The 72,089-nt window shown below is 43.9% G+C and overlaps 1 long non-coding RNA gene across 1 annotated transcript; it reads right to left on the bottom strand.

Moving 5' to 3' along the window:
• Window positions 1-6,385: 6,385 nt before the first annotated feature.
• Window positions 6,386-51,973, bottom strand: LOC140133945 (uncharacterized). Its single transcript, XR_011855982.1, has 4 exons — window positions 51,892-51,973; window positions 51,763-51,846; window positions 51,142-51,351; window positions 6,386-6,543 (listed from the first exon to the last, which is right to left on the bottom strand). It is a non-coding gene; the product is annotated as an uncharacterized lncRNA (long non-coding RNA).
• Window positions 51,974-72,089: the final 20,116 nt, after the last annotated feature.

Below are 72,089 nucleotides of genomic sequence, written 5' to 3' on the forward strand. Positions count from 1 at the left end.
GGCGTAGACATAGAACTACTGCTAGTGCAACACCGTGCACTCATAGTCACTCCAGCCCCCTGCTGGTGGATGTGCAGCAACTTTTTGGTTCGTTTGTATCTAGGGGTCGCCTGTAAGTGAGGTGTTCTTAAGTAGGAGACTGCCTGTACTTCCATAAATCTGCGGGTCATTGATATCCCCAAAGTCCCATAGATTGACTGACAGATTTCTGGGCACAGAACAGAATCTTTTGTCCCACAAAATGTAACATTGTCATACAAAATGTTATTTTGTGGCACAGAATGAGATTTTGTCACACACAATTGCATTTTGTCAGTTTTTTTTCACATAAATGTCATTTAGTTGCACAAACGTAGGATTCCGTCCATGTATTAGCGATATGAATAGAGCAGGGTCAGCACTTTTACTGATTTTTGACCCTATTTACATAATTTCTGGGTTTCCCAGCAGTCACATTCTGTAGATAGGGGATAGGTTTCATTTTTGGGATAATCCCTTTAAGTGGCATCACTGAACCTTGCGCAGTTTATGGAGCTGCTTATTCCACAGATGTCAATTCTGCAGAGTGAATGGTTTGATTGTGTCTATTATATTCCTAAAATCTGTCGATGAAGCTCTTCGGGGGTCCCTTAGGGGCTGATAGATTGCTGATTTCTGATGCTCGCGCCATCTTCAGGCATTTGCTGTGCTCCATCACGGGCTGCATGAGACGCATAAGTCATTCATGATGTGGGCACCCCCAGCCCCCCACCCCCTGGGTGCATACAGTACTCTGTTGTATCCCAATTTGCAGCGGCTCATTTATGGCCCCCTCCTAGTCACAGCTGGTAGTGAACGGCTGTTGGATCTCTGCATGCTGTCATCCAATACATTCCAGCCAAAGCCAAAGCTGCCCATTGTCTTGGCTGGGGAAGCGTGCTAAGTCACACTGCCCCCCCCCTGGGGTTTTTGTCGGTCCCTCGGGGTACATCTGTTACACAGATCACTTCATTTGCCCAAAGCGAACAGATGATCACCAGCATGAAGCCTGCACTGGTTCCTTGTGTATAAGATGGAAGAGCAACCTCTAAAATCCAGGAATAAGCCCCGGGAGGTGAGAAAGACCCAAAACGTATGTGACAGAACATTAGTCAGGTTCCTGAAAGAAGACGTCATCAGTCTCATGTATAACAGTTACGAAACAATAGGACGCCCATTGTCATTGTATCAAAATTCATCAATTCTGATAATCTAGAAATATGAAACATAATAGAAGACTGTCATATAATCTGGGATTATACCAGAATTTATATTTTTAACTAATATAATACTGCCCCTATGTACAAGAATATAACTACTATAATACTGTCCCCCTATGTACAAGAATATATCTACTATAATACTGCCCCCTATGTACAAGAATATAACTACTATAATACTGCCCCCTATGTACAAGAATATAACTACTATAATACTGCCCCCTATGTACAAGAATAGAACTACTATATTACTGCCCCCTATGTACAAGAATATAACTACTATAATGCTGCCCCATATGTACAAGAATATAACTACTATAATACTGCCCCCTATGTACAAGAACATAACTACTATAATACTGCCCCCTATCTACCAAAATATAACTACTATAATACTGCCCCCTATGTACAAGAATATAACTACTATAATACTGCTCCTATGTACAGGAATATAACTACTATAATACTGCCCCCTATGTACAGGAATATAACTACTATAATACTGCCCCCTATGTACAAGAATATAACTACTATAATACTGCCCCTATGTACAAGAATATAACTACTATAATACTGCCCCCTATGTACAGGAAAATAACTACTATAATACTGCCCCCTATGTACAAGAATATAACTACTATAATACTGCCCCCTATGTACAAGAATATAACTACTATAATACTACCCCCTATGTACAAGAATATAACTACTATAATACTGCCCCCTATGTACAAGAATATAACTACTATAATACTGCCCCTATGTACAAGAATATAACTACTATAATACTGCCCCCTATGTACAAGAATATAACTACTATAATACTGCCCCCTATGTACAAGAATATAACCACTCTAATACTGCCCCCTATGTACAAGAATATAACTACTATAATACTGCCCCCTATGTACAAGAATATAACCACTATAATACTGCCCCCTATGTACAAGAATATAACTACTGTAATACTGCCCCCTATGTACAGGAATATAACTACTGTAATACTGCCCCCTTTGTACAAGAATATAACTACTATAATACTGCCCCTATGTACAAGAATATAACTACTATAATACTGCCCCCTATGTACAAGAATATAACTACTATAATACTGCCCATATGTACAGGAATATAACTACTATAATACTGCCCCCTATGTACAGGGATATAACTACTATAATACTGCCCACTATGTACAAGAATATAACTACTATAATACTGCTCCCTATGTACAGGAATATAACTACCATAATACTGCCCCCTATGTACAGGAATATAACTACTATAATACTGCCCCCTATGAACAAGAATATAACTACTATAATACTGCCCCCTATGTACAAGAATATAACTACTATAATACTGCCCCCTATGTACAAGAATATAACTACTATAATACTGCCCCTATGTACAAGAATATAACTACTATAATACTGCCCCTATGTACAGGAATATAACTACTATAACACTGCTCCTATGTACAAGAATATAACTACTATAATACTGCCCCCTATGTACAAGAATATAACTACTATAATACTGCCCCTATGTACAAGAATATAACTACTATAATACTGCCCCCTATGTACAAGAATATAACTACTATAATACTGCCCCCTATGTACAAGAATATAACTACTATAATACTGCCCTCTATGTACAGGAATATAACTACTATAATACTGCCCCCTATGTACAAGAATATAACTACTATAATACTGCCCCCTATGTACAAGAATATAACTACTATAATACTGCCCCTATGTACAAGAATATAACTACTATAATACTGCCCCTATGTACAGGAATATAACTACTATAACACTGCTCCTATGTACAAGAATATAACTACTATAATACTGCCCCCTATGTACAAGAATATAACTACTATAATACTGCCCCCTATGTACAAGAATATAACTACTATAATACTGCCCCTATGTACAAGAATATAACTACTATAATACTGCTCCCTATGTACAAGAATATAACTACTATAATACTGCCCCCTATGTACAAGAATATAACTACTGTAATACTGCCCTCTATGTACAAGAATATAACTACTATAATACTGCCCCCTATGTGCAAGAATATAACTACTATAATACTGCCCCCTATGTACAAGAATATAACTACTATAATACTGCCCCCTATGTGCAAGAATATAACTACTATAATACTGCCCCCTATGTACAAGAATATAACTACTATAATACTGCTCCGCTCCCTATGTACAAGAATATAACTACTATAATACTGCCCCCTATGTACATGAATATAACTACTATAATACTGCCCCCTATGTACAAGAATATAACTACTATAATACTGCCCCCTATGTACAGGAATATAACTACTATAATACTGCCCTCTATGTACATAAATATAACTACTATAATACTGCCCCCTATGTACAAGAATATAACTACTATAATACTGCCCCCTGTGTACAGTAATATAACTACTATAATACTGCCCCCTATGTACAGGAATATAACTACTATAATACTGCCCCCTATGTACAGGAATATAACTACTATAATACTGCCCCCTATGTACAAGAATAGAACTACTATAATACTGCCCCCTATGTACAAGAATGGTAATATGTATCTTATAGCAGCAGTCGTAGAACAATAGCAGGAGACAGGTATCATTTCCCTACATTTGCTGTGTCCCTTACACCTACAAGTAATATAAGTAAGTGCCCCCCTCCTGGTGCTCCCTCTGTTTACAGTGAGAGGTTCCTGGCAGATCCCATAAAGTTTTGTGAGATGAAAGAGTCCGGCACCAATTACGGTGGAATGTAGAACCTGTACACGGAACCAAAACATTGACCTAAATAACTACAGGAAATTCTCTCTGACCCTTATACAATGTAGATATTACACATCAAAGTCCGGGCCGGGGTTCACTGGGAGGACGGAGATTGTTCTATATGAGGAATATCTGTGTTTATGGCGCGGTTACTGGAAGTGAGCGCAGGGTTTATAGGGTTACACATTGGCGGTTGTATTATTACAGGATATTGTTCTGGGTGTAAGGTGTGTACAGGCTCCTACATTACAGCTGCTATCACCAGCTGACGGGTCCTGACAGTCAGAGCGAATAAAAGGGAAAGCTCCGATTGGACGTGAGTCAAGATTTTCCTGTTGGGACAACCCCGGCTCTGCTGTCATAAAACATGTATCGCCCAGAGCAGGGGTAAGGTGTTTGTCTTGGGATCTCACTGTCAATATTGCATCATTACCGAAAACATTGCGCAAGAAATTCAGTCCCCACGGGTGCACGGATGAGCGCTCCCCCCAACAAGCCCAAAACTAGTCAAAATTAAGTTGCCATCACAATCCATCCTGATAAACCAGGGACATTACTCATAGATCCCGGCACCGGGACTGTGGTATCTTCTTATATTTGTTATCCATGGCCTCCTTCCTTCTTAAATCAACTTTTAAAATTATGCTAATGAGCCCTTAGGGCTTGATAAGTGTTACCAGAGCCCCTCTGTGTTGCAGATTCACAGGCTGTTATAATGTGCAGTAGACCTCACTCCCACTTTGTGAGGTTACATCACGCAGAAGATGGGGGTAAGTGCTGAGAGAGGAGAGGGGGAGACAGTGTAATAGCCTGTGAAGCTACAAAGCCCTACAAAGTGTAATGTCCCTCCAAGGCCCTTCAGACGCATTAGCATAATTGTAAAAGTTGATTTTAGATGGGTGGAGGCCATGGATAGCAGATATAAGAAGATTCTCACAGTCACAGGACCTGGATCGATGATTAAGTGTATCTCATTTATCCTGATGGGCTTTGATGCTGGATTTAAGGTTGCTGTCACACCTGCACCCACCACGTCTATACCAAGACCAGAAGTCCCATAGAAGTAAATGGCCGACCATGCGCACCACACTGCGGTCCACCCACAGGCGGGCCAATGTTTAGACAATTTTAGAGGTCAGACACGCCTCTTTGCTACAGATTCAAAGGCTGTTACACTGTATCACCTCCCTCTGCCTGATGTAATCTCACACCATTAGAAAGGGAAGTGTTCCTGCACAGTGTAACAGCCTGTGAAGCTGCCACACAGATGGGCACTGTTAACGCCCCCTGAGCCTTTCATTCTCATTAGCATAATTATAAAAGTAGATTTTAGAAGGAAGGAGGCCATGGATAACAAATATAAGAAGATACCACAGTCCCGGTTCCTGGATCTATAAGTGATGTCCCTGGTTTATCAGGAATGATTGTGATCATGGTAGGTTTCCTTGTACTTTACCTTTATGAGAAGTCTGGGTTGTGAACTGTGATCATCCACAAGCCGCGGCCTCGTAAGTGCAAGACGTCTTTTATTGGAGGTGATATAGTCAGGAGGCTCCTTATAAAACCTCTTTTACAATTGTGTAAACTGTGAATATAAAATATTTTGAGTCCTGTATAATTCCCGGCATTCGGCTCCTGGCACCTCGGAAGGTCTTTACACTCTCCAAGGTGCTGAGACGGTGAAGGGACCGGAAGCTTCAGACCTGAAGATCCTCTAGAAGAGAACGTAAAATCCACTAAATCCATGCCATGATGACTGAATCTCTCCTGTTTAACCTATTAAAAAAAAACCTCCCCCAAAGTCATGTGACAATGAGCACAGACGAGTCATATTTTGTCTGAGATGAGTCAAGTTTATAAGCTGCAGGGGGAGGGTCCCTATCTTGCGGTCTACAGTACCACCCCCCCAAACAAAAGAAAAATATGATATAAAAATCACATCAGATCACATCAGGCTTGTAGTTTTGTGATCTACAGAACAGGAGCTACAGAACAGGTAAAGACATAATAAAAATATGAGCTGCGGATAATGATCCACTTCCAGTTTCTCTGGTCCTGTAGATTGCAGAGCCACAAACCGGATGTAATCTAAAAGAGGAGATTCTTATCTTTAATATGACACAAGCCAAATGTTTCTAGATGCTATAGATCTGAAGATAGAGGCATTTTCCCTGCAGCCTCTAACATGACTCATCTCAGACAAAATCTGACTCTTCTCTGCTTATTACCAAATGACTATGGAGGAGATGTTTTTTTTTTAGGTTAAGGCTGTGTTATACATTAAACAGGGAATTCTAGAAAGGACATTTCATTCCCTACCTGAAGGGAGATTAGTGGGGTCAAATCTGGTGACAGGTTCCCTTTAAGATCCTATAGAAGTGAATGGAGTGTAGATGGAGTGTTGATCATTATGTTCGCTGAGGGTCCCAATGGTCAGATTCACATTGATCCGATACCTTTCCCCTATGTCCTTTTTGGGTGAAAACTGCAAATAAGAAAAGAAGAAATACCAAGTTTTGCACAGAACTCCTCCTGGAGGGAACCTGTCAGCATTATATTTGTAGCACTGAGCCCATTTTCAATGGACAAAGACTATAACGTTACTGTCACTTTAAGACGTGATACAATCTGTATAGGGTCACTTTGTTGTTGTCACTTGGTCAGTGGTAGCTACATAGAATAAACAGCGCCCCCTAGTGTTCAGCGCAGAGTAATGCAGCGGCGGGAGTCGTCTAACAGGATCCTATGAATAGCAGCTCCATTACTCCACTACCTCATATTGCAAGGCCATGACCCGGTGTAGGGTCTCCGCTTATCGGAAATCTGCTTCCATCCTGTTCTTTGTTAGAGCCGGAGTAAACAGTGGGAGGCAGGAGCTCAGGAAAGTGATCCGGCCTTGTTATGGGGGCTGGGAGGACGGGATCAGCTGGAGGCTCAGCCATCGGGAACGGACCGGAAATGACCAAACAAAAAGCAAATAAACAACAACCCGATGTATAAGGGATGTACAATGGACCTTCAATGGGGGGAAGTTATCGGTACACCACCAAGGTCATTAGTATCCGATCGTTAGGGGTCAGTCTTTTGGCATTCACGATGGTCACGGTTTCCTCCGGCTCTGATACTAATACAGAACAGATCGGATCCCGATTGGGACAACTGGACCATTACACAAAGAATGGAGCGGTTCTTCCAATCAACGACGTCTCCACCAATGTGACCAATGTGATGATGGTCACCTCTCCAAGAGAAGTCATCAATATCCATAACTCACATAAATGTTCCCCACATACATCTTCCATCTAGGTCCAACTTGCTTCATGCCTGTCCTGGCACCCAAAGCCCTGCACCAGTCCTGCATACCGCGGCAGTGTCCAACTAGGTCCTTCCTTTCTTCTGTCTTGAAGATTCTACTCTGTAACCTTCTATGACCCTAAGGCAAGTTCCTCTCCGTTACTTTTGCCACCTCCTCTCATACAAGTCTTCTCTGGTGCTTCCCTTATACTCTGGAATTCCTTCACTGCCCCCAAACCTTTCCTCTGGTAGAAGGCTCTAAAGATGTTTAGAGCTTTACCTGGAGTTACAAAGTTCCTACATGACGCTTGTCTACCTTGATTATTCCATTTTGTACAATGTAATAACTCAACACCTGGAATTGGGCCTTAGTCATATGATTATAACCACCAGCTAATATCCAGAATAACCACAACATGGGTGATCACCAGACATCAACAGTAAGAGACGCCAGATGGTTCTTCAAGATATCTGGAGCCAAGAGACCGCAGTGTGTTCAACATTTTTTGACAGGTGTGATTTGGGGAAACCTGTTGATCAGGTTGGTCCCATATGTGCTTGACTGAATATTTTCCAATTCAGGTATTTATGATATATCTATAGGATATGTCCAATATGTCTGGACCCCACCCAGGGTCGGATTAGGACTATGATGAGCCTGGGTCTGTATGAAAATTGTGGGCCCACTACAAGTCAAAATTTTTGGTGTTCATACAGTACCAGAACGAAACTTCTTTGGAAAGAAGGGGGGTTCCTTCTTTCCGTATTCAGTTCAGAGGTTCTGAAAGGGATCTTGTATTCATGTGTGTTGAGAGCAGGCACACACGTATATGGTTGTCAGGGCAGGAGGTCCTCTCTTTTTCATCTCTACAAGACAGCATTGGTGGCCAAGGGCCCCCCTCGAAGTCTATGGCCCTGGGCTGCCACCCAAACTGCCCATAAGATAATCCATTACTGGTCCCACCTCGAGACAAGACATCAGATTCCATCTCCATTCAGGTCAACAGAGGAGCCAACATATCTCAGGGTGTTTATTTGTAATGAATACTTTAGAATAGAAAACTCCCTTTAAGGTATGGAAATAAGGAATTCTGGGAAGTAGCTTAGTTAGAATTTTGAACAATTATGGTGACATGTTGTATTGTCCTCCTGGAAGATCTCGTCATCTCCAGGGAAGACAATGGGGCACATTTACTAAGGGACCGCAGCCGCGAATCCGTCGGGTTTTTCCCGAATATTTCCTCTTTGCTCTGTATTTCACGGAATTGTGGCGCACGCGATAGATTTTTGGCGCAATCTCGCCGACTTTCGCGCGACAGAAATTGGGGGGCGTGGCCACTGGACAACCCGAAGGATTCGGAAAAACCGCAGAATTTAAAAAGCCATTTGTGTCGCAAGATCAAGCACTTACATACACCGAAAAAAGCAGGTGAACTCCGGCGGACCTCGGCGCAGCAGCGACACCTGGTGAATATCGGCGCACGGACCTTAGTGAATCCCAGCAGAACCCGAATCAGCGCCGGAGAACCTGCCGCTGGATCGCGACTGGACCGGGTAAGTAAATCTGCCCCAATGTGTACAGGGGCTCGTGATCTACAAGGATGGACAGACAACCAAATTGTTTGAGATTGTGCTCCAGTGGACCCAGACTGTACCAAGAAACATTCCCCTCCACCACCACCACAGGGGTGGTCTATAATGTTGACTATATCTCACGCCCATCATAAACCGTATCTATGACCCTTGTACTCCACCCCCATCCTATTCGTGAACATAAGTCTCAAGGAACTACAAGTCTCAAGGACCTCAGCATTTAGGTTGAGGAGGAAACGGGCATAAACTCATGAATTATAAATTATAATTTTCTCGGCCTCATCCGTCTTCCTGTTCGGTGACGCGTGGATTGTGATTTCAGGAGAACAATTGGGATTTAATTTCCTTTTAATATTTTTATCCCATGTGGAAGACAATGCGCCTCATGTAATCGATGCCTGAGCTTTATCACAGCGTCTGTATCTTTGTCTCGGGGTCATTAGACGGTTCCGCTCTTTTACTGAGTCACTTCTCCTGAGTTGCACTTTCTTCGCTGGAGTCAATAGATGCTGACAGAATAGGAAGTGTACGAGCTAATTCTGGAATATGCCTTATCCATATGGAGGTCACTGCTAAACTCGGGTCTATAGACAAGCCATGGGGGCTGCTGGGGTTCTACAAAGCTCAATGTGCCGGATCCAATTGTTATGAACCTGCGGAAGAAACTATGGAGAATCTGTGAGATGTTATAGATCCGATTAATTTCTGAGACAATTCGTTTCTTCTCTGATCTGCTACATGACCGACTTCCCAATGAAAAAAGTTATCCTTGATCCAATATGGTGGCTTTTAAATGGCGGACATGTTACGAACATAGGGGCACATTTACTTACCCGGTCCTGTCGCGATCCAGCGGCGCGTTCTCCGTCGAGGATTCGTGTTTTCCGGCGATTCACTAAGGTAGTGCGCCCCATGTCCACCAGGTGTTGCTGCTGCGCTGAGGTCCACCGGAGTTCACCATCCTATCCTGGGTGCATGTAAGTGCACGTCCAGCGGCACTTTTTTTTTTTAAATAACGCGGTTTTTCCGAATCCGTCGGGTTTTCCGACAGCCATGCCTCCCGCTTTCCATTGCATGCATGCCGGCGCTGATGCGCCACAATCCGATCACCTGCGCCAAAAACCCGGGGCAATTCAGGGTAAAACGGCGCAAATCGGTAATATTCCGGAAATCCGATGAAAAATAGCGATTCGGGCCCTTAGTAAATGACCCCCATAGTCTAAAACATTGTCCTCCTCGCCCATTGCTGAGGGATCCGATACCTATTTTTCCCAGGACTTGAATATGGAGCTATTTATAGTCATGTAATGGTAAAAAACAACATAAAAGCTACTAAAAAATACATCGGCTACAACAAAATCATTAGGTACAGTAGGACTATTTCTATGAAAAATCACTTTTTTCCATTGATTAGAAATCTGAGCAGTGCAGAACATCCCGGCCATTGACATTGATGATTTGTGAGCTGGCAACTGCTCTCTAAAGATGAGCCGGGTCTCAGGAGTCCCATCTGTCCGGGCAGAAGTCTCCTCTCCATATGGCTCATTCCTGGAGACTCGACTTTTGGTGAAACAATAGTCGTCCTCCTGCCACCTCAGAGATGTGTGAGCGCCCCCCGCTGTGATAATTGACTGCAAAATCAGCTCCATGACTAACAGGACAGTGATGAAAAGGAGCCCTGTGCCGGGACTATTGGCATCTTGTCAGATCACTTAAAAGGTCAATTGTTGAGTAAATTGCCTCGTTATCTGCTTTTTTTTCTTACTACACCTCTGCCCGAGGGTAGCAGGTTGTATTTTAGCTCTTCCTACATATCTGGAATTAATTATGGACTTTATTTTTATCTATGGGTTCTTGCACCCATACAGGATACAGGAACATTGGGTCCACTCATCTCTGTATACAATGGGAAACTCTTGTGTGCGGGGGAAAAGGAGGACCCTAAAAATATCTTGTTAGAGGACCTAAAATTCCTAGTGGTGGCTCTGCTCTGGGCTTTGGCCAGAAAACATTCTCCAAACCAAGACACTTCCTCCCCAGATTACACTGACTTCTTTACACACTTTGGGTTAAGTCTTTCCCCAGTTTGTCACTGAGCATAGGCCAAGATTTATAAAACTGCACCATGTGGGATTACCCCTTAAAGTAGGGCCCTGGGTGACCTCAGTGGGGCCATTTGCAGTGGCAGTATTAAAATGCAGAAACTATCTATACAGCGCCTCCGCTATACTGCCGCTATCTAAACATTTCTCCCATATAGACATCCCATCTAGACAATGCTCCCTCATACAAGCCCCACTTACAGTGCCCCCCTACAGGCCATACAGTGGTCTCTCATAAATGCCCCCGATGCAGTGCACTCATACAGGGCCCCCTTTAAAACAGCCAACAATAAAATACAATTGTTCTCACCTTTCCTGACGTTCCAGGAGCCTCAGTCTCACAGTTGGAGACCTGTAAGTTATAGATCTGTGTCAGGGAGAAGATGCCTCCATCTTTATGGTATCTCCATCTTAAAGACACATATACCATTTATCACATATTGCCCAATTCGACCCATAAGTTTTGGCAAGTTGGTAATGGGAATGGCCACTTCCTCCATAGGAGATGCACCAATGACAATATATACATTTTAGAGGGGCCCAGCATTGGCGCTGGCCCGTGGGTGACCCAACAGCACAATGATGGGATGCAGGTTAAGCCAGACCAGTAGATGGAACCAAGGAGAAGCGGGTGAAGACCTGTATCCTCCCGTTCCAGCCCTATGTAGGACATGATACAACCTGCACTCCTCCTCCTGTTCTCGGATTAATACTGAGAGAGAAGAGAGAGCTTGGAGGGGGCAGATGTGATTGGCTCAGGTGTGTGCACGTATGTGATGTCATCACTTTTAGAAACTGTGGAAACATGGAATAAGGGTCCTCAGTAGAGCGGAATATCCACTTTTTAATCTAATCTTGTTCATAAAAAAGTCCCCCCCCCTACAATTACTTCAAAACAATAGATTTCCCCTTAAAGAGATCCACCAAGAGGAGTGAAAATGGAGCAGTGTGTACAGGACCCTGCTCTTCCTTATGACTGGCGCTGTCCTTAGAGCAGCTCCTTTTGCCAAGTCACCGGGTGCGGTATGGAGCAGTGTGTACAGGACCCTGCTCTTCCATATGATTGGCGCTTTCGTTGGAGCAGCGCCTCCTGCCGGGTCACCGGGTGCGGTATGGAGCAGTGTGTACAGGACCCTGCTCTTCCATATGATTGGCGCATTCCTTGGAGCAGCGCCTACTGCCGGGTCACCGGGTGCGGTATGGAGCAGTGTGTACAGGACCCTGCTCTTCCATATGATTGGCGCTGTCCTTGGAGCAGCACCTCCTGCCGGGTCACCGGGTGCGGTATGGAGCAGTGTGTACAGGACCCTGCTCTTCCATATGATTGGCGCATTCCTTGGAGCAGCGCCTACTGCCGGGTCACCGGGTGCGGTATGGAGCAGTGTGTACAGGACCCTGCTCTTCCATATGATTGGCGCTTTCCTTGGAGCAGCGCCTCCTGCCGGGTCACCGGGTGCGGTATGGAGCAGTGTGTACAGGACCCTGCTCTTCCATATAATTGGTGCTTTCCTTGGAGCAGCGCCTCCTGCCCGGTCACCGGGTGCGGTATGGAGCAGTGTGTACAGGACCCTGCTCTTCCATATGATTAGCGCTTTCCTTGGAGCAGCGCCTCCTGCCGGGTCACCGGGTGCGGTATGGAGCAGTGTGTACAGGACCCTGCTCTTCCATATGATTGGTGCTGTCTTGGAGCAGCGCCTCCTGCCGGGTCACCGGGTGCGGTATAGAGCAGTGTGTACAGGACCCTGCTCTTCCATATGATTGGCGCATTCCTTGGAGCAGTGCCTCCTGCCGGGTCACCAGGTGCGGTATGGAGCAGTGTGTACAGGACCTTGCTCTTCCATATGATTGGCGCTTTCCTTGGAGCAGCGCCTCCTGCCAGGTCACCGGGTGCAGTATGGAGCAGTGTGTACAGGACCCTACTCTTCCATATGATTGGCGCTGTCCTTGGAGCAGCGCCTCCTGCCGGGTCACCAGGTGCGGTATGGAGCAGTGTGTACAGGACCCTACTCTTCCATATGATTGGCGCTGTCCTTGGAGCAGCGCCTCCTGCCGGGTCACCAGGTGCGGTATGGAGCAGTGTGTACAGGACCCTACTCTTCCATATGATTGGCGCTGTCCTTGGAGCAGCGCCTCCTGCCGGGTCACCAGGTGCGGTATGGAGCAGTGTGTACAGGACCCTACTCTTCCATATGATTGGCGCTTTCCTTGGAGCAGCGCCTCCTGCCGGGTCACCGGGTGCGGTATGGAGCAGTGTGTACAGGACCCTGCTCTTCCATATGATTGGCGCTTTCCTTGGAGCAGCGCCTCCTGCCGGGTCACCGGGTGCGGTATGGAGCAGTGTGTACAGGACCCTGCTCTTCCATATGATTGGCGCTTTCCTTGGAGCAGCGCCTCCTGCCGGGTCACTGGGTGCAGTATGGAGCAGTGTGTACAGGACCCTACTCTTCCTTATGATTGGCGCTGTCCTTGGAGCAGCGCCTCCTGCCGGGTCACCGGGTGCGGTATGGAGCAGTGTGTACAGGACCCTGCTATTCCATATGATTGGCGCTTTCCTTGGAGCAGCGCCTCCTGCCGGGTCACCGGGTGCGGTATGGAGCAGTGTGTACAGGACCCTACTCTTCCATATGATTGGCGCATTCCTTGGAGCAGCGCCTCCTGCCGGGTCACCGGGTGCGGTATGGAGCAGTGTGTACAGGACCCTGCTCTTCCATATGATTTGCGCTGTCCTTGGAGCAGCGCCTCCTGCCGGGTCACCAGGTGCAGTATGGAGCGGTAATGATTTATAGACACAACCTGAGAAAATAATGATCTGTACAACATTGATGAAAATACGTCCAGACATGACATGACCTGTAGGCGCTTGGTATTCCAGGTGGCTCCCAAGCTAAAATAATTCATCTAGATTTACTCACCAGAACCGTACTAATTACTCAGGGTTTAACGGATGTTACGCTATGTACGGTGTAAATCCTACAACAAATCTCACAGATTATAGATGCAAATTCAAGAGCGAAGGAAGTGAAAGTACAATATCTGTAATACTGATCCCGGGAGAAAACAAGTGCAGGCCCTGAAAGGGGACAAGAATGAGGCACAGTACTACTACTCCTATCCTGTATATATGGGCACAGTACAGTACTACTACTCCTATCCTGTATATATGGGTACAGCACAGTACTACAACTCCTATCCTGTATATATGGCACAGTACTACTACTCCTATCCTGTATATATGGCACAGTACTACTACTCCTATCCTGTATATATGGGCACAGCACAGTACTACTACTCCTATCCTGTATATATGGGCTCAGTACTACTCCTCCTATCCTGCATGTATGGGCACAGCACAGTACTACTTCTTCTATCCTGTTTGTATGGGGACAGCCCACTACTACTACTCCTATCCTGTATATATGGGCACAGGACAGTACTACTACTGCTATCCTGTATATATGGGCACAGCACAGTACTATTACTCCTATCCTGTATATATGGGCGCAGCACAGTACTACTACTCCTGTCCTGTATATATGGGCACAGCACACAGTACTACTTCTTCTATCCTGTATATATGGGCACAGCACAGTACTACTCATATCCTGTAAATATGAGCACAGCACAGTACTACTACTCCTATTTTTCATGATGGGCACAGCACAGTACTACTACTCCTATCCTGTATATATGGGCACCGCACAGTACTACTACTCCTATCCTGTATATATGGGCACCGCACAGTACTACTACTCATATCCTGTATATATGGGCACAGCACAGTACTACTACTCCTATCCTGTATATATGGGTACAGCACAGTACTACTACTCCTATCCTGTATATATGGGTACAGCACAGTACTACTACTCCTATCCTGTATATATGGGCACAGCACTGTATTACTACTCCTATCCTTTATATATGGGCACAGCACAGTACTACTACTCCTATCCTGTATATATGGGCACCGCACAGTACTACTACTTCTATTCTGTATATATGGGCACAGTACTACTACTGCTATCCTGTATATATGTGCACAGTACTACTACTCCTATCCTGTATATATGGGCACAGCACAGTACTACTACTCCTATCCTGTATATATGAGCACAGCACAGTACTACTACTCCTATCCTGTATATATGAGCACAGCACAGTACTACTACTCCTATCCTGTATATATGGGCACAGCACAGTACTACTACTCCTATCCTGTATATATGGGCACAGCACAGTACTACTACTCCTATCCTGTATATATGGGCACCGCACAGTACTACTACTCCTATCCTGTATATATGGGAACAGCACAGTACTACTACTGCTATCCTGTATATATGTGCACAGTACTACTACTCCTATCCTGTATATATGGGCACAGCACAGTACTACTACTCCTATCCTGTATATATGGGTACAGCACAGTACTACTACTCCTATCCTGTATATATGGGCACAGCACAGTACTAATACTCCTATCCTGTATATATGGGCACAGCACAGTACTACTACTCCTATCCTATATATATGGGCGTGGCACAGTACTACTACTTCTATCCTGTATATATGGGCACAGCAGAGTACTACTACTCCTATTTTCCATGATGGGAACTCTTCTGTCAAGGTTATTAGTAATGAGGGAAGGAATAGAGTGGATGCAATGCTGGGGACCAAGGATGAGAGAGGGATGAGCTGATGAAGACAAACTTGAAGCTGATTGGCCCTATTGTAAAGTCTATAATGTAAGGTTTATAGCAGGGGTCAGGAACCTTTTTGGCTGATAGAGCCATGAACACCACATATTTTAAAATGTTATTCCATAAGAGCCGTACCAGTGTCAGTGGTGCTCCTGCAATCTACATCTCGGATCACAGGCACACCCGTGCCCCTCTCCACTTTCCGGCTCCTCTCGCGGCTGGCCAGCGCGCCTGCGCCGGCACTCACAGATTTAAAGGGCCAGTGCACCGCTGATTGGTGCTGCCCACTTCCCGGGTTCCTATAAAGACCACCAGACCACCAGGACCTGTTCCTGATTCTAGTCCTTAGCTGCCAGCAATGACCTCTTGCTCTGTCCCCGACCTCGCATCATTGCTGCCTGTCTTGACCGTCTACCTGTTCCTGACCACAAGGCTGCCTAGTGATCCTGTACCTCGACCTTGGCTGCCACTGTGGACAAGTTGCGCCTGTGGAACGACCTGGTAGTACCACGATGTAGCAAGACCATCCTGCTTTGTGGCGGGCTCTGGTGAAGACTAAGTACCACTTAGACTGCGGTCCCAGGTGTCTGCTTACACCATTGTCCACGGTGGTCCAGGGGGTTCACTACTCCAAATCCTGACACCCACCAGATGCCTCCCAGTAGATAGGTAGCCCCAGCACATGCCCTCAAGTAAATAGGTAGCCACAGCACATGCCCCAGTATATAGGTAGCCACCGCACATGGCCCCCAGTAGATAGATAGCCACCGCACATGCCTCCCAGTAGATAGGTAGCCACAGCGCATACTCCCAGGCTTAAACAATAGCAGTCATGGCACCTGGATCGTACAAAAGACTTTGACCAGTGATCAGACGCATAGTAGCCATCACTATTTATTAAAGATCTGTCTGAGAGCCAGATGCAGCCAACAAAAGAGCCATATCTGGCTCCCGAGCCATAGGTTCCCTACCCCTGGTTTATAGCCCTAGACTTCTTATATGGGAAGTGGCACATTATGGGCTCCATAAGCCTCATGGGCCCGGGAGCAAATTTACCCTCTGCACCACTTTAAGTTACACCCCTGGGAGGATCCATTCTGGGGATCGTTGTGGAATATTACCAAGGACTAAGAGAGGAACCGTGCCGGGAGCCTTGGGGCGCCTTGTTGGGGACCATGAATGATGGGGCGATAGTGATTTGGGAATAGGAGGGTCACATGTGAGGGGGCTCAGCTATAGTTATGTGTGTAGGACGGGGTGATTTGTGTTCAGCACCACAGATGTTCTGGATTCTCTGTTATATCCATAAAGCCCCAGGTTTTGGACTCTTCCGCTTACATTCCGTGTATTTTCCCAGTATTTTCTATACTGTCCTCTGTGCTGGGACCACCCCATATAACACCAGCGTCTGCGCCATCTTCTCACAGACGCTTCTGTCCCATAAAAACGGAATAGAGACTCTTGATCCATTTATAAGAAATATCAAATGTCAGAATGCACTTGTCAGTAATAAATTCCTGGTCTCCTGCGTTCCCTTAATCCGGAGTATTATTTATCTGTAACACTCGGAGTGACGCCACCGTCCGCGGGTTCCCACGCCTCCGATGTTAGTTTTGTATTACACAAATCTCATTCTTCATTCAAAACTTCTTGTCTGATCTTGCAGAATCTTCTGCCAGCAATCTCTCTACTAACACGTTGTGTATCGGCCGCCATTAGTGCAGCATATGAAGTGAGTGCACACTCCACTCAGGCTGGGGACATTACTGTACAGGGATAGTGACACACAACAATGCTGCACATTCATCATTCAGCAGGAGGAAAGACATTTAATAGATAATTGCAGTGGGAGGGGTCACCTAAACAGAGCACTTAAAGGAATCTACCATCAATATCCATCCTGATAAACCAGGGACATTACTCATAGATCCAGGCACCGGGACTGTGGTATCTTCTTATATGTGTTATCCATGGCCTCCTTCCTTCTAAAATCAACTTTTATAATTATGCTTATAAGCCAGAAGAGCTCTTGGAGGGGTTACCAGAGCCCCTCCGTACTGTAGCTTCACAGGCTGTTATATTGTTCTCCCCTTTCTCCGCTCCTTCAGCACTTGCCCGCTCTCCATGATGTCATTTCACACAGTGAGAGAGTGAAGTGCTCCTGCCCAGTGTAGCAGCCTGTGAATCTGCAGCAAAAGATCTTAGAAGGTCATAACAAATATAAGAAGATGACCACAGTCCCGGTGCCTGCATCTATGAATAAGTGTCTCAGTTTATCATGATGGATTTTGATGGTAGATTTCCTTTAAAAGGGGAGGGGTTATTTAGTATTTAAAGTGGGAGGGGTTACATTTTTAGTGCAATAGCAGTAGGAGAAGGGCTCATTTCTATAGCGTGCTTGCAGTGGGAGGGCTTACTTTAATAGAGTACTTACAATAGGAGTGGGTGGGGTTTAATTTATAGAGTGATTACAGTGGGAGGGGTTAATTTATAGAGTGCTTATAGTGGGAGGGGTTTTAATTATAGAATGCTTATAGTGGGAGAAGTTTTAATTATAGAATGCTTATAGTGGGAGGGATTTTATATATTACAGAGGCTATTCTGTATATCAGACCTAACTCATTCTGATTTTGCTGATTTTGAAGTTACTGCAAAATTTTGAGGTTCCTTCACATGCTCCTATGTCCAGATGCTCCTCTCGGTGCTCTGGAATCTGGGGGGGTCCTTTAATTTTTCAAGAATCCTAAGGTCCCTACTAATAATCCAGAATCCTAAAACTCCTTCAGGTGTCCTATAACTGTGAGATTCCTTCATTTGCTCCAGAGCGAAGAGGTCCCTCTAGATGCTCCATTACTTTGAGGTACCTCCAGATGCTCTAGAATCCTAAGAGTCCTTCAGCTGCTCCATATCTGTGAGGTTCCTCCAGATGCTCCAGAACCCTGAGGTTCCTCTAAATTATATGGTTTATTGAGATCCAACCAGATGCTCCAGAACCCTTAGGTTGCTCCAGATGATCCGGTATCCCTCCATCACCAATCTTGTATGAAAGCTCTAGCCATTTCTCTAGAAGTCTCACCTTCCACCTTGTCCGTGGAACAATGAACCCGCTCAAGTGGCCTCTTCTGTGTATTAGAGTGATGCAAGGAGAACTTGGCACGTGAATAGTAGAGGCAGCATGGACTGTCATACAAATTGGCCAATGGTCCAAGCAAACTTCATATCCCCTTCCATAAAATCTAGACCTTCTGCTTCACACCATCTGAGGACCACGACTAATTACCAGATAGGAAAATCTGGAGAAACTTGTTCAATAGGGATAAAGCCATTACAGTAGATGGATGAGAGATGTCCTCAGATACCCTCCAACCCGAGGAACCTAACAATGGAGATCAGATCCACCTTTCATCGCCCTTTTTTCCCCATCTTCCTGCCTAATAGCGAAGGTTTTAGTAACGATCAAATATTCGGGATTGATTCGCCGTCATGATCTCAGCTCGGGAACTCAATCTGACGTGTGCAAATAAACATCTTTCATGAAGCTGAATGTTTGCAAGTTGTTTCCATGTTGGAATATGTTCCCATCATTAAGTGAAATCCAAGATTCTTCTGGCCCTTTGTGGTGGATTATTAAAGGACGGTAACGTGAAATTTCACGACAAGTACTTAGCGAGAAGCCCATCTATTCTGCTGTAAAATTGCAGTTCTTGACATAAGGCACAAAAGTGAAGGGAGCAATCTGTCAGCGCAGGAACAGGCGCCTAATGTGCCCCAACTGCCAACATTCTTCCCTTTCAGTGATCTGACAACTTCTGTCAAGTGTGAACACTGAGCGCAAACACGGAACACAATGGGCAACATTCGGCTCTATGAAAGTCCTCGGGAATAACACTTAGCAGTGTCAAAAGGAAGAGAGGTCGCTCACCTGAGCTGAGGGCGAAGGAGCGTTACCTGACAGTCACCTACACCTGTGTTCATGTAAGGTAAGGTCATAAACCCAAATATAAGATTTGCTGACTTGTAAAAAACTCAGTATTAAAGGGGTTGGCCACTCTTTAACATAAATTACCCATGTGCCTTTACTGCCTTGTGGATAATCCCTGAATGTTCACCTAGTGATTCGGTAGTCTTGCTACCTAACTTTGTGCTGTGTGCAGACACTCCGTGATTCTTTGTTTACGTCTGTGAGCTCTGCTGAATAGGAGGAGCTGTAGCAGGAGATTTTGACTTAAAAATGTAAAACTGTTTGTATCAAAATGTATTCATTTCTATGCCAATTACTTTTTTCAGACCTGTGTCTGGGGATGCCAATCGCCGCCCCCGGAAGTCCTCATGCGAGACGGTAGGATGACAATCGAATACAGGATGGAGCTGCATATGTACAGAAGTTTGGTTGGGTACCCAAACCTTAACCAAAACACACTACCGACACATGTGTTAAAGAGGTCAGACAATTTTTTTTTACATAAGTTGCCCATGTGCCTTTGTTGCCTTGTGGATAATCCCTGAATGTTCACCTAGTGATTCGGTAGTCTTGCTACTTGATTTTGTGCTATGTGCAGACTCTCCATGATTCTTTGTTTTTACGCCTGTGAGCTCTGCTGTATAGGAGGAGCTGTAGCAGGAGATTTTGACTTATTATGCTTCATGCTTCTTCCCTCTTCCTGCCCCTGTCAGTGAGGGAGGACAGGGAAAAGTGAGACGCCATGAGGACGGGCTGGAGCTGGGTTACAAATTACAGAAATGTCACTTATTTGACAGATGGACTTTTATAGTTGTTTTCCTATTAAAAGTATTTCCCATAAATACTCAATGGGGGACATGTATCAAAGTTTTGAGACTTTTTGCATGTCCTGGCAGGTACGACTTTTACCTTTTTTTGAGACAAGATGAGGAGATTTGCCTAATTACATTGCTGTCAACATTGCGTCATGTAAACATATATGTTAGGTAGGTCATCGGATCCTGTGATCAACATTGTTGTACATTGACCAACCAAAGCCAAGGCTACTTTCTTGGGGCAACAATTTGATGACCAGATTGGATGCTCGGACTCAGATCTGGCAATATTCCAGGGTCGTGGGCTGAACAGGAGCCCAAAAGCAAACTTTGGGTCCAATAATCTCTAGTGTACATTTCTGAGGGGGGATTTGCAGCCATTAAATATTTATGATGCCCACACCACGGTCGGGCAAAATAAAGAAGAGGCTGCGCGGCCAACCCTCATTCAAGTCTATGGGTTTGACAATAGTTGCTTAGCTACTTTCCGTGCTCCCTTAGAGTCCAATTGAGAGTGTCCATGCATATGTGCCGTCCATGAAACATGGGTCAACAGGGTCCTGCGGTCCCCAGAGGTTACACCCACATCAATATGGAGTTTATGACATATACAAGGGATATGTTGTAAAAACTGTTATAGGGAAAGTCCCTTTAAACTGTGATAAATAACAAATAGTGATGAGCGGACCTGAACCACACTGTTCGGGTCCATGCTGAACATTACAGATTTGTGTCCCCAGGTCTAAACTTAAACATCATCAAGATGTTTGGGTTCATGTCCGGAATTCGTAACCCTTTAAATGCCACCAGCAAAGCTTGAGAGGGGCAATGATCCATGGAAATTTGTCATTTAAATGCTGCAGGTGACTTTACAGGCATTTAAATTGGCCACTTTTTAATAAATCTCTTCCATTAGACATGTCTCTGCATGTATATGTACCTGTGCAGTTGCCTCCTTTGAGAGCTTCAGACTTTCCCTCTTCTGTTCATGCTGCCTTCTGCATATTTACACAGATTTCTCTCACTGCTCTGGGCCATCATCATGGCGTCTCCCACTGTGTCTCTCTCACTGTCTGTCCTCTATGCCAGAGACAGGAAGAGAAAAAGGAATGAGTCATTATTTCTGGCTGCAGCTTCTCCTATTCATCAGAGCTCAGACATGTAAACAAAGAATCACGGAGAGTCTGCACATAGCACAAAAGTAAGTAGCAGTATTGCTGAATCACTTGATGAACATTCAGGGATTATCCAGGAGGCAATAAAAGCACATGGACAACTTGTGTAAAAAAAATTGTCCGACCCCTTTAACACATGCGCCGATAGTGTGTTTTGGTTAAGGTGGAAACTTCTGTTCATATGCACCTCCATCCTGTATTTGATCGTCACCTCCCTCTCCTGTGAGGTCATCGAGGGGCGATGATTGGCTTCTATGTCATTCAACCAGATCAAGTCATCTCATCCCACAAAAAACGACATCGTACACAGGTCTGAAAAAAGTAATTGGCAAAGAAATGAATACATTTGTTTTCATACAAATGGTTTTACATTTTTAAAATCTACAAAAACACATAAATACCTTTATACATTAAGTATCCCTGCGATGGTACCATCCCAAGGAAGGCGTCATTTGGAACGAAAAAATGACCTATTAATCTCTAAATCACCATGAATTTTTTTCCCCACCCCTAAATCTTCTGATTTCACCATTTGTATCTACAATTTACCACCTGTAGCTTCAAGGAGAAGTATTTACCCCCAAGCTAAATACGTAGTTAATACATCACTATTAAAACATTCCAGGTATTTGCTCCCACTTACGGAAAAAAAACCCCTCTTCTTAGAACCGCCTCACCCTAGTGGTCATCTAATCACCTTTGTCGGTCAAACATTAAAACATTTAGACTGTAAGTGCAAATTTTTCCTCTAGCGGCCTCTATAGGGAAAACCTGGTAGTGCATCATACATGTGATTTCCTATAGTAAAATACATGTGAGTGCTCCACTATACATGTGAGTCCTCCAGAGCAAGGATTGCTGGGGCTCCATGATCTCTACTGGGTGAATCTTTTTATTTCAGAAACAAAAAGGAAACTGATATCTAAATACCCCAGCAAGTATCAAGTCAGGGGAATATATCCTATAGGCTATGTTTCAAAAGAAGTCGGCCATCTTGAACTTACCATATTAGTGTTTCCAATGGGAAGGCCGTCATGTAAGACAAGCATCGTCTCAGAAACCGATTGCCAAAATCAGATCTGTAATATCTCTTGTTTTCAAAGTTATCGACACAGAATTTTACATCAACAACCGGGAAGGTTCCCTGTGATGCACAGCTATGTGAAGTTTCGTCCATGGCCCTGAACCAAAGGTTACGAACTATGGAGAATCTCTGTGCTGATAACTTCTGAACCACAGATCCGATTGTGGCAATTAATTTGATCTGCTACATGTTCACCATCCCAATGAAAGACTTGGCCTTGATCCAATATGGCGGCTTTCAAGAAAACAACCATGTTCCAGACACAACCTAAAAGATTGGCCCCTTCACCCATTACTTGCTGGTGATAAGTATTCGACCACTTTGCTCAATGCTGAGTAGAAGCAGCTTTGGAGCTGGTGCAGCCAGGAGTCTTCTTGGGAAGATGCTACAAGTTTCTCACCCCTGGATTTGGTGATCCGCTGCCTCTTCCTTGCAGATCCTCTCCAGTTCCCTCAGGTTGGATGGAGAATGTTGATGGAGACATTTTCCAGTCTCTCCAGAGATGCTCCATTGGGTTTAGGTCCGGGTTCTGGCTGGGCCGGTCAGGAATGGTCACAGAGATGTTCTGAAGCCTCTGCTGTGTTATTAGCTGTCGCTTAGGGTCATTGTCTTGTTGGAAGGTTCGGCCCAGTCTGAAGTACAGAGCATCTAGGAAGAGGTTCTCATCCAGGATATCGCTGTATTTGGCCACATCTTTCCTTCCATTACACCCATAGCCTGATGCTGCCCCCCATGTGTCACTGCTGGGATTGGATTTGGCAGGTGATGAGCGGCGCCAGGTTTTCTCCACGGCTTATAATTAAAACCAAAAAGTTCAGGCTTCATCTCATCAGAGCAGAGAATCTTATTCCTCATAGTCCAAGATCCTTCACGTGTTTTGCACACTGTATGCGGCTTTCATATGTGTTCATAAGCTACCAGACTCTGTCGCAAAGCCCCGACTGATGGCGGCTGCAGTGATAGGTGACTCCCATCTCCCTCCTGCATCTCTGGAGCTCAGACACAGGGATCTTGGGGTTATTTTTTACCTCTCTCACCAAGGCTCTTCTCCCATGATTGCTTAGTTAGGCTGGACAGCCAGGTTAAGGATGAGTTGTGGTCATCTCAAACTTCTTCCATTTAAGGATTATGGAGGGCACTGTGCTCTTAGGAACCTTGAGTGCTGCAGAAATTCTTCTGTAACCTTTGCCAGATCTGTGCCTTGCCACAATTCTGTCTCTGAGCTCCTTGAGCTGTTCCTTAAAACTCATGATTCTCATATGAGTATTAAGTCTGCGATGGGTTCTGGGTTGTATAAAAAGTATAGCCCCTACAAGTCTGGAATCACTTCATCTGGGACTAGAATCAGCTTCTTGGGGAATGGAGGATGTGTCCCTTCTGCTGCTTTCAGTCCTTTGCAGGATATTCCTGAAATGGCTCTTGTGTACATTTATATTGAGAGCAGGAACAGATGTACCAGGATTTTATGGTTGACGGTCCTTCTCAGTATAAGGTTTGGTAGGTGGACATGGGCCCCAGAGAAGGCTTGGGCCCCAGGCTACCACCCAAACCACCCATATTATAACACACTACTGGTTCCGTTTGCAGTGCATTTTAAAACGCAGAGTTCCCACGTGGTGTTTGTTACCACTTGCCTGCGTTTCAGAGAAAACACAGACGCCATTGGCACAAGCTCCTCCCCTTGCATTTCGTATTTTGTTTCAAAACGCACAGCAAGCGGACATGTGAGCGCACCCCTAGACCTAAAGACCTAGAAGAGGCTGTCATATGAGTTACCTCAGACAGAACAAGCTGAGAATCTGAAGTCCAGGTGCAACTAATTGCAACAAAAACTTACCGTAAGAAAAATTCTTCCTTTCCCCAGACATCAAATGAATATATGTATTTTTTTCTATACAGTCGGATTTCAAATCATCAATTGGTTTAATTTTCTTGAAAATCAAGAGCAAAGAGAAATAAGAATGTGGAGATGCTGACCTGACAGATTGATGTCTTTTTCCACCTCAGTAATTGTGTCTGAGAATCTGGAGATATAGGATTTCATGTGGAGTCAGCAGAGTGATGTAAGGACAGAGGAAGGAGGAAGCGAAGGTGAAAGGCCAGGAAAGTGCAGGATCCATGGCCGTTACACTGAGTGCAAAAATAGCAGCTTATCATACACTAAGAGTAATGATCCATTGAGGTAAGTACAATATCTACCTGCTCCTCCAAAATCAGTCAAATGAAGTAAAGTAAGCATTTGCAACGTTTTTGCTTGCACCACTTTATCAAATCCAAAATGAAAAAAATAAACATACAATTTTATTAAATAACAACTTAGCCATCGTTGTCAGTATACAGCTCCCATGCAGATTTATGTGAATGGGAATCTGCTGTAGTTTGTCTCAAAAACCTGTGAACAAAAGTTCCCAGGTCTTTAAAAAGTACACCGGCACAGGACAGGAACGCTCGCCAGTAACCACACCTCTCTAAGCCAACCTCCACGCCCACATGACTACCTAATAATCATGTAATAGTCACATAATAACTAGAGATGAGCGAGCACTAAAATGCTCGAGTGCTCGGGAATAAAATGTGTTAATTAATTGAAAAAGAACGTCTTCTGATAAGTTATCAGATGTATGCAAACATCTGCAATCTATTCTTCACTGCTCCGCGCGTATATTATCTCCCGACAAGTTAGCAGATGTGAAGAACAGTGAAGAATAGAATAAAAACAGTGACCACAGGATCATTTAAGTGAAAAACGCAGTGAAGAATAGATTGCAGATGTTCGGCACATCTGCTTACTTGTCGGGAGATACGCTGTCCCGGGATCCGCTCCTCTTCTTCCACTGAAGTCTCCCCGATGTCTCCGTGCCCCGATGTCTCCGTGCCGCTGCCCGATGTCTCCGTGCCGCTGCCCGATGTCTCCGTGCCCCGATGTCTCCGTGCCCCGATGTCTCCGTGCCCCGATGTCTCCGTGCCCCGATGTCACCGTGCCCCGATGTCACCGTGCCCCGATGTCTCCGTGCCCCGATGTCTCCGTGCCCCGATGTCTCCGTGCCCCGATGTCACCGTGCCCCGATGTCACCGTGCCCCGATGTCTCCGTGCCCCGATGTCTCCGTGCCCCTATGTCTCCGTGCCCCGATGTCTCCGTGCCCCGATGTCTCCGTGCCCCGATGTCTCCGTGCCCCGATGTCTCCGTGCCCCGATGTCACCGTGCCCCGATGTCTCCGTGCCCCGATGTCTCCGTGCCCCGATGTCTCCGTGCCCCTATGTCTCCGTGCCCCTATGTCTCCGTGCCCCGATGTCTCCGTGCCCCGATGTCTCCGTGCCCCGATGTCTCCGTGCCCCGATGTCTCCGTGCCCCGATGTCTCCGTGCCCCGATGTCTCCGTGCCCCGATGTCTCCGTGCCCCTATGTCTCCGTGCCCCGATGTCTCCGTGCCCCGATGTCTCCGTGCCCCGATGTCTCCGTGCCCCGATGTCTCCGTGCCCCTATGTCTCCGTGCCCCTATGTCTCCGTGCCCCGATGTCTCCGTGCCCCGATGTCTCCGTGCCCCTATGTCTCCGTGCCCCTATGTCTCCGTGCCCCTATGTCTCCGTGCCGCTGCCCGATGTCTCCGTGCCACTGCCCGATGTCTCCGTGCCGCTCCCCGGTGTCTCTGTGCTGCTCCCCGGTGTCTCTGTCCTGCTCACCGTGTTCTTCAATGTGTTCTTCACACATATATATTGTTCTTCACATACTATCTTGTTCGCACCGTTCCGCGCGTATCTCCCGACAAGTAAGCAGATGTGCCGAACATCTGTAATCTATTCTTCACTGTGTTCTTTACTGTGTTTTTCACTTAAATGATCCTGTGTTCACAGTTTTCACTGTTTTTATTCTATTCTTCATTGTTCTTCACTGTGTTTTTTTAATTAAATGCTCGATCTCGAGCAGGGGAAATACTCGTCCGAGCAACGAGCCGTTTCGAGTACCTTAATACTCGAACGAGCATCAAGCTCATCTCTAATAATAACCGCAAATTCTTCTTTCTGTAGCCCCCAACATTATGCTCTCCTTCCCTTTTTTGTAGCCATAAGCTATAAAAAAACATCAAATACTTACCTCTCCTTGTTCCTCCACAGCAGTCCTGCTTCCCTTTTGCTATGGGGTGGGGCTTCCCCTCTGCAGCTCTAAAGCTAGGTGCGATGACATCATAACTTTTCGTCAGCTCCCTCTGCCACACACAGCAGCGGCAGAGAGGGGAGCTGGCAGCTCCTTGCTTCACCATTGGAGTAGACTCTGCACCTGGAGGAGCCAATGAGCAGCCTGTCTGGGCCCTTCTCTGCGTGGGCCCCATAGTGCTCTTAGCGTAGGGCAGAATTTATACTTCCTATATAGTCAAACTTTGTTTTCCCAGTGTCCCTTTAAATTCTTTTCTCCTTAAAATGTATCACTGGAGCATCGCACTTTCCAGAATAGAACGTTCCGTACAGTAATTAAACATTGCAAATGTCGGATCAGAAGCGCAGATACATCAGAGAATAACAACGCGTCTGATCACATCTTTATGGTGCAGACGTTGGACATTTTCTGCCATTGAATTGCAAATTTCAGATTTTCAACTACATTGATTTTTCTTGCAAAGTTATTTGAGGTAAAGTGCTGGGAGCAGAGCGAGCACTCCAGCGAGCAGGGACCGTGACTGCGGATTAATGACTATTGAGCTCGGAGAGGGGGGGGGGGATTCCATAATGTAAGATAAACAGCACAGCCAAACCCATCAGAAGATGAAACGCATCGACGTCCTGATTCTGTACACCCCTTCTACATACAGAGTAATAAACAGCGGCTGCTAAGTACATAGCGGGGAGGTGCGGGATCATGGGAAGTCGCTATCAGACGTGTGAGCAGAGGATTTCCACTTTCTAATTAATTAAGCCCAAGGGGACCAATACTTACAGTACAGCTCAGCTTAGTATTGGGTACAGACGACCGAGCTTGAAGATTTCTGTAGACCCTCGTTTTCTGGTCGCCAGCCCCCTTCACACTTGGAACACATAAATGGCGGATGTTTTCTGCAGATCACTTTTCATTATTAGCTTTGCCATATAACCTAGGACATATAAGCAGAGTCATCTCATTCTTATTAGTGGATGATGAGTTATTTACATCTCTTGAGGCAGAGGTTAACCAGTCATGAGGCGAGTTGAGCCTCTTGCCTCAGGCCGCACCATCTGCAGCAAAAAATGGGGCAGCATCAGGGACCGAAATTTTCTTCTAAAAGGCAGAACCTGTCACTTAAAAATAGTTTCTCTTCACACTTGATGTCAGAATCGGCGTAAGACACTGCATGGAGAACTCACTTACCGGTACCAAAGAAAAATATGACTTGCTGTATTGCTACTGGATGGGCCAGGGGGCGCCATTCTATTGCTGGCCTAAGGTAGCAGAGAGTTTAGGTTCCCCCCTGTCTTGAGGTCTATACATGACAGCATTGTAATACCATATACTACATCAACATTAATACAATAAAACCTTACATTGGCATCCTGCTCCCTCCTCACTCCCTGCTTTTAAAGGGTAGGTGCCTATTCCATCACTTTCTAGGTTTGGTTATTCCAGACTTATCTGGCCTTGGTTGTCATCGCTTTGCTCATAGCCATAGACGGACTGTGTACCAATCCTCTACTGTGGCATTACCCTCCCCTTTAAAAAACTACTACCTCCCCAGAGATGATTTCCTGCATCCTTTAAGGAACACTTAACTGCTAATCTGCAGCACATGTGAGATAATTAAGGAATGTTCTCCAAAGATAAATGGTGCCTCGCCTTCTAGATCCTGTGGAGGGACTTACTTCCTGTTGACTTCTCTATGTTTGACCTTGGCCTGTTTCTTGACTCTACCTGCCCTGACCTCAGCCTGTACCCTTGACTACTCCTCCACTTGGTTCCCTTGGTGCCTTCTATGTTCCCTTAGTGCCACACACCATTGCATCAGAGTTTGCTTGGTTTATCTTTTCCCAACACCAAGATAAATCCTAGAGGTGACAAAGTCCAGGTCCAGATTAAAGAGTAAAAACCAGGGGGCAAATTAGACAACCATCAAAGTGTTTGCCCCAAGTCAAAACATTCCGGCAACACAGTGGGTCCACACCAGTTGAAATATTTTGGTCCCCCTTCACTAATTATCCAGATTATCCATAGACTAATTATTACTCAATTAGAAACTTTTTGAAAAAAAATTTTCCCATAAAAAATTCCCTTTAAATTTTTCGCCTCTTTCACAACATTGCCCTGTTCTTTGAGCTCCTATGACCGAGCAATGATTCATCAGATGATTTTCCTCACCTGTTGGAGAACATAAGGTCACGTTCACTGAGGGAGCTGATTAGATGACCTGCCCCATTATCAGAAATGAAAGGAGCGGCGCTTTCAAGTGAAATAAAACAACATAACAACCCGCATGTGTCACACCATATGATAAGATTAACAGCCGACTACGCGCACAATAGGAGTTTATGCTTTGATGGCCACCAAACAATGTTCTGGCAGAAGAAGACACAATTTGGTAAAAAAAAATAATAATACAATGCACAATACTATTTCAATTGCACTACAAAGGTCACATGACCATGTCGACACATCGCCAATAGAATTAAGGATTATGGCAAATACATTATATAGACAAAGGTAATGGGAAATGTACACATTATGCCTCCAGGAGCGTTTACAACATTATCCTATTCTAAATCAATAGGCAAGAAGATGTAGCTGGTCCCTCGTTTGCTTCCAATATCTTCTACTTTGGTGGCTTTCTAGAAGATTTTCGAGGATTGTTGTTGGAAATTTTGCCTCTGGTGTTGAATGGGGGAACTTAGCTCCAAAACTACCTTTTGGTTAATCTCATACGGTAGGTGTTGGATGGGGTTAAGGTCAAGTTCTTCCACATCATAATAATATAACTTTAACATTATGAATTACACCAAAATATACTACATACCACCAAACATATCTTACCCTCGCCAAACTATCTCATTTAGGTCTTTATGGACCACTTCAAGCCAAAATCTCTCAATAATTTCCTCCAACTATGACTTTTTGGATCAACCTAAGCCATGACTGACCATGCTTTGGTGATCCTACCATACTTCCCAAATCCTGTCTTTGTAGACCAAACCACTAAGCAATTCGACAACCATGTCATTACCTACCTCCCTAGACTTCCCCAACCATGACTTTATTGAACCTATCAGACTGCCCCAACCATGTCTTCATGGATCACACCACATTCAACCAACCATTCCTTAATTGACCCCATCAGATTCCTCCAACCATATCTTTATCTACCTCACCAGATGTTCCCAACCTTGCTTTTAGTGACCCTACCAGACTAGGTCATCCATACCTTTATGGATCATACCTCACTCAACCAACCATGCCTTACTTGACCCCATCAGACTGCCCCAACCATGTCTTCATGGATCACACCACATTCAACCAACCATTCCTTAATTGACCCCATCAGATTCCTCCAACCATATCTTTATCTACCTCACCAGATGTTCCCAACCTTGCTTTTAGTGACCCTACCAGACTAGGTCATCCATACCTTTATGGATCATACCTCACTCAACCAACCATGCCTTACTTGACCCCATCAGACTTCCCCAACCATGTCTTCATGGATCACACCACATTCAACCAACCATGCCTTAATTGACCCCATCAGATTCCTCCAACCATATCTTTATCTACCTCACCAGACGTTCCCAACCTTGCTTTTAGTGACCCTACCAGACTAGGCCACCCATACCTTTATGGATCATACCTCGCTCAACCAACCATGCCTTACTTGACCCCATCAGACTCCACCAACTATGTCTTTATGGACTACACCAAACCATACAACAATCTCCAACCAGTAGAACAGAAAAGGGCCTTCACCAAACTGTTTCTAGAAAGCTGGTGGTGTAAAATTATGTAAAATGTCTTAGTTTCATTAGTATAAAGACTTCTCCATACTTGATCTGAGGGTTCAAGACTCTACCCCAGTCCCTCATATAGAAAGTGTGTTCACCCATTTAGCCATAGACACCCATGCATTTTTCCGGGCAAAGGACATAGGTTTTTCCTGATGTTAGTTCTAGAAGAGATTTACACTATTTATCAAGCAAAATATTGGTGACTTTTATGCTGCTCATCTCATGACACACACATTAGGAGATGCCCAATCAAGAGGAATGATAAGGAAGAACAGTATATTTGGGAAAAGAGATGCTCAAAGATCTTGATTTGATTTGGAGGAGTCTCTCCACCATATGGGATGGGTGCTGGTTTCAGTTCTCACCGTATACATTCATCCTACATTGGATAATGACTACATCTTCCATAGGTTAAGGCCAAGACTCAGCTGAAGGTCCAAGGGTCATCCCCTCGGCTTTACAGCTTGTCATAAATCTCATGAAACCTACTTCTCGTGACGACATCATGTACATTCATAAACTGTAATTTTGTTGTAACCCTTCTATACCCAGTCATGTGTGTGACAGCTGTAAGATTGTCACAATGTAGGTGCCTTATGACCTACAGAGGACATACTGTAAACCTGAGAAATTGTACAACACGGCCTTTGTTTAACGGAAAAACCTCCCGTTCTGGCCGGATGGAATCATTGTATAACACGCAATTCTTGGAATGTACAACCTTGAAGACTTTTATAGTCCAGGCTGTTTGATCTCTGCGGCGGGGTGTAAGACATTCGTAGTATTATCTCTGGCTCTATTATACTGTGTAACAGGTGGAGGAGATAATTCTGCTAAGTCAAGGAACTTCAGAGAAACGTTTTTTGATTGAGTGCACTGGAAAGTGTGTAGTCATGCAATACACGGAGCTACCTGGAAACACAGATCATGCAAACACCAAGGTGAGTCCACACTAACACCAAGTCCTAACACTAAGGTGAGTCCACACTAACACCAAGTCCTAACACCAAGGTGAGTCCAAACTAACACCAAGTCCTAACACCAAGGTGAGTCCAAACTAACACCAAGTCCTAACACCAAGGTGAGTCCAAACTAACACCAGCTAACTAACACCAAGTCCTAACACCAAGGTGAGTCCAAACTAACACCAAGTCCTAACACCAAGGTGAGTCCAAACTAACACCAAGTCCTAACACCAAGGTGAGTCCAAACTAACACCAAGTCCTAACACCAAGGTGAGTCCAAACTAACACCAAGTCCTAACACCAAGGTGAGTCCAAACTAACACCAAGTCCTAACACCAAGGTGAGTCCAAACTAACACCAAGTCCTAACACCAAGGTGAGTCCTAACTAACACTAAGTCTTAACACCAAGGTGAGTCCAAACTAATACCGGCTAACTAACACCAAGTCCTAACACCAAGGTGAGTCCTAACTAACACAAGTCCTAACACCAAGGTGAGTCCTAACTAACACCAAGTCCTAACACCAAGGTGAGTACAAACTAATACCAGCTAACTAACACCAAGTCCTAACACCAAGGTGAGTCCTAACTAACACAAGTCCTAACACCAAGGTGAGTCCTAACTAACACCAAGTCCTAACACCAAGGTGAGTCCAAACTAACACCAGCTAATTAACACCAAGTCCTAACACCAAGGTGAGTCCTAACTAACACAAGTCCTAACACCAAGGTGAGTCCTAACTAACACCAAGTCCTAACACCAAGGTGAGTCCAAACTAATACCAGCTAACTAACACCAAGTCCTAACACCAAGGTGAGTCCTAACTAACACAAGTCCTAACACCAAGGTGAGTCCTAACTAACACCAAGTCCTAACACCAAGGTGAGTTCACAATAACACCAGCTAACTAACACCAAGTCCTAACACCAAGGTGAGTCCTAACTAACACCAAGTCCTAACACCAAGGTGAGTCCAAACTAACACCAGCTAACTAACCCCAAGTCCTAACACCAAACTCAGTCCAAACTCACAACAGCTAACTAACACAAAGTCCTTACACCAAGGTGAGTTCAAACTAACGCCAAGTTCTAACACCAAGTCCTAACATCGAGGTGAGTCCAAACTAACACCAAGTCCTTTACACCAAGTCCTTACACCAAGGTGAGTTCAAACTAACACCAAGTCCTAACACCAAGTCCTTACACCAAGGTGAGTCCAAACTAACACCAGCTAAGTAACACCAAGTCCTAACACCAAGGTGAGTCCTCACTAACACCAAGTCCTAACACCAAGGTAAGTCCACACTAACACCAGATAACTAACACCAAGTCCTAACACCAAGGTGAGTTCAAACTTACAGCTTCTGAGCCCCCATGTACAGTAAAATATGGCCCCACCACCATGCGCCACTTATACTACAAGGGTCCTATTATGTCACTAGGGTCATCATCTGATGGATATAAACTAATTTTATTTCACTTCAGGGTGGTCCACTTGGGACAGGTATATATTTATGATGTCTTAAGAGGTTGGTAAACTGATAGGGAGACGGCTAAAGCTCCAAACATTCGAAATTTTTGTAGTTCTGCTACTAGGAGGAAGTTACATGTCAACAGCCAATCAGCAGTCACTAGGATGCATCCTCCACTTCCTCTTCCTGTAAGAGTTGCCTTAGCCAGATGTTTTACAACTAGTATTGAACTGTGCCACCAGTAGTTAGTAGCCAAGCTCAGCACCTAACAGTGCTGGATATGGGCACAGCCATCTTGGATGGCTGATCGGCGACCCCCCAGTGACATCATGTGAAGGTGTTGATTGGTTGCCATGGCAGCTAGGAGCCTTTTAAAGGCATCTACCACCAAATTATCGGTGGTAGACTGTCTTATAATAGATGCCCGTTACCTCTAGGGGATGATGGAAACGTGTCCAGCTTAATCCTGGATGCCTGTGGTCCTGAGAATCTAACATTTTAAAAATATGTAAATTAGTCTGAGGCGCTCAGGTTCAGTCACATAAGTGCCTTATGGCTCCTCTGCTCCTTAATTATGCACGCCCCCGGTTCATTAATATTCATTTCTCCACCCCGCCCTCTCTCCTTGTCACCGGATGTCTGGAAATCCGGATTCCTTGCACAGTACAAGCACAGTGTGCAATACGGTTCTCACACATGAGGGCTGAAATAATAGTAAAAAGTTTAAAATATATAACAAAATCTAAATATTAAAATCACACCCCTTTCCCTATAAGACATATAAAAATAGACTAATAAGATCAAACACATTTTAGATTTTGGGCAGCACAGTGGCTTAGTGGTTAGCACTACAGCCTTGCAGCGCTGGGGTCCTGAGTTCAAGTCTCATCCAGGTCCCCAATACCGTATTTTTTCGGATTATAATGCCTGCTTGCCTGAATGCCTGCTAAAACGTCTAGGTTCATATATAAGGCGCTCCGGATTATAAGGCGCACCTGATTATAAGGGTGAATGACCAGCAGGTGGCAGATCTGTGCACAGTTCAAGCCAGATGTTGTCTGTAAGTACGGTTCATATATAAGGTGCACTGAACTAGAAGGCGCACCTTAGATTTCTGAGAAAAAATTTTTTTTGTGCGCCTTATAGTCCGAAAAAAACGGTATGTTGTTTTCAAGGCATTAAGACATAACTAAATTTGATGCCTCTACAATCGTACTTATCCAAAGAATATAGGAGAGGTGTCATCTCGACTGCACATTGAATGCCATAAAAAATGGTCAGGACTTCTTTTTGGGCATCTAGAGAGAGATTACAAGGGAACCCAAAGACAATGAAATGTTCAACAAATGTTATGCTGACGGTAGCAGTCCACATATTCACGAGGGCCCCTTAGTTGCTTTGGTACCATGTCTACTCTATTACGGTGGTCCAAATGCTAGGGCGGTGCCAGGAATTCTTGACTACCACTGGGGGTGGAGAACCACAGTAAAGAGGCCAATAACCACTATAGGTCCTCCTCAGGTAGACACTCTATGATCATACATATGTAATGCGAATTCTTCTAAATCTACATCTAAAAAAGCAAATGTCTACATCTAAACCAGCCACCCAGGTACCAGGGGAATCCAGCTTCCCCCCAAGCCATTAGGTCAGACCCCAGTGCAATCAGACTCTTCCATCTCTTTAGTAAAGCCTCTGTCTTCTGCTATAGCCTTGATCAAATGGAATCATGATTTGTCCCTTGATTGCAATTGCACTTTGACCTCTAATGGTGATGACCACAAGCTGCATCCCTGTGATGTAAGCTAAATAAGCAGGTACATTCAATATACTTTACACACTGAGGTATTTGGCACCAAATTAAATGAAACATTGAAGAGCCATAGATGATCCACTCCAGAGGATCTACACAACTGCTGTGTAGTAGTGGTCAAACCAATGTTCTTCTCATCTCTAATTCATAATGATGATCCATAGAAACATGGAAGACACCCATTATATATGGTTTAAGAAAACCGGAGCCATATCGTTGGTAGTGGTGGCAGGAAGGTACTTATCTTCCTTTCAATCTAGACAACTTGTCATTAATGGATCCAAGTTTAAACTCTTCAGCGATCTTCTCTTTATAAGTAGGCACTGACCCTTCATCAGGTTATGGATCTACAGGACGATCCAAAATTCATAGGCAATTCTCTGAGCGCAGTAGCTAAAAGATGGACCTCCTAATAGTCCTAGCATGAAGCTAACTGAGAATTTTTGGTGGAACCTGACATAGGTGGTTTATGTTAGGAGGATACTGAAGGCGATTGAGCTAAGACTCCTCTAGAGGGATGTGAAATATATTGTCCATCTTTGGAAATTGGTGGTGAGGAGGTCTAAACATAAGAAATGTTGGCACCTAGTAAACATGTCACAACGCCTATGGTCTGGTTTTGACTTATCCTGATGACTTATTACTATCCTTTCACAAAGGTATCACCCCGTGTGCTTCTATGACCTGAGTTATAACCATTACCACCACATCATACCACATCCTGTTGACTCGTAAGTGAGGTCTATACTGGCAAAACATTACAACACCCAAAGACAGAGCCACATGGTGTGACTTCAGGTGACATGGAGGTGCAATGTATCTCAAACTGAAAACTTCACCCTCTTGCTACAAGATATCTCTCCTATGATTCATATGAAGCTACATAAAATGGCTCTTCAAAAAATATATACATAAAGAAGCAAAATCGGACAACTCCTTATAGGATGCTCCTCTCCAATCCTTTGAGGGTCACACTGACTAGTAATTAGGTCTGCAGTGATCTGCATACAATGTTAAGTCCCTGGAGAGATGTGTAATATATTTTCTCAAAGAATGTGCAACATCCCCCACCGGGGCTTAGCCTCTTCTTGGGGCCTGGAGACCAGGGCCCAGAATACCGGAGTGGCTGGTGATTGCGGCCTAGGACGCGCTGATGTCACGGTGCTTGGTATAGGGACCGGAGGGCTGTCCTACAGCCTGGCAGGTCTGCAGCAGGTGGTGTAGGCAAGAAATATGGAGGGGGAGGCTTATGTAGTGGTTCTCCCTGGGGTAACCCCTTAGTGTCTGTAAGATATGTCCCTATGTAATGGATGGGGAAGCCCGTGGTGGTAACAGCCGTATCCAGGGATCAGACGGAGGCAACGTTGTGCAAATCAACTCACGGTTCTTTATTAGAACAACTGCAGGCAACGGCCTAAACGATCTGACAGCAGAACTGGTGTTGGAGTGGTCATGGAGAGGGTCCTCAGGAATGGTTCACCAGCCTAGTAGTAGATGCAGGCTGGGATGGAGCTGTGTCCAGTTGTGGAAGCTGAAGTTCTGAGTCTTCAGACTCTGGTCCTAGGATTAGCCCTGATGGTGGACTGACACTGTCTCTCCCTTCACTCTGTTTGCTGGTAAGAGCATGTGCTCAAAGGCTTTGTGGTAAGACCCCTGTGGTAGAAGACCCCATGAGCCCTAGCCCTTTCCTGTCCAGGGGTTTTGTTATCCTGGTCAGCTGGTGGCTAACTCTCCAATCACACTCCAGTGTACATGGTGAAACACAATTGGTTGGAAACTTACATCCTTTCCAGGCAGGATCTACAGCTGCTAATTACCTAATACCCAGTGCTAGAACCTTCTAGAGGGTTCATGACTCCCTCCGACAGCTCCTAACCTGGAGAGGGCACTGTTCGCAACTACTCCCTTGCCCATGTATTGGCAGGGGTGTTGCAAATGCCAATCTACCTGAGGATCCCTAATACAAGAATACACCGGAAGTGCCACAGGGTGAACGACTTCCACCTTACTATGGCTTCTACCTTTTTTTTTTGCAATCTGCTAACCAGCCGTGCACGGCGTGGACAAGGCCTGTTTCACCTGGAACAAGCGCCATAACCAGTCCAGTGCTAGGCCACCTTCAAGCCAGCCACCCAGGTATCAAGGGAATCCAGCTGCCCCCAAGCCAGGTCAGACCCTGGTGGTAGGACAGTGCAACCAGACTCTTCCGCCTCTGACTTCTGCTGTAGCCTCGATGTAATGGACTCATGAGTTGTCCCTTGATTACAATTCCAAAAGAGTATTTTAAAAGCTTAGAAGATCTCAGCTCTGCTATATCTGCAGCTCCGGATGATGATAAAGGGTTAATAATTTCACAGCAGAAGTGTCTCGCAAGAAGCCTCTCATGAAACGCTCATCATCTAGATGTTTGTCGTCTTTCATTCATACATTGCGAGGCCGTTCTGAACATGATATGCGGAGTCCTAGTAGTGATCACAGCTAAGCCTCTCCCCATTGTCAGACATGTGACCTCAGGAATTACACATGGGCGGAGGATAGGAGGCTTATTATTACCCCCCGGGGTATTGTTTTATGTGTTCCTCACCATACAAAGAATTATAATAGTAATAATGATAAAGCAGAAGTGTGATAAATAGCTGAACCTAGGGGCAGTATTATAGTAGTTATATTCTTGTACATAGGAGGCAGTATTATAGTAGTTATATTCTTGTACATAGGGGGCAGTATTATAGTAGTTATATTCTTGTACATAGGGGGCAGTATTATAGTAGTTATATTCCTGTACATAGGGGGCAGTATTATAGTAGTTATATTCTTGTACATAGGGGGCAGTATTATAGTAGTTATATTCCTGTACATAGGGGGGGCAGTATTATAGTAGTTATATTCATGTACATAGGGAGCAGTATTATAGTAGTTATATTCTTGTACATAGGGAGCAGTATTATAGTAGTTATATTCTTGTACATAGGGGCAGTATTATAGTAGTTATATTCCTGTACATAGGGGGGGCAGTATTATAGTAGTTATATTCTTGTACATAGGGGGCAGTATTATAGTAGTTATATTCCTGTACATAGGGGGGGGGCAGTATTATAGTAGTTATATTCTTGTACATAGGTGGCAGTATTATAGTAGTTATATTCTTGTACATAGGGGCAGTATTATAGTAGTTATATTCCTGTACATAGGGGGGGCAGTATTATAGTAGTTATATTCTTGTACATAGGGGGCAGTATTATAGTAGTTATATTCCTGTACATAGGGGGGGGGCAGTATTATAGTAGTTATATTCTTGTACATAGGGGGCAGTATTATAGTAGTTATATTCCTGTACATAGGGGGCAGTATTATAGTAGTTATATTCTTGTACATAGGAAGCAGTATTTAAGTAGTTATACTCTTGTACATGGGGGACAGTATTATAGTAGTTATATTCCTGTACATAGTGGGCAGTATTATAGTAGTTATATTCTTGTACATGGGGGGCAGTATTATAGTAGTTATATTCTTGTACATAGGGGGCAGTATTATAGTAGTTATATTCTTGTACATAGGGGGCAGAATTATAGTAGTTATATTCCTGTACATAGGGGGCAGTATTATAGTAGTTATATTCTTGTGCATAGGGGGCAGTATTATAGTAGTTATATTCTTGTGCATAGGGGGCAGTATTATAGTAGTTATATTCTTATACATAGGGGCAGTATTATAGTAGTTATATTCTTGTACATAGGGGCAGTATTATAGTAGTTATATTCCTGTACATAGGGGCAGTATTATAGTAGTTATATTCCTGTACATAGGGGGCAGTATAATAGTAGTTATATTCTTGTACATAGGGGGCAGTATTATAGTAGTTATATTCTTGTACATAGGGGCAGTATTATAGTAGTTATATTCCTGTACATAGGGGCAGTATTATAGTAGTTATATTCCTGTACATAGGGGGCAGTATAATAGTAGTTATATTCTTGTACATAGGGGGCAGTATTATAGTAGTTATATTCTTGTACATAGGAGGTAGTATTATAGTAGTTATAGTCTTGTACATAGGGGCAGTATTATAGTAGTTATATTCTTGTACATAGGGGCAGTATTATAGTAGTTATATTCTTGTACATAGGGGGCAGTATTATAGTAGTTATATTCTTGTACATAGGGGGCAGTATTATAGTAGTTATATTCTTGTACATAGGGGCAGTATTATAGTAGTTATCTTCTTGTACATAGGGGACAGTATTATAGTAGTTATATTCCTGTACAAAGGGGGCAGTATTATAGCAGTTATATTCTTGTACATAGGGGGCAGTATTATAGTAGTTATATTCTTGTACATAGGGGGCAGTATTATAGTAGTTATATTCCTGTACATAGGGGGCAGTATTATAGTAGTTATATCCCTGTACATAGGGGGCAGTATTATAGTAGTTATATTCTTGTACATAGGGGACAGTATTATAGTAGTTATATTCCTGTACATAGGGGGCCAGTATTATAGTAGTTATATTCTTGTACATAGGAGGCAGTATTATAGTAGTTATATTCTTGTACATAGGGGACAGTATTATAGTAGTTATATTCCTGTACATAGGGGGCCAGTATTATAGTAGTTATATTCTTGTACATAGGGGACAGTATTATAGTAGTTATATTCTTGTACATGGGGGGCAGTATTATAGTAGTTATATTCTTGTACATAGGGGGCAGTATTATAGTAGTTATATTCTTGTACATAGGGGGCAGAATTATAGTAGTTATATTCCTGTACATAGGGGGCAGTATTATAGTAGTTATATTCTTGTGCATAGGGGGCAGTATTATAGTAGTTATATTCTTGTACATAGGGGGCAGTATTATAGTAGTTATATTCTTATACATAGGGGCAGTATTATAGTAGTTATATTCTTGTACATAGGGGCAGTATTATAGTAGTTATATTCCTGTACATAGGGGCAGTATTATAGTAGTTATATTCCTGTACATAGGGGGCAGTATTATAGTAGTTATATTCTTGTACATAGGGGGCAGTATTATAGTAGTTATATTCCTGTACATAGGGGGCAGTATTATAGTAGTTATAGTCTTGTACATAGGGGCAGTATTATAGTAGTTATATTCTTGTACATAGGGGCAGTATTATAGTAGTTATCTTCTTGTACATAGGGGACAGTATTATAGTAGTTATATTCCTGTACAAAGGGGGCAGTATTATAGTAGTTATATTCCTGTACATAGAGGGCAGTATTATAGTAGTTATATTCTTGTACATAGGGGGCAGTATTATAGTAGTTATATTCTTGTACATAGGGGGCAGTATTATAGTAGTTATATTCTTGTACATAGGAGGCAGTATTATAGTAGTTATATTCTTGTACATAGGAGGCAGTATTATAGTAGTTATATTCTTGTACATAGGGGGCAGTATTATAGTAGTTATATTCTTGTACATAGGGGGCAGTATTATAGTAGTTATATTCCTGTACATAGGGGGCAGTATTATAGTAGGTATATTCCTGTACATAGGGGCAGTATTATAGTAGTTATATTCTTGTACATAGGGGGCAGTATAATAGTAGTTATATTCTTGTACATAGGGGGCAGTATTATAGTAGTTATATTCTTGTACATAGGGGGCAGTATTATAGTAGTTATATTCCTGTACATAGGGGGCAGTATTATAGTAGGTATATTCCTGTACATAGGGGGTAGTATTATAGTAGTTATATTTTCTGTGTACACGGTGTGAGAGGAGATATGTTCCCTAATGATTTGAGTCTCACATTTTATTCAAGAACAGTTCATCCTTGAGACAATATTCCTCTAGTACTGCAGCCAAGTCGGTGTCAGTGGTGAGAGATAGGGGCTGACAGATCTACTTAGAGTCTCTATTTTCTCCTGCTCAGCGCAGCATTTTTTTACTATCGCGTAAAAATAATGTTTAATCTCCTTATTTGAAAAGAAAGGATGAGACGTCTTGTGGAGGGACATTTAGTGAAATACAAGCAGTAAGTGAAGGGTTTTTATTCTGCAACTACTGCTGGGCAAGTTTAGGTGATCTGGGTCTAATTTGTTACAATAAAATTTGGGTATAAGTTCAATGAGGTTGTAAGAAATAGGGGAAGAGTGACTACCACAGGATGGGGGAGATTTATCATAGGCCTCTTGGAGCAGAACTGTTCTAGTTGCCCATGGCAACCAATCAGAGCACAGTTTTCATTTTCCCACAGCTGTTTATAAAATTGAAGCTGATCTCTGATTGGTTTCTATGGGCAATTAGAACGGTTTTACCTCAGAAACTTGAGGATATATCTCCCCCGATTTGTCTGTAACCATGGATACACCTTAGGACTGAATAGGGACTCTACAGTCATGGCCATAAGTTTTGAGAATGACACACATATTATATTGTCACATGATCTGTTGCCCTCTGTTGGTGACTGAGGTGCAATCTTTCTAGCTGCGATACTCTTCCCTGTTAGGCCAGTTTTGTGCAATGATGACTGCACGTGTTTCTTTAGAGATAACCATGGTTAACAGAAGAGAAACAATGATGCCAAGCACCAGCCTCCTTGTAAAGTGTCCAGTGGTGCGATTCTTACTTAATCATGACAGATTGATCTTCAGCCCTTTCCTCATCAGCCCCCGCACCTGTGTTACTGGAGACATCACTGACACCATGGCAGCTGCTCCTTTTAAGGCGCCTGCAATAAGGTTGAAATGTGTTTTGCGGGAAAAAGTTCATTTTCTAGGCGAATATTGACTTTGCAATGAATTGCTGTGAAGCTGATCCCTCTTTATAACATTCTGGAGTGTATGCAAATTGCCATTATACAACCTGATGCAGGAGACTTTGTAAAAATTAACATTTGTGTCATTCTCAAAACTTTTGGCCATAACTGTATACCCAATGCAAAAAGGAAATTCTCATCATCAAGGCTTTTTGCTCCATGAACCTCTCACCAAAGTTCTGCTTTGCCCAACGGATCAATACATTTTCCATGATTTTTTTTTTAACCAAACAAAAGGAAACAACAAGATGTCAGAAGGATTTGTCAGATTTCCCTTTGATTCCCGAGTTATTTGTCTATAAACCCAATAATTACCCCGATAATATCCACCTATATGAGGACATCACACGTTCTGCCAATTCCGTTTCCCAGGGCGATGTTTTTACACGCTTTCTGCATTTTTTCCCTCTTTATTTCGAAACACGGATGAAATTCCTCTGTGTGGGGGCGAGAAAATTATAGGAACACTTGACTTGCAATAATAATACTAATAATACTTGGGAGTGACTCCTTTTCATAGTTTGGGAGATTAACAAACCCCCGCAGGTGGAAGGAGAAAGCTTTGAGAGTCAAGAAAGTGATTATTTACATGAATGTGTGTCACAGGTTACGTCTCATTGAGTAGAATAATGACCATGAAATAAGTGACTCGATGGAATTCCACATCTGCCCGGATCTCGCTTTCACTCTCTGCAGCAGGTAGGTGGGTGCGGAATCAGGTTTTGGGTTGTCAGCACCAAGTAAGTCTGGACATATGCCTGGAGAACTGAGCTTAGATAGACCATTGAGATCTAGGGGCATATTTATCAGGACCTCTGCGCACCACCATTAGCGTAGAGGCCCTGAAATAATCGCAAATGCTAGCTTATTGCTAGCTTTTGCGATTATTTTCCCCAACCCACCACCTTCATGCCAGTGGGGCGTGAAGGGGCGTGAAAAGGGGGCGCGGCCGGCCGAGCGGAGGGCGCGGCTGGACGGGAGTGGGCCGGTGTGGGGCGTTACTGTCCCCGCGCCTGCGCACTCGCTGCTGCCCGCGACTTTTCATACGTGAAAAGTCGCCGGCCGCGTTTATTTCTACGCCAGTCCGGGTCACAATTTCTATCCGTCCAGGTTTTCTATCAGTCCGGCAATATACAATTTCAGTTGCACCTAGACATGACCCTTTAACTTCGATCTTTAGAATCGGGTCAAAATGTTGGATTTCTGAGTAAAGCCAAGCAGCTGAGTTTCTGTGTTTTTCTGCTAAGTAACTGTAGCCACGCCCCCTGCACGGAGCTCAGAGACACTAACTGATTCACTTCCTGCCAGCACATGGTGAGCAGAGAGGAGCTGCAAACTACAAGCTATAAGGAGAAAATTGGTCCTGGGGAAGGGGGAAGCAGGCACATATCTGTGAGAAAAGAGATATAGCAGAGCTAACAGTGTAATAGTCTGTCCGGCTCTGTGTAATAGGCATCTCATGCATCTCATCTGTCTCATCTCTCTTTCTGTGTCAGTGTGTTATCACAATGTCAGAAACCAGATGAAAGTGTATATACACCTGTACCCTAATAATCTAACCCCATTTTCATTCCACAGAACTAGATGGTTCATAATGTGTCTGCTCCCAAACCCTGGGATTTTGCACTGAGCAGCCTAGGGAGTGATAGCAGCTAAAACGGCAATAAAACTGAGTAAAATTGTAAAGTAAGGGGTTAAAATGATCTTTATTGTGTTAACATCACTAGGGGATAGAGATGTAAGAATTTTCTTTTGTGGGAAAACCCCTTTAACACTTCATTCCTGTTCCAAACTGCAAAACACAAAGTCGAAGACAAGATAATGCAAGTTCTTAATTATAGTCTCCAGTGTCAGGTCAAAGACAAGAGGAGGAACACAATACAAAATCACAAGGCAAAAGGATAGAAGGAATACAGGCAAAAGGTCAAAATACCAGAACAACAGGATAACAGGAGCTTACTAAGAACACAATTTAGGTATTTTACGTGATGCATCCAACTCGCATCACACTTCCAGTGTGTGCCGGCATAAGCGTCCGTCCCAAATGCTGTGACAACCGGAGCTGAACTGATATGCTAAGTGCAGTTCTGGTTGCTCAGTGTTCAGGCCAGATATTCTAGCTAGTACACGCTGCCAGTGTGATGCACGTTGGACACATCGGGGGTCATTTATTAAGGGCCCGATTCGCGTTTTCCCGACGTGTTACCCGAATATTTCCGTTTTGCGCCGCTTGTACTTAAATTGCCCCGGGATTTTGGCGCACGCGATCGGATTGTGGCGCATCGGCGCTGGCATGCGCGCGACGGAAATCGGGGGGCGTGGCCGAACGAAAACCCGACGTATTCGGAAAAACCGCCGCATTTAAAAACCGAAAATGTGTCGCATAAGGACCGCTTACCTTCACCTGGTCCAGCTCGGTGCATTCCGGCGCGATGAGTTTACTTTCAGCGCAGCAGCGCCACCTGGTGGACGGCGGAAGAACTACCTTATTAAATCCCGGCCGGACCCGAATCCAGAGCGGAGAAGCCGCCGCTGGAACGCGAATGGACCGGGTAAGTAAATTTGCCCCATCGTGTAAGGGGCTTAAATGCAAGAAGCCCTCTTATGGTATGTCCCAATCCTGGCCCCAGGAATGATTGGAGAACTATGAAATCCACTGTTCACACTAGCAATATCAGAGTGATACATAATGGCACAACCAGGAGAGGACTGAGCATGGTGACAGCACAGGGGACACCTCTGGTCTAGATGACCCTGTCTTCTAAGGATCTCCATACACTTGGAGATGCTCCTGGATCTGCCATGACGCCTTGCATGGGACAATCACATTCTCTAATTACTTTTTTTCTGGTTCTTCTCCAAAATCTAAGAAGAGGAGTAATATCCCTGGAGGTCTCCATAGATTAGAAATGCTCTACTTATGGGAGCACCAAAGATAGATGAGGGTATAGACTCGGGGCTCCAATAGACATGATCCCTCTCGATTTGGCCTTTCTGCTTAAAGGGGCGATAGGTGTGGGTCCCCTGGGCAGATATATCAAAAATGGAGAAGATGGAAAACCCCTTTAATAACTACATCCAGAGATGGTGTTACTGGTAGTATCCCTAGTGGTCTGGGCTAGTATAGAGAGCTTACAACATCTCGGTGGTCTGGGGGTTTTGAAGGGGTAACCGATTCTTGGGGATGACTGATCCGAGCAGTGATGGCATCAGGGAACATAGAAACAATCATTCATGGCTTTAGAGATAAAGCAATATATTTCCAATAACAAAAAAAAAATGGTGAAAATTGGGGCCTTCCCCTTTAATAGTATGAAGCGGCAGAGTCGTAGCAGCGGCAGCTTTGATGTTGAGCTGTAGGACGTGAGTCTATAGGTCTCCCGATGGCCTCCGCAGATCACTGACATGTACAGAACATTTCCTCCCTTCTACTGTATCTTCAGATCATTAGTTACTCATTGACTTGCGGTATTTGCACTTTCCTGACATAATGCTACAGTACGTACACAATGAGAACATAGCCTCAGCATATAGGATGTGTGTGCGGCGCCACCACAGGAGACATGTTGTATTGCACTCTGCCCATATTAATCAATGGGCTGTCAAGTGATGCGTAGACATGATGCGTAAACATGATGGGGCACATTTACTAAGAACAGTGCAGTCTGTACTATATGCAGTTACCTGTGTACTGTGCAGGGGGCGCCAAATTTATGCAGAACGTGCGCCAGAAATCCTGAATCTGGCGCTCCCTGCGCTGCTTCAACAGAGGGGGTCATTTACAAAGGGCCCAAATTTCGTTTTTACGCCGGGTTACACGAATTTTACCGTTTTGCACCGATTTTCCCTGAATTGCCCCGGGATTTTGGCGCACGCGATTGGATTGTGGCGCATCGGCGCTGGCATGCACGTGACGGAAATCAGGGGGCGTGGGCGTCGGAAAATCCGTCGGATTCGGAGAAACCGCCATATTTTTTTAAAAAATGTGTCGCTTGACACACACTTACCTGCACCCAGCCTGGCTTGGTGTACTTCAATGCACTCTGACGGAATTCAGCGCAGCAGCGACACCTGGTGGACATCGGGGGAACTACCTTAGTGAATCGCCGGAAAACCCGAATCTTCCGCAGAGAACGTGCCGCTTTTTTTTTTTTGGTGCACCTTTAACATGCGACACATTTCTTTTGGACTTTGCATGGTAAATCTGGTGTGCACCGGAGCGCCCCCTTCAGTGCAGAAAGTTGAGTCGCAAGAGACAAATGTGGCGCGGACACTTCTTAAATACCTGTGCAAGGAGTTTGTATTGAAAAAAACGTGCAAAGTCCAAAAGAAAACTGGCGTGTATATAAGGATCCTATATATTTGGATATGCCCAGAACATGTCCGCCATCTTGAAAGCCGCCATATTGGAACCAAGGACAAGTTTTTCCAATGGGAAGTTTGGTCGTGTAACATATCGCAGAATTGTCTCAATCAACATAGAAAGTAGCCACAACATCCGGGAACGTTCCCTGTGACGCACAGCGATGCTGAACCCAGCGCTGGATCCGATTGTTATTACAATCTATGGAGAATCTCTGTGTTGATAACTTTCAAACCATAACAGATATTACAGATCTGATTGCGACAATCGATTTCTGAGACAATTCTTTTCCTTTTTTGATCTGTTACGTGATCAACTTCCAATTGGAAACACTTGCTCGTGATCCAATATGGCGGCCAAGTTCAGGACATGGCCTAAAAAATAGGCCCCTCCCCCATTATTTGCTCGGGTATCAGATACATCGTGTTCCTTTCATTTCTGAAAGATTGTTAGACTATAACGGCTTCATTATCCATCAGCCGGGACTTTCATCTTATAGATATCTGTATATAGGTCCCGCCATGTACATTCCGTACTAGCTGTATATAGCCGGACTTATCAGGAGACCGGTGTGTACAGAACATCGCCTTCACACTCCTAGTTACTTATTTACTTTATTATTTCTTGCACTTTCTCTGCCTAATACATAACACATTCAGCAGTATAATATAATATATATCTAGTAGTAGATACAATAGATAGAATCCTATCTATTGTAAGAACTACATTACTGCTGACTGTATGAAAGCACTGTTCATCCAGGGCTAACTGATTCATAAATACAATGGCAAATCTACAGAGCCACTATTAAGTTTAGAGGGAACCTATCAGCAGGTGTGACCATGCAGTAAAGCAGAAAGTGTTATGTATTATCCCTGGAGATATGTATAATCATGCCTTTGTGTATGTTGTTAGTAGCAGCAGGACTGTCACATATGAATTTATATTCCAGGATTGTACTGAGGATGTGTCCTCACACTGATGTGCTCTGTGTTCTCTGCAGCCAGTGTTATGTACTGTCCCTGGAGAGATGTGTAATCATTCCTTTGTGTACTTTGAGAGTGTTTTCCTTACACTTCTGTGCTTCCTTACAAATTCTCCAGGGACAGTCTGCAGAGAACTCAGAGCACAGCAGTGTGAAGACATGCTCTCAATGCAAAGCTACAATCCTGGAATATAAAGCCATATATCACAGTCCTGCTGCTACTAACAACAGACACAAAGCTATGATTACACCTCTCTCTTGGGACAATACATAACACCGGCTGCAGAGAACAAAGCAAAGCAGTGTGAGGACACATTCCCTATGCACTTGGAGAATCTACAATCCTGGAATATATATCCATATTTTACAGTCCTGCTGCTACTAACAACATACTGAAAGGTCTCATTACACATCTCTCCAGGGACAGTACATAACACTTACTGCAGAGAACTAAGAGCACAGCAGTGTGAGGACACACCCCCAGTACAATCCTGGTATATAAATTCATATATCACAGTCCTGCTGCTACTAACAACATACACAAAGCTCTGATTACACATCCCTACAGGGTTTCACCCTTTAAACATGTGGGAATGCTGACAGGTTCCCTTTAATAGCTGCACTTTTTTCTGTCTCCCACCCAGGAGATGTCTCTATATAAGACCATGCAAATGATGATTGAGATCCGCTGATAAAACATTCCAGAATTTGAATACATTTTCCTAAGTGCATTGACGTCGGGGCTTTATTTTACTGCTGTGAACGGACAATATTTGCTCATGGAGCGCAGGATACAAGACTGGACCCGCAGCAGCCGTGACTCACCCGCTGCGGATACTGAAGAATTTACAGCCACCAGCTCCAGGGAAAATCAATGGAGGTCGGAGAGGAGTTTGTTTTCTGCGGCAGATGCTGCCTGGCGGATACAAAGCAATCGGATGTTTAGATATGATGACGGCATCAGATAAGCAAATTGTCCTGACACAACAAGTCCATTATCCTAAAAGGGATGGGAAGAGATATGACCCCGTCACAAATATTGACCCCCTTCTATCCTGATATGTTGATATCTCCCACCCGTCCTGGATTCAGTCCCAGATTGTCCCTCCATTGTGGGGGTCACAAGAAGGGGCCATGACACAGGTTGGGGGTCACAAGATAGTGGGTGGGGCCACAAGAAGGGACTATAATACAAGGGGAGAGCCATAAGAAGCTGCCATGACACAGGTTGGAGACCACAAGATGGGGGCATGAAACAGGATGGGGGCCACAATAATTGGCAATGATACAGGGTGGTTGGCCACAAAAAGGAGCTTTGATACAGAGTTTGGGGTAAAAGAAGGGGCCATGATACAGGGTGGGGGTCACAAAAGGCCATTTTACTGGGTTGGGGAAGCAAGAATTGGCATGATACCGGGTGAGGGCCACACGAAGGGGGCATGATACAGGAGGAGGACCCCAAGAAGGGGGCATGATACAAAGTAAGGGCCACAAGAAGGGGGCATGATACAAAGTAAGTGCCACAAAAAGGGGGCATGATACAAGGTGAGGGCCCACAAAAAGAGGGCATCATACAGGAGGAGGACCCCAAGAAGGGGGCATGATACAAGGTGAGGGACACAAGAAGGGGGCATCATACAAAGTGAGGGCCATAAGAAGGGTGCATGATACAGGAGGAGAAACCCAAGAAGGGGGCATGATACAGGAGGAGAAACCCAAGAAGGGGGCATGATACAGGAGGAGAAACCCAATAAGGGGGCATGATACAAGGTGAGGGACACAAGAAGGGGGCATCATACAAAGTGAGGGCCATAAGAAGGAGGCATCATACAGGGTGAGGGCCATAAGAAGGGTGCATGATACAGGAGGAAAACCCCAAGAATGGGGCATGATACAGGATGTGGTCCACAAGAAAGGAGCATAAATCTGTGGGGGTAACATAAAGAGACACGATACAGTGTGGGCACCATAAGGTTGGGTATGATGCAGAGCATTATACTATGATTTATAAAATATCTAGGGGATCAGTAGGAGGGACAATTACTGGTCCATGACCTTTGGACCTAAAACATTTTCCAACACAATCCCTCTTTTGACACCCCAAACAAGATTGGTATGTAATGGGGTGTGTAAGGTGCCCATCACGGTGCCCCTCATTTTACCATAAAAGATAGCATAGCTGCACAAATTTTTCCAGATTTTTTAAAGGTTCTGAAGAGTAGAAGTGACGGGTCCAGCGTTGGTCAATGAATGGTCTCCTCGTATCACAGGACACCACCTCCTCTGTCTATGGGACATCACTATGTTGTTCCCAGGTTTGACCTCCCCCAATCTCATGCTGGACTAGGAAGTACTGGAGCACCAAGGGAACCAGGAGAAGGATGTGTATGATCTCTTTTATATTTTGTTCCTTCCTCTTTATTTTGGACCTGTGGGTGGGTAAGCGCCCCAGACATCGCTGACAGGTTCTCTTTAACCAGCACCAAAAGGGGGGGGGGGCACATTTTGATCATTGTGTTACTATAGTACAGGAAATACATCCCGGAGCAAAACCACAACAAACCATCCCTGTACCAACATTGTGCTCCGTGCCTGCGCCGCGCAGGGTCGGAGAAGATCTTCAAACATCCCCCGTCACATGTGCACAAAACCACTGAGCAAACACCGCCGAATGTCACTGTTCCAGACTGTTGCTCCTTTTGTCATGTGCTCCTTTCATGTGCGAAAACAAGGCTCATTCATGGTGAATGTAACAGCAGGTCAACCCTATTGACAGATCCGGGCTACCTACCTGCCAGCGATGTGACAGATGTGATTTACGCGATGACTAAGACTCGACCCGGAGTTTATTGTTTGATGAAAACGAGCTAAAAAAAAAAAAAAGCGGATGTTTGACTTTCCTCCCGACTCATCCAGCGGCGCTGATATCACACTTGGAACTAAATAAACAGCGTGACCTTGCTGTAAAATTAGAAATGGCACATATATTTGGAGAGAGTGCATCTGGGCGATACATTAGCGGGCGCCAGGAGTCACGCTGGGACATCCTGTATCCACTCTGACAATATATTACTAACAGGGACTGAAGAGTAGTTGAAGGACGAGCCAAATCCTGATCTACTTGGCTATAGCCCATATGATGTATCTTCCCCTTTAAAGGAAACCCATCAGCAGGTTGAAAACTGGGTTCTTATATATATTCCCATCTTAAGTATTTATGACATATCCATAGGTGCAGTATCAAAGATGTAATTATCATATGGGTAGACCATCCAGCTGCCATGGCACTCTGATATTCTGCTCCTCCTCACTGATGTTAATTGCATCACTTTATTGTGGCCACCACAAGAAGAACTTCAATGTAAAGATTTGTAAAACTTCCATTGCGTTCATTAGGAGCTGTATTCATTCCTATGCACGGAGCTCCCCCTAGTGGTGGCTGCAGGCAGTATTGTATTGTCACTCAGTGCTATATATGGGGATTTATTAATTTTCTGATATAAATAAGTTATAAAATCTGGTGTCCGGAATGTAGAACCTTAATAATATCACATTTTAGTAAGGAGTAATGTGAACTGTAAGGTATTCTGTAAGAATCTTATTGAGGAAAATCAAGAACCTGTTAAATTTTGTTATGGGGTCCCAGAAGTGGAACATCCACCTTATTGAATTCACCTTATCCTCAGTATCTTTCTCATAGTTTAGTTACTGGTGCTAACTTTTGGATCCTTAATCCCAAATGCATAAAGCCAGTTTATGGGCCCCAAACGTGGTTCCCTTTAAACAAAGACCTTCTCAGACCGACTCGATCTCTCTTAAATTTATAGCATAGAACCCGCTTATTTGCAAAATAGTACAATTCAGGCTTCCTCCTGCCACCACTAGGGGGAGCTCTTGATGTGCAGATGTATACAGCACCCATTGGGTTAATTAGGAAATACATCCATCTACATGTAAGCAGAAAGAATGTTATATTTTAATCTTTATAACCGTATAATAAAAAAATAGGAACTTTGACCTCGTATAATCTGTGTATTACTCATCCGGTCCATTGATGACACCACTGACCAAACACAGGTGGAGAGTCTCAGGACACCTTCTAGGGATCAGTCTCTGATCAAGATGCATGGTCCATGCCGTCTTCTCCCGTGTGCCAACAGCTTGTGGTTTACTCCCCTCCTCTATGTCAATACCTGAGAAATCACACCCAGCAGGAAGCAGATATTCCCTGCGGAGAACAGTAAATGTTTGTCAATGAATCCGGCAGTTCATTGACGTTTCTTCGTAAGTTTTATCTCAAGGAGATGATCCGGGCGTTCAGATAAGATAAGGAGAAAAAATACAGCAGATCAAATAATAGTAAAAAAAAATACAGGAACTTCATAATCAGAAGAAGCAACAACGATCCAGCAATGATACAATAGTTACATGTATATGTGTCATTGTACATAATACTAGGACACACATGTTACTCTACCTGTAATTCTTAGTTGTTTCAGAGCTGGAGGCTGGAGACTAGATGCTACTATGTCTCCCCTACACTGCATACAGGAAGTAGAAAAGAATCTGCTCTATAACTCTCTTCTTCATTGCCCTGCAGTAAAGAGAATAAATGGCTTTGGTTAAGATAGAAACTTACTATTAGCTGCAGCAGCCTCTGTCTCTTCTCTGTCACTCATAAGTTTCAGCAGGATCATACAGACCATTATAGAGAAGAGGTGACCTGCAATAACGGGAATAAGTCACTTTGGGTGAGATAGAAACTTACTATTAGCTGCAGCAGCCTCTGTCTCTTCTCTGTCACTCATAAGTTTCAGCAGGATCATACAGGACATTATAGAGAAGAGGTGACCTGCAATAACGGGAATAAGTCACTTTGGGTGAGATAGAAACTTACTATTAGCTGCAGCAGCCTCTGTCTCTTCTCTGTCACTCAGAAGTTTCAGCAGGATGATACAGGACATTATAGAGAAGAGGTGAGCTGGAGTAATGGGAATAAATTACTGTGGGTGAGATAGAAACTTACTATTAGCTGCAGCAGCCTCTGTCTCTTCTCTGTCACTCATAAGTTTCGGCAGGATCATACAGGCCATTATAGAGAAGAGGTGACATGCAGTAATGGGAAGTCACTTTGGATGAGATAGAAACTTACTATTAGCTGAAGCAGCCTCTGTCTCTGCTCTTTCACTCAGAAGTATAAGCAGAATCATACAACATATTACTGATAGAAATCAAGCACTTTGGGAGAGATAGAAACTTACTATTATCTGCAAAAGTCTCTAGAGAGGAATAGGAATGAAGCACTTTGGGTAAAATAGAAACTTATTATTATGCATCTTTGTGTTTTCTGTGCCAATCAGAAGTATCTTTGTCTCTTCTCTATGAAGCAGAAGTATCAGCAGGGTCATAAAGATCATATAGAACTACTGACCTGTTCTGATGGAAATAAAGCACTTTGGGTGAGATAGAAACTTATTATTATGCGTCTTTGTCTCTTCTCTGTCAATCAGAAGTATCAGCGGGATCATATAGGACATTATATAGAAGTACTGACCTGCAATAAAGCACTTCGGGTGAGGTAGAAACCTACTATTATCTGAAGCAACCTCTGTTTGTGCCTTTGTCTCTGTATGAGCAGGATCATATAGGACATTATATAGAAATACTGACCTTCACTCATGGGAGTGGGATAGAAACTTACTATAAGCTGCAGCAGAATCTGTTTCTTTCATTGTCTCTTCTTTCTCAGCTATAATCATCAGTAAGATCATGTAGGGTATTAAAGAGAAGTACTGCCCTGCAAGAATAGGAATAAAGCACTTTGGGTAAGATAGAAACTTAATATAATGCTTCTTTGTGTTTTCTATGTCAATCAGGAGTATGAGAAGGATCATATAGGGCATGATATAGAAACACTGACCTGCACTCATGGAAATAAAGCACTTGGAGTGGGATAGAAACTTACTATTAGCTGCAGCAGCCTCTGTCTATGCCTGTATTCCATCAAGGAAGCCCAAATGCACATATGATGACTCTCTGATTCTATTGATTGTATTAGTTCTTCTGAGTATTTGGAATACAGAGGCCTAAACGGTCCAAGTAGGCGTGTCCTGGCTGATAGCACCGGATCCCACCAGTACCGGTACCTCTTATAAAAACCTCCGAGACCACACGCTGATGGTCCAATCCAGACAGTTAGTGGTTGCCTGGTCTTACAGGTATATGATCATCATTATTAATCTGCCCCCCCCCCAACTTTAAAGACCCCCAAAATAACAGCCCATGTTTTATTAATGTCCATATATGGAAAATTTGGATACCGGATGAATTTCTACTTACGGGCCAGTTTTCGGATCATCAAATTTGCAAAAAATGCATAAAATTTATAAATATTTAGAATTTTAAATCAAACTGAATTGTATGGACTAAGGATATTTTTGTTACTTTGTCATGTGGGAGGGTCCAGTGTATGGAAATTTCCGGCCTGGTCATCCTAACAGCAGCTCTGGATGATGATGTCCCCCCCACCCCCTCCTGTACAAATAATCAGACACTTCCCGGCAGCATTCCTTGTCTGGGATACTAGGAAATTCCATATGAGGAGGGGTTTCCTCTGGATGGTTTTGTCCATTGTGACTTTGCAGGAAAATGTTTTTCCTCTGAACAAAAACAGTTTTTATGAATGAAATAACAGGTCATGTGACTCGTTATCGTCCTGTCAATCACATTGCTTTTCCGGTGAAAGTTGAGGCAGCGCAGTGCGGAGCGAGAGGCGAGGAACATCCCGTCATCTCATCAACCCATTTATACATAAAGAAGAGAATGAAAGTGAAGGAGAGGGGGGGGGGGGGCATTATCTCTACAAAGAGCAACAACAGGATACAGACACTTGTAGGTTCTCTACAACTGTTACAGGATGAGTCAGTGTATATATCTGTGTACTGCATCCTGTATTATACTCCAGAGCTGCACTCACTATTCTGCTGCTGGTGCAGTCACTGTGTACATACATGACATTACTTATCCTGTACTGATCCTGAGTTACATCCTGTATTATACCCCAGAGCTGCACTCATTATTCTGCTGCTGGTGCAGTCACTGTGTACATACATGACATTGCTTATCCTGTACTGATCCTGAGTTACATCCCTTATTATACTCCAGAGCTTCACTCACTATTCTGCTGCTGGTGCAGTCACTGTGTACATACATGACATTACTTCTCCTGTACTGACCCTGAGTTACATCCTGTATTATACCCCAGAGCTGCACTCACTATTCTGCTGCTGGTGCAGTCACTGTGTACATACATGACATTACTTATCCTGTACTGATCCTGAGTTACATCCTGTATTATACTCCAGAGCTGCACTCACTATTCTGCTGCTGGTGCAGTCACTGTGTACATACATGACATTACTTCTCCTGTACTGACCCTGAGTTACATCCAGTATTATACCCCAGAGCTGTGCTCACTATTCTGCTGCTGGTGCAGTCACTGTGTACATACATGACATTACTTATCCTGTACTGATCCTGAGTTACATCCTGTATTATACTCCAGAGCTGCACTCACTATTCTGCTGCTGGTGCAGTCACTGAGTACATACATGACATTACTTATCCTGTACTGATCCTGAGTTACATCCTGTATTATACCCCAGAGCTGCACTCACTATTCTGCTGCTGGTGCAGTCACTGTGTACATACATGACATTACTTATCCTGTACTGATCCTGAGTTACATCCTGTATTATACTCCAGAGCTGCACTCACTATTCTGCTGCTGGGGCAGTCACTGTGTACATACATGACATTACTTATCCTGTACTGATCCTGAGTTACATCCTGTATTATACCCCAGAGCTGCACTCACTATTCTGCTGGTGCAGTCACTGTGTACATACATGACATTACTTATCCTGTACTGATCCTGAGTTACATCCTGTATTATACTCCAGAGCTGCACTCACTATTCTGCTGCTGGTGCAGTCACTGTACATACATGACATTACTTATCCTGTACTGATCCTGAGTTACATCCTGTATTATACTCCAGAGCTGCACTCACTATTCTGCTGCTGGGGCAGTCACTGTGTACATACATGACATTACTTATCCTGTACTGATCCTGAGTTACATCCTGTATTATACCCCAGAGCTGCACTCACTATTCTGCTGGTGCAGTCACTGTGTACATACATGACATTACTTATCCTGTACTGATCCTGAGTTACATCCTGTATTATACTCCAGAGCTGCACTCACTATTCTGCTGCTGGTGCAGTCACTGTACATACATGACATTACTTATCCTGTACTGATCCTGAGTTACATCCTGTATTATACTCCAGAGCTGCACTCACTATTCTGCTGCTGGTGCAGTCACTGTACATACATGACATTACTTATCCTGTACTGATCCTGAGTTACATCCTGTATTATACCCCAGAGCTGCACTCACTATTCTGCTGCTGGTGCAGTCACTGTGTACATACATGACATTACTTACCCTGTCGGAGTGTGTACATACCCCATCATGTGTGAGGTACGTTTGGCTCTGGCTCATTACTTAAAACAGTTTTGTGGTTTTCTTAGAATAAAGATAAGAGACATTGTGATATAATGGGTCAGATGGGTCCAAGGTGACGGTTAAGTAAATTTCCCTCCTGTAAATATGTATTAGGGAAAGTACAAACTGTTATTTCTGTCTTGGTTCCATATTTCCAGATACCCGCAGGCTACACTATGACATGTGCAGCTTTTATCATATGCAAATTATACAGATGTAGCAGAGCTGAATGTGTTAGTTATAGAGGTTGCAGGTTGGGAAACCACGAAGGGGTTTGTAGCCCAGTGACAACAAGGCAGCTGATCAGTGGGGTCTCAGTGATGGTGATGCTCAGTGATGCTCGATACATCCCTATGGCGCTGATGGAGATAGGCGAGGACGGCAGTCAGTGCCATAGACAGTGAAGGAAGCAGCACTGAGCATGTGCGACCGGCCGTTCCATTATTTGGGTGCAACTAACAACCAGTCTCCTGATCTGTGGTGGTCCCAAAACTGAAACCCCACGATCAGCAAGTTATCCCCTATATGTGGGCATCAGCTCAAAGCTTACTACAAGTCTCCGAACAATGAGCCCCCATTATCATCTGTTTATGGGGGCTACTTAAAGGGATTTCCATGGCAATTATCATATTTTGATATTGACGGTGTATCCAATAGTTGGGGTTCCGACACCCAAGACCCTCATTGATCTGGTCGCTAGAAGTGGAGGGAACCTAAAGCAGAGGCCTACATCCCCTGAATAGTAAGTGATGGGCAGGAGCAGTGACTATGCCCTTGTGAGACAAGCCTAAGCCCAAGTTTACATTCAGCAGATTCGGCCTACTGTGCTCATCTAATAAACGAAAAAGATATGGATTTGCCATTAAAATAATACTAATAATTTAAAATAAACTAAAAAATAAATATTTGCATACAAAAATAAATAAATCGATAAACATAAAAGCCAATAATACACAATACAAACACTAAAATTTGAAATAAATATATAATATACAATGAATAAAAATAAGAAGTAAACAAAAAAATACACTAAAATGTCCAAATAAATACAAATAATTAATAAATAATGAATAGAAATAATTATGTGATAATAAATCAATAAAATAGCAAATACTGAAAGGAAATCTACCACCAGGATGCAGGATTGAAACCAAGCACTGACATAGTGGTGTGTGCCCCCTCTGGCAGGATCTGCTCTTCTTTTAGCTTCTTATGCCCTTGTTTTTTCTTATAAAAAAGGCTTGTAAAATTATGCAAATGAGCCTAAGGGGCTTCAGGCTCCATTAACACCTATGGAATTCGGAGCCCCTCAGGCTTATTTGCATAATTTTAAAATTATTTTTTTGGTAAAAACCAGGGCATAAGAAGGTAAAAGAAGAGCAGATCCTACTAGAGAGGGCACACACCAGTATGCCAGCGTGCTTGGTTTACAGTCCTTCATCCTGGTGGTAGATTTCCTGTAATTTAAATAAAAAATAAATGCTAAATAAAAATTAATAAATGTAAAAAATGATTGAAAACTAAATAAATAACATACAAAAATAAATCAGAAATCATGAACAAATAAAAACTAATAAATCTATAATGGCATCAAATTATGAATAAATAATGAGCAATAAATCAATAGGAAAAGAAATAATACATGAAAAAAAATATATATAAATCAATAAAAATAATAAATAAATAATGAGCAAAAAACACACAATAAATAATAAATAAATGATGCATTTTAATTAAAAAGAACACACAAATCCCCAAAAAATTCACCTATAATAATGACTAATAAATATGAATAAACAACAAATATAATAAATAAATAATAGTAATACATAAAAAAAATGATATGAATAAATATAGAAAATACACATTTAACAAATGAATAAATGATGCATTTTAATTAAAAAAACAAAAATACAAAGAAATTATTCAGCTATAATAATGCCAAATACATAATGAATATTAATAGACAACAAATAAGTAATACAAAAGTAATAAAAAAAAATAATAATAAAAAAGTAATAAAAAATTGAAATGCATAAAAATAGAAAATACACATTTAATAAATAAATGAAGATCTTTTTGTTGGATACATTTTTCTCTGGCTCGTCATCGTGAAAGGGTTAAAGGGCGGAGTTATCAATGCTGGGATTTTATCTTTGTTTCATGTCAGTTCTTTTTGCAGAACTATTACAAATTGTTTCTTAACTTTTCACTAATTTACCAAGACGGAGGGTCGCTTACATTATGTATAATCAGAAATGTCATTTTTAAGTCAAAAGAAGAGTTTTTCTCCCCCGTCTCACAGAGAACAGATGGGCAATGAGTTGATATTTTGCAATCTGCTCTGTATAAGAGTTACACCCAGGGATGAATAATCTACTCTTCATTATGTGAGCAAAGTTTACAGTAAAAAAGAAAAAAGTTGAATAAAAGCAACAACACTGCCCCCTACAGGCCGTCCGAACGCTTCCCCCCGCGCGGTGACGTTTATAGATAACGATTTGCTGCTACATAATGTTACTTAATTATTACAACGCCGCGGAATGAGCCGAGCACAGAGGAAGTTATGACGGTTTGGAAACAATTATGTAAATATTATCATCCGGGCTCCATACGGAGGGTAATGAAACAAGACGAGTAATTAATATTTCTAATTTGTCCTGATATTATAATAAACTTATAGAATAAAGTTGATTGCTTTCATCTTCTCATGGAAAACGTCTCTTCTAATTAATTACCAAAGAATCGTTAGGAAAGACTGAGGACGAATCTCAAGTGGAGCAATAATGATTCTCCTGGAGGAGGTAGGTTCTCCTTAAAGGGGTTGGGTACTTTTGAAGACACTTGCTTCCTCTGCATTTGCAAAAAAAAAAATAAATCAAATGCAAAAAATCTTGATTGAATATCCCCGTTTTGTGTATACAGCTCCCCTGCATGGACTTCATGGTTATGCAACAGCCCTGCCAATGCACAGGGTTGGTAGTTGTTGCGAATAGCGCCCTCTCCATGTTAGGAGCTGTCTAGGGATCATCTCCTGTCTGGGAGGGAAACAGTTAACATATAAATTGTCTGTCACCAATGATATGATGTGTTGTTATTGTGAATTAAGTTGGAAGCTTATTGGACAGTGCTGCCACCTCACTAGGGGAGTATAAATACCCCTTGTGGGCGGGAGCACATGGGCTGAGAGTCCCAGTAAGAGATTAAAAAGCAGGTCCAGTGCAGAGCTGCCATCCAGACACATTACCAGGAAGCAGAGGTGTCTCAGGCGGCTGCCTGACATCCTGGTAAAGTCAGGAGACTTAAGCCCCAGAGCAGAGGTTCACTGTCTGGACTTGACTCCATCTTTACCAATCCAGCCTGAATCTACTATCAGGCTGTGAGCAACTCTTCCTGTGGACCAGCTATCTCCTACCAGCTTTACAGTCTGCTGAACCTGCTGCTGATGTTAGGCCGTTGCCTACTGTTATAGTTACAATAAAGAACTGTAAGTTGATTTGCACAACGTTGCTTCCGTCTGATCCCTGGATATGTCTGTTACCACCACGGGCTTCCCCATCCATTACCCATGGACTTATCTTACAGACAGTCAGGGGTTGCCCCAGGGAGAACCAGTACCACAGCCTCTCCCTCCATATTTCCTGCACACACCACCTGCTGGAGACCTGCCAGGCTGTAGGTCAGTCCTCCAGTCCCCATACCAAGCACCGTGACACTAGCGTGCCTAGGCCACAACCGCCAGCCACTCCGGTATTCTGGGCCCCTGCTGCCTCCAAGCCCCAAGAAAAGGCTAGGCCCCGGTGGGGGATGTTGCAGTTACAATACTACATTTACCTATCTCTTGATGAGTAGTTTAAGATGTAGTTTACCATAGGTGTAACAAAAATTTGCAAAATATGAATCACCTTAAAGGGATTGTCAAAGAGATTAGCCAAATGAATGGACTGCAGCTCTCGCATGAACAATGTGGTCTCATCACTTCCTACCAGTACACAGTACAGAGTACAGTACGGAGGTTTTGGTATGGAATTGCAATGGTGTAATGGAATGATGCATGATTCCACCAATCATGGGTGTTAACCCTTTAAATGCGCACATGCCACCATTTTCGTTAGGATTGTTGTCTCTACATGATGGGACTGGGTAGCGACGAGTTTAAAGAGTTAACACAGTGTTAGCATTGATCGCGAGTGCTACCGGTTATGGTTGAATCTGAATGCTGAACCCGAACTTCTGACTGAAGTTTGGGTTCTGGATCAGGTACCCAAACCCACCATGTTCGCTCAACACTTCTCCTCTTCATCAGTGAGCCTCTGCCGCAGCCGTGTGTGGCACAGATAGGCAGGGGGGATGTGATGATGTCATCACGCCTGCTGCTTCCAGAGCCGCACACAGCAGTGTCAGAGAAGAGATGGGAGCTCTGCTGCAGGGGAACAGGGAATGGTGAGTATCTGATTTTTTTCTCCCTAATTTGGCTGCATATGGGTGGGAAACAGGGATATAAGGTGGGGGGCTACAGAAAGCTGACAGTATGAAGAGGCAATAAATAGCAGGACCTGTTTGTAGCAAATAACTGCACCCCTTAAGCTGATCCCATTCTTGCTGCAGGTGGTGTTGCCTGAAGCAAGAGGCTCAATTCACCTAAGGGCTGGTGTACTCATGGGCATAAGGAGGGGTTCCATTACAAGGGAGGCAAAAGGTGGGGGAGTCCTACAAAAAAGGAGCATAGGGTGTAGAGGGCTACATATATTGAGGCATAAAGTGGGAATGAAATGAAAAAGGGGAGTGTTTTTAGTGGGGGGCAATAGAGAGGTTGCATTATACATAGGTGTAACTACTAAAAGGGAGGGGCATTATCAGTCGCAGCCAATGGGAAGTGGCAGCCTATCTGGGGGCCAACACATAGGGGCATTTTACTTTGTGGGCACACTAGTGAGAGTACTTTGTGGGCACATTAGTGAGAGTACTAAGTGGGCACACTAGTGAGCGTAGTTTGTGGGCACACTAGTGAGAGTACTTTGTGGTCACATTAGTGAGAGTACTTTGTGGGCACACTAGTGAGAGTACTTTGTGGGCACACTAGTGAGAGTACTAAGTGGGCACACTAGTGAGAGTACTAAGTGGGCACACTAGTGAGAGTATGTTGTGGCCACACTAGTGAGAGTACTTTGTGGGCACACTAGTGAGAGTACTAAGTGGGCACACTAGTAAGAGTACTAAGTGGGCACACTAGTGAGAGTACTTTGTGGGCACATTAGTGAGAGTACTAAGTGGGCACAATAGTGAGAGTACTTTGTGGGCACATTAGTGAGAGTACTAAGTGGGCACACTAGTGAGAGTACTTTGTGGTCACATTAGTGAGAGTACTAAGTGGGCACACTAGTGAGAGTAGTTTGTGGGCACACTAGTGGGAATACTTTGTTGTCACACTAGTAAGAGTACTTTGTGGGCACACTAGTGAGAGTACTTTGTGGGCACACTAGTGAGAGTACTTTGTGGTCACATTAGTGAGAGTACTTTGTGAGCACACTAGTGAGAGTACTAAGTGGGCACACTAGTGAGAGTACTAAGTGGGCACACTAGTGAGAGTACTAAGTGGGCACAATAGTGAGAGTACTAAGTGGGCACACTAGTGAGAGTACTAAGTGGGCACACTAGTGAGAGTACTAAGTGGGCACACTAGTGAGAGTACTAAGTGGGCACACTAGTGAGAGTACTAAGTGGGCACACTAGTGAGAGTATGTTGTGGCCGCACTAGTGAGAGTACGTTGTAGAAATATTATGCTAATTTATTACTCTTTCTACCTAACCAAAAATTGGTAAATGTTTCATTGCTATTCAAATTTGAATAATTAAAAAGACTCTAGAAGAAAAATAAAAAGTGAACATGTTTTAATTAGAAATGATCGGACCCGAACTTTGTGGTGCAACTCGGACACATTGCCGGATTGGCGGCCATGCAGCGGCAGAACTAGCTGTGGCCAGACCAGAAATTTTGGTTCCGTTCATTTCTAGTGTTAATATAAAGGGTTTCAAAATCTCTGTACATTGTCTGGTGCACATTGCCATTTTCTATACCTTTCGTCTTTCCCTTCTTTCTGTCAATTTTAAAGAAAATTCAGTTTATATTTTTTAAATTATCCTCTCAGTGCACTAGGGGCGGAGCTTTAACCTCTGGTGCACTTGTGATTGTCAACTTTTTTCAGGATGTGAATCGTTGTGCCAAGTGATGAGATGGTGGTGAAGGGCACTGGGCGGCATGGAAAGTCCAAAAGAGGTGCACTGGCAGATCTGACCCCGCCCCCGATGCACAAAGAATCTAATTTGCATAAATATATGAATTCAATTTTCTCTAAAATTCCAAATCAGTGTAATATTAGGTGAAGCTGAAAAGCTTATACATTGTCCTACAGTCTATTGGTTCTACTTGAGGGGTGGATTGAGAGATAGTAAATTTGTGTTTTATGTGTAAATTTGTAGTTATTATAGTCCTTATATGAGTTGTCAGGACGGGTAATTCAATACACAGTTTTATAGCTCCTTGTGGCCTCCCAGATGCTGTCGATGACTGGAGGTCATACATATATTCTGCATGAATCACAGAGCAATAGAATACAACACACACAGAAGCTGAGGATGTAACATCCTGCACCTTAAAGGTCAGTCTGCTGCCTCTAAAGCCGGAGGAATAATGTTGTGCATTCAAAGAGATGACGGCTCGATACGCAAGGATATGTATATGTATAAAAGGGAATGGAAGTGGTTAAAAAGTTATGCTCTAACAATAGGATACAAGATTACTATATGATTATGGGATCCTAAAATCCCCTTTGTCGCAAGTATGGAGTTGAGCTGCTACATCAATGGAAGAGCAAAAAGGATCCCAATGTTTTTTATTGATCATGGTCCAAGTGGTCATATCTAGAGATGAGCGAACATGCTCGTCCGAGCTTGATGCTCGTTCGAGCATTAGCGTACTCGAAACTGCTCGTTGCTCGGACGAATACTTCGCCCGCTCGAGAAAATGGCAGCTCCCGCCGTTTTGCTTTTTGGCGGCCAGAAACAGAGCCAATCACAAGCCAGGAGACTCTGCACTCCACCCAGCATGACGTGGTACCCTTACACGTCGATAGCAGTGGTTGGCTGGCCAGATCAGGTGACCCTGGGATAGACTAGCCGCTGCCCGCGCTGCTCGGATCATTCTGTGTCTGGATGCCGCTAGGGAGAGAGCTGCTGCTGGTCAGGGAAAGCGTTAGGGTGTTCTATTAGCTTACTGTTAGGCAGGAGTGATTCTCAAAGAACCCAACAGCCCTTCTTAGGGCTACAATAACGTTCTACTTTTTTTTTTTTTTATTTGCATCTAGTACCATATTGTGAGGAATTTGCAGGGGGACTTGCTACCGTTGTGTTTAGCTCTTAGTGGCACACATATCCACCTCAAACACCAAAGTGGGAAAATTTAGTAGGGGTTGGATTTCAATTAGGCACAGTCTGCCATTTGTCCTTTTTTATTTTACGTTTATTTTGTTTAATAACTCAGTGTCATCTCATCTGGCATAGTAGTGTGCTTTCATACTTGGCTAGAAAATAGCCATAGCAATAGGATAGCATTGTTTGGTTTTAAAAACTCAAAAACACAAAAAAAAAAAAAAAACACAAAAAAAAGTTAAAAAAAAATTAAAGCTATAACTCTCATTTTAAAAATGTTTAACCCGAGGGCTAGGGGTAGAGGACGAGGGCGGGGACGTGGGCGTCCAACTACTGCAGGGGTCAGAGGCCGTGGTCCTGGCCGGGGTGAGACACCACCTGCTTATGAGGGAGCAGGGGAACGCCGCAGAGCTACACTCCCTAGGTTCATGTCTGAAGTTACTGGGACTCGTGGTAGAGCACTGTTGAGGCCAGAACAGTGCGAACAGGTGATGTCGTGGATTGCTGACAATGCTTCGAGCAATTTGTCCACCAGTCAGTCTTCCACGCAGTCCACCCATGTCACCGAAATCGCCACTCCTCCAGCTCCTGCACCTCAGCCTCCTCCCCCCCAGTCTGCCCCCTCCCAGGAAAATTTGGCATTTGAACCGGCATACTCTGAGGAACTGTTTTCTGGACCCTTCCCACAGTCACAAACCACTTGTCCGGTTGCTGCTGAGCAATTTTCTGATGCCCAGGTTTTCCACCAGTCACAGTCTGTGGGTGATGATGACCTTCTTGACGTAGTGGAAGAAGTGTGTAAAGAGGTGTCCGACGATGAGGAGACACGGTTGTCAGACAGTGGGGAAGTTGTTGTCAGGGCAGGAAGTCCGAGGGGGGAGCAGACTGAGGGATCGGAGGATGATGAGGTGACAGACCCAAGCTGGGTTGAGAGGCCGGGTGAACACAGTGCTTCTGAGACGGAGGAGAGTCCTCGACCAGAACAGGTTGGAAGAGGCAGTGGTGGGGCCAGACGGAGAGGCAGGGCCAGAGCTGGTGCATCAGCGCCAAATGTGTCAACTAGTGAAGCTCCCGTGGCGAGGGCTCTTGCGGCGAGATCTTCAGAAGTCTGGAGGTTCTTTAAGGAAACACCGGATGACCGACGGACTGTGGTGTGCAACATTTGCCAAACCAGGCTCAGCAGGGGTTCCACCACTACTAGCTTAACTACCACCAGTATGCGCAGGCATATGAATGCTAAACACCCCACTCAGTGGCAACAAGCCCGTTCACCTCCGGCCGTGCACACCACTGCTCCTTCCCCTGTGTCAGCTGATAGTCAGCCCCCTGCCCAGGACCCTGCCACAAAAACCCCATCGTCGCCTCCACGATCCTCCACAGCATCCACCAGCGTTCAGCTCTCCATACCCCAGACGCTGGAGCGGAAACGCAAATATAGTGCAACCCACCCGCACGCCCAAGCCCTTAATGTGCACATCTCCAGATTGCTTAGCCTGGAGATGCTGCCCTATAGGCTAGTAGAGACCGAGGCCTTTCGCAACCTCATGGCGGCGGCCGCCCCTCGGTATTCGGTCCCCAGCCGCCACTACTTTTCCCGATGTGCCGTCCCAGCCCTGCACCAGCACGTGTCAGACAACATCACCCGTGCCCTGACCAACGCCGTTTCTGACAAGGTCCACCTGACCACGGACACGTGGACGAGTGCTGCCGGGCAGGGCCACTATATATCGCTGACGGCACATTGGGTTAACTTGGTGGAGGCTGGGACCGAGTCTGACCCTGGGGCTGGTCATATACTGCCGACGCCGAGGATTGCGGGGCCTACCTCGGTCCAGGTGTTTCAGGCCTACTATGCCTCCTCCTCCTCCCACCCCTCCTCCACCTCCTCCTCCGAACTACCATCCGTGGGCACGGCGCCATCAGTCGGTAGCTCTAGGCACAGCAGCAGTGCCGTCGCTAAGCGACAGCAGGCGGTGCTCAAACTGCTGAGCCTAGGCGATAAAAGGCACACCGCCCAAGAGCTATTACAGGGCATCACGGCGCAGACTGATCTGTGGCTGGCACCGCTGAACCTGAAGCCAGGCATGGTTGTGTGTGACAACGGCCGTAACCTGGTGGCGGCTCTGCAACTCGGCAGACTGACACATGTGCCATGCCTGGCCCATGTGTTAAATCTGATAGTTCAGCGTTTCCTCAAGACATACCCCAATCTGTCTGATTTGCTCACGAAGGTGCGCCGCATCTGTGCGCATTTCAGGAAGTCCAGCACAGATGCTGCCACTCTCAGGGCAGCGCAGCGCCGCCTCCAACTGCCCGCTCACCGACTGTTGTGCGACGTGCCCACGAGGTGGAATTCAACACTGACCATGTTATCCAGAGTTTACCAGCAGCGCCGAGCCATTGTAGACTGCCAGATGTCAACTTCCACCAGAACTGGTAGTCAGGTCAGTCAGCTTCCTCAAGTCTACAATGAGGAGTGGACGTGGATGTCTGATATCTGTCAGGTGCTGAGTAACTTTGAGGAGTCAACACAGATGGTCAGTGGCGATGCCGCCATCATCAGCCTCACCATCCCGCTGCTTGGCCTGTTGAAAAACTCTCTGATCAGCATGAAGTCGGAAGCTTTGCGCTCGTCACAAGAGACGGGGGAAGAAGATTCCCTTGTTGATAGCCAAAGCACCCTTAGGTCTGTTTCTCAGCGCATATCGGAGGAGGTGGAGGTGGAGGAGGAAGAGGAGGAGAATGTTGGCGAGACACAAGAGGGGACCATTGTTGAGTCCTTTACTGTTCAGCGTGTATGGGCAGAAGAAGAGGAGTTGGAGGAGTTGGAGGAGGAGGAAATGGACAGTCAGGCCAGTGAGGGGAGTGAATTCTTGCGCGTTGGTACTCTGGCAGATTTCATGCTAGGCTGCCTATCCCGTGACCCTCGCGTTCAAAGAATTTATTCCAGCACCGATTACTGGGTGTTCACTCTCCTGGACCCACGGTACAAGCAAAATCTTTCCACTCTCATCCCTGCAGAGGAAAGGAGTGTGAGAATGCATGAATACCAGCAGGCCCTGGTGCACAAGCTGAAACAGTATTTCCCTTCTGACAGCGCTAGCGGCAGAGTGCGTAGTTCTGCGGGACAAGTAGCGAGGGAGAGTAGGCGAGCAGGCAGCTTGTCCAGCACTGGCAAGGGTACGCTTTACAAGGCTTTTGCCAGCTTTATGTCACCCCAGCAAGACACTGTCACCTGTCCCCAGTCTCGGCAGAGTAGGGCTGATCTTTACAGAAAGATGGTGAGGGAGTACGTAGCTGACCATACCATCGTCCTAAATGATCACACAGCTCCCTACAACTACTGGGTTTCAAAGCTGGACATGTGGCACGAACTGGCGCTGTACGCCTTGGAGGTTCTTGCCTGCCCTGCCGCTAGCGTCTTGTCCGAGCGGGTTTTCAGTGCAGCTGGTGGCATCATCACCGATAAGCGTACACGCCTGTCGACTGACAGCGCTGACAGGCTGACGCTTATTAAGATGAATAAAGCCTGGATTTCTCATAATTTCCAATCTCCACCAGGTGAAGGAAGCTCAACCTGAATAATTGATCCACTCCTCCTCCTCCTCATTTTCCTCCTTCTCCTCCTCTTTGTACAGTAAAGCAGAGGAAACTGGCTATTTTTTGACAGGGCCCACTGGCTCTTGCTATAGTACTTTATGCATTTAATTTTTCTGGAGGGCCACCGACCCGGTCCTCTGTTTTAAACAATTTTTGGGAGTGCCACATACAGGCACTCAATCTATTCAATTTTTCTGGAGGGCCACCGACCCGGTCCTCTGTTTTAAACAATTTTTGGGAGTGCCACATACAGGCACTCAATCTATTCAATTTTTCTGGAGGGCCACCTACCCGGTCCTCTGTTTTAAACAATTTTTGGGAGTGCCACATACAGGCACTCAATCTATTCTATTTTTCTGGAGGGCCACCTACCTGCTCCTCTGGTTTGAAAACTTTTTGGGACTGCCACATACAGGCACTCAATCTATTCTATTTTTCTGGAGGGCCACCTACCTGCTCCTCTGGTTTGAAAACTTTTTGGGACTGCCACATACAGGCACTCAATCTATTCAATTTTTCTGGAGGGCCACCTACCTGCTCCTCTGGTTTGAAAACTTTTTGGGACTGCCACATACAGGCACTCAATCTATTCAATTTTTCTGGAGGGCCACCTACCTGCTCCTCTGGTTTGAAAACTTTTTGGGACTGCCACATACAGGCACTCAATCTATTAAATTTTTCTGGAGGGCCACCTACCTGCTCCTCTGGTTTGAAAACTTTTTGGGACTGCCACATACAGGCACTCAATCTATTCAATTTTTCTGGAGGGCCACCTACCTGCTCCTCTGGTTTGAAAACTTTTTGGGACTGCCACATACAGGCACTCAATCTATTCTATTTTTCTGGAGGGCCACCTACCTGCTCCTCTGGTTTGAAAAATTTTTGGGACTGCCACATACAGGCACTATCCAAATTAAATTGTCTCCATAGCAGCCTCCATACGTTGTCTCCATTGCTACCTCCAAAAGTCGTCCATATAGCTGCCTCCATACATCGTCCCTTTATCAAACGAGGTTTGTCAGGCAGAAATTTGGGTTGTTTTCATGGATTCCACATCAAAGTTGTTAACTTTGTCGCCACCCAGCTGTGTTATCCACAAAATATACTAATAAACTTTTATCATTTACCAATATTATTTCAGCGCTTCTTGCGCATCTGTTTACATTCCCCTCACCCGCCATATCCTAAACTTATAAGAACGCTACTACACTTGATCTTATACAAAAGGTTCTTAGAAGTGCTGTTTGGGGAGTAGCCTAGAGACAGGGGCTTGGATTGGCGAAAGCTCGCCTGGCAGCGGAGCGCCAACTCCATGCCAAGATCCAACTAACATAGTTTTAACTGCAGAACCTTTAATCTACTACTAGTTCACTGCCTCCATACATGGTCCCCTTATCAAACGAGCTGTGTCAGGCAGAATTTTGGGTTGTTTTCATGGCTTCCATGTTAACTTTGTCGCCACCCTGCTGTGTAATCCACAAAATATACTGGCAAACTTTTATCATGTACCGATATTATTTGAGCGCTTCTTGCTCACCTCCTTTGGTTCCTCTCTGCCACCCATTGGTTTGAAGCCTGAGTCCATTTAGGGTATGTCGCCATGACACTCTCTAGCCTGCTGCCGCTGCCTCTGCATGCCGTCCCCTATAGTGTCAGGGTCAATTATTGGATGTTTTAGATGCTATCTAGCTTCATTCTGTCACTCTGTCATGGCCATGCTGTTGCCCATAATTTTGGCATAATGGTGCGATTAGGCAGCCTCAGAGGCATCCATGCATGCTGCCCCTGCTGTTTCCTGTCCATTTCCGTGGTGTTTCCATCCTTTTCTGAGGTTCCCAGGTGTTTGGCCAAGCTTCCCTGTGCAGAGCCTTGGTCCCCTTGAAAAATGCTCGAGTCTCCCATTGACTTCAATGGGGTTCGTTATTCGAGACGAGCACTCGAGCATCGGGAAAAGTTCGTCTCGAATAACGAGTACCCGAGCATTTTAGTGCTCGCTCATCTCTAGTCATATCCCAACTAATTAGACAATTAAAGACAGAGAAATTTTTTGGAACCTATGACAATCCCTTTTTGATACAAGTTGAGCCTCAGCCTGCAGCACCCCCAGAGGAGAAACGAAGTATTACATCTATCCCATTGAAAAAAACTGCACAATGTAGAGAGGGTTCTCCCAAGTTCACCCAAGCAAGAAGCATCGTATTCACTGAGACCAATCACACTGAGAGTGTGGACCTAAAAAGAACCTAAATCCCATAATCCCGTCCTCTATAGGATTTATAGAAAACGCTTCTGATCCACTGTAAAAAATTGTAATTTTTCACAAAGAATCTAGAATTTCTCACGCCAGATATAACCAATGCCGAAACCAAGCGAATGAATCAACATGTTAAGCGTCTCCAGGCTGACAGGTTAATAACAGGAATCGCTCATTGGAAGCATCTGCTGCTCAGGATTTCTCTTTAAAGGGAAAATCTAACACCACGAGGTAAAAAGTGACATCCTGACCACATAAGACGGATCGTCCACCGCTGACTGTACATTCCTGACAGCGGCCCACACACAATACCAAGACATGTAATATGTTATTAGGGGAAAGTATCAGCTTTCTTACCAGCAGCTCCATATCCCCCCATCCCCTGCCCAGGAGGAGAGGAAAGAGCTGTTCCTCCTTCATTCATCTCCACAAAAGTTTTCAGAATGTGTCATTATTGGTCCTTATATATCAATATGGATTGCTCCTATGTACAAGAATATAACTGCTATAATACTACCCCCTATGTACAAGAATATAACTACTATAATACTGCCCCCTATGTACAAGAATATAACTACTATAATACTGCCTACTGTGTACAAGACTATAACTACTATAATACTGCCCCCTATGTACAAGAATATAACTACTATAATACTGCCCCCTATGGTACAAGAATATAACTACTATAATACTGCCTACTGTGTACAAGACTATAACTACTATAATACTGTTCCCTATGTACAAGAATATAACTACTATAATACTGCCCCCTATGTACAAGAATATAACTACTATAATACTGTTCCCTATGTACAAGAATATAACTACTATAATACTGCCCCCTATGTACAAGAATATAACTACTATAATACTGCCCCTATGTACAAGAATATGAATACTATAATACTGCCCCCTATGTACAAGAATATAACTGCTATAATACTGCCCCCTATGTACAGGAATATAATTACTATAATACTGCCCCCTATGTGCAAGAATATAACTACTATAATACTGCCCCCTATGTACAAGAATATAACTGCTATAATACTGCCCCCTATGTACAGGAATATAATTACTATAATTCTGCCCTCTATGTACAAGAATATAACTACTATAATACTGCCCCCTATGTACAAGAATATAACTACTATAATACTGCCCCTATGTACTTGAATATGACTACTATAATACTGCCCCCTATGTACAAGAATATAACTGCTATAATACTGCCCCCTATGTACAAGAATATAATTACTATAATACTGCCCCCTATGTACAAGAATATAACTACTATAATACTGCCCCCTATGTACAGGAATATAACTACTATAATACTGCCCCCTATGTACAAGAATATAACTACTATAATACTGCCTCCTATGTACAAGAATATAACTATTATAATACTGCCCCCTATGTACAGCAATATAATTACTATAATACTGCCCCTATGTACAAGAATATAACTACTATAATACTGCCCCCTATGTACAGGAATATAACTACTATAATACTGCCCCCTATGTACAAGAATATAACTACTATAATACTGCCCCGTATGTACAAGAATATAACTACTATAATACTGCCCCCTATGTACAAGAATATAACTACTATAATACTGTCCCCTATGTACAGGAATATAACTACTATAATACTGCCCCCTATGTACAGGAATATAACTACTATAATACTGCCCCCTATGTACAAGAATATAACTACTATAATACTGCCCCCTATGTACAAGAATATAACTACTATAATACTGCCCCCTATGTACAAGAATATAACTACTATAATACTGCCTTCTATGTACAAGAATATAACTACTATAATACTGCCCCATATGTACAGGAATATAATTACTATAATACTGCCCCCAAAGTACAAGAATATAACTACTATAATACTGCCCCCTATGTACAAGAATATAACTACTATAATACTGCCCCCTATGTACAAGAATATAACTACTATAATACTGCCCCCTATGTACAGGAATATAACTACTATAATACTGCCTCCTATGTACAAGAATATAACTACTATAATACTGCCCCCTATGTACAAGAATATAACTACTATAATACTGCCCCCTATGTACAGGAATATAACTACTATAATACTGCCCCCTATGTACAAGAATATAACTACTATAATACCACCCCCTATGTACAAGAATATAACTACTATAATACTGCCCCCTGTGTACAAGAATATAACTACTATAATACTGCCCCCTATGTACAAGAATATAACTACTATAATACTGCCCCCTGTGTGCAAGAATATAACTACTATAATACTGCCCCCTATGTACAAGAATATAACTACTATAATACTGCCCCCTATGTACAGGAATATAACTACTATAATACTGCCTCCTATGTACAAGAATATAACTACTATAATACTGCCCCCTATGTACAAGAATATAACTACTATAATACTGCCCCCTATGTACAGGAATATAACTACTATAATAATGCCCCCTATGTACAAGAATATAACTACTATAATACCACCCCCTATGTACAAGAATATAACTACTATAATACTGCCCCCTGTGTACAAGAATATAACTACTATAATACTGCCTCCTATGTACAAGAATATAACTACTATAATACTGCCCCCTATGTACCAGAATATAACTACTATAATACTGCCTCCTATGTACAAGAATATAACTACTATCATACTGCCTCCTATGTACAGGAATATAACTACTATAATACTGCTCCCTATGTACAAGAATATAACTACTATAATACTGCCCCCTATGTACAAGAATATAACTACTATAATACCGCCCGCTATGTATAGGAATATAACTACTATAATACTGCCCCCTATGTACAAGAATATAACTACTATAATACTGCCCCCTATGTACAGGAATATAACTACTATAATACTGCCCCCTACGTACAGGAATATAACTACTATAATACTGCCCCCTATGTACAAGAATATAACTACTATAATACTGCCCCCTATGTACAAGAATATAACTACTATAATACTGCCCCCTATGTACAGGAATATAACTACTATAATACTGCCCCCTATGTACAGGAATATAACTACTATAATACTGCCCCCT

The sequence above is a fragment of the Engystomops pustulosus genome, chromosome 5 (assembly GCF_040894005.1).
Source record: "Engystomops pustulosus chromosome 5, aEngPut4.maternal, whole genome shotgun sequence".
NCBI lineage: Eukaryota > Metazoa > Chordata > Amphibia > Anura > Leptodactylidae > Engystomops > Engystomops pustulosus.